This window comes from Syngnathus typhle, linkage group LG15 (assembly GCF_033458585.1).
Source record: "Syngnathus typhle isolate RoL2023-S1 ecotype Sweden linkage group LG15, RoL_Styp_1.0, whole genome shotgun sequence".
NCBI lineage: Eukaryota > Metazoa > Chordata > Actinopteri > Syngnathiformes > Syngnathidae > Syngnathus > Syngnathus typhle.
In genome coordinates this window covers 10,526,931-10,589,143 of record NC_083752.1, presented here as the reverse complement: position 1 = coordinate 10,589,143, position 62,213 = coordinate 10,526,931, and the positions used below count along the sequence as shown (strand labels likewise).

Here is a 62,213-nt window from a genome sequence, read left to right as displayed (position 1 = left end):
TGGGTTCGATTCCCACATTGGGCGTCATTAATTATTTTACTCTTTATTCTTCCCGCTTATCATTTTCAACGCTTATCATTTGTAACTAACATTCGCATTCAACATTCATTACATTAAGCAATTTCCACCACTTTGATTACGTATTCGCATTCAACAAACACATTCATTACATTAACCAATTGCAACCACGACATAGTAAGGGACTCAATTAGCTCGTGGGAAACACAAGTGATTCCAGTACACGAGCATCATTCCCGAGTGGTATCAAAACCCGCGTCAGTTCGATTCCCACATTGGGCGTCATTGTTTATTTTACTCTTTATCCTTCCCGGTTATCATTTTCAACGGTTATCATTTGTAACTTTTGTCATTCGCATTCAACATTAATTACATTAAGCAATTTCCACCACTTTGATTACGCATTCGCATTCAACAAACACATTCATTACATTAACCAAATTCAACCAGCAAGAAGGAAGGATCCTCATTAGCTCAGTCGGAAACACAATGGAAATGTCAACCCGAGCCAGTTTCCTGTAGTGGGTTCGATTCCCACATTGGGAGTCATAAATTATTTTACTCTTTATTCTTCCCCCTTATCATTTTCAACGCTTATCATTTGTACCTTTTTTGTAACATTTGTAACGTTTCATTTTTAACGCTTATCATTTGTACCTTTTTGTAACATGTATTTGTAACATTTTCCCATTTATTTCACAATTATCTATTTTCCCTTTGTATTCTTCCCGCTCATCATTTTTAACGCTTAACGTTTGTAACTTAAGATCTGCCTTCGCCTTCACACGCAATTTCTTCCGAAATTGCAATTCTAGTTATTATTGTGTGAAGGCGAAGGCCTTCACACATTGATATTGTACTTTATTGTGTGAAGGCGAAGGCCTTCACACATTGATATTGTACTTTATTATTAAACAACTTATTCCTCCCACTTTTTTGACATCTAACTACTCCCACATGCTTCAACCGATTCACCTCGTTCAACCTTTCACACGTTCCAAAAATTCATGGCACGCTTGCCAGTATTTTTCGCGTTCATAACATTTACCGTTTTTAAGTAATTAGCAAATTTGTGCCTTTTATTTCCCCATTCATTCTTAATGGCAATGTCAACCCGAGCCAGTTTCCTGTAGTGGGTTCGATTCCCACATTGGGCGTCATTATTTATTTTACTCTTTATCCTTCCCGGTTATCATTTTCAACAGTTATCATTTGTAACTTTTGTCATTCGCATTCAACATTCATTACATTAAGCAATTTCCACCACTTTGATTACGCATTCGCATTCAACAAACACATTCATCACATTAACCAAATTCAACCAGCATGAAGGAAGGATCCTGATTAGCTCAGTTGGAAACACAATGGAAATGTCAACCCGAGCCAGTTTCCTGTAGTGTGTTCGATTCCCACATTGGGAGTCAAATTATTTTACGCTTTATTCTTCCCCCTTATCATTTTCAACGCTTATCATTTGTACCTTTTTTGTAACATTTGTAACGTTTCATTTTTAACGTTTATCATTTGTACCTTTTTGTAACATGTATTTGTAACATTTTCCCATTTATTTCACAATTATCTATTTTCCCTTTGTATTCTTCCCGCTCATCATTTTTAACGCTTAACGTTTGTAACTTAACATCTGCCTTCGCCTTCACACGCAATTTCTTCCGAAATTGCAATTCTAGTTATTAAACAACTTATTCCTCCCACTTTTTTGACATCTAACTACTCCCACATGCTTCAACCGATTCACCTCGTTCAACCTTTCACACGTTCCAAAAATTCATGGCACGCTTGCCAGTATTTTTCGCGTTCATAACATTTACCGTTTTTAAGTAATTAGCAAATTTGTGCCTTTTATTTCCCCATTCATTCTTAATGGCAATGTCAACCCGAGCCAGTTTCCTGTAGTGGGTTCGATTCCCACATTGGGCGTCATTAATTATTTTACTCTTTATTCTTCCCGCTTATCATTTTCAACGCTTATCATTTGTAACTAACATTCGCATTCAACATTCATTACATTAAGCAATTTCCACCACTTTGATTACGTATTCGCATTCAACAAACACATTCATTACATTAACCAATTGCAACCACGACATAGTAAGGGACTCAATTAGCTCGTGGGAAACACAAGTGATTACAGTACACGAGCATCATTCCCGAGTGGTATCAAAACCCGCGTCAGTTCGATTCCCACATTGGGCGTCATTATTTATTTTACTCTTTATCCTTCCCGGTTATCATTTTCAACGGTTATCATTTGTAACTTTTGTCATTCGCATTCAACATTCATTACATTAAGCAATTTCCACCACTTTGATTACGCATTCGCATTCAACAAACACATTCATTACATTAACCAAATTCAACCAGCAAGAAGGAGGGATCCTCGTTAGCTCAGTCGGAAACACAATGGAAATGTCAACCCGAGCCAGTTTCCTGTAGTGGGTTCGATTCCCACATTGGGAGTCATAAATTATTTTACTCTTTATTCTTCCCCCTTATCATTTTCAACGCTTATCATTTGTACCTTTTTTGTAACATTTGTAACGTTTCATTTTTAACGCTTATCATTTGTACCTTTTTGTAACATGTATTTGTAACATTTTCCCATTTATTTCACAATTATCTATTTTCCCTTTGTATTCTTCCCGCTCATCATTTTTAACGCTTAACGTTTGTAACTTAACATCTGCCTTCGCCTTCACACGCAATTTCTTCCGAAATTGCAATTCTAGTTATTCTACTTATTCTGCCCACTTTTTCGGCGCTTAACTACTTCCACATACTTCAACCGATTCACTCCATTCCACTTTTCACTTATTCCAAATATTCATGGCAACACTGCTTAGATTTTTTTCCTTCCAAAAATTTTCCGTTTTCGCAAAATTCACAAATTTACGGCGATTCTTGCCCCATTCATTCTTAATGGCAGATTCAACATTTCACATTTATGTTGTTCCAGTTTGAAATTCACATAATTCAACACATTCAAATCACATTGGGGACATTCCCAAACTTGCCAAATTCAACATTTTCACGTTTTCATCTTTTATTTTGAAATTCACACTCTATTCCTTTTTCCCTTTTCCCTTCTCATTTCTACATTTTTCAACCGATTCAACCCATTCCAACTTTCAACTGTTCATCTTTTCTCTACCTATTCCACAACTTCCCACTTACCAAAAACTACACATCTTTTATTTTGAAATTCAACCAAAATTCTCTAAAATTTCCTTTTTTCTACTCTAATTTCTACATTTTTCAACCGATTCAACCCATTCCAACTTTCAACTGTTCATAATTTTTCTACCTATTCAACAACTTCCCACTTATCAAAAACTTCACTTCTTTTATTTTGAAATTCACACCCAATTCCTTTTTCCCTTCTCATTTCTACATTTTTCAACCGATCCAACCCATTCCAACTTTCAACTGTTCATAATTTTTCTACCTATTCAACAACTTCCCACTTATCAAAAACTTCACTTCTTTTATTTTGAAATTCACACCCAATTCCTTTTTCCCTTCTCATTTCTACATTTTTCAACCGATTCAACCCATTCCAACTTTCAACTGTTCATCTTTTCTCTACCTATTGCACAACTTCCCACTTACCAAAAACTTCACATCTTTTATTTTGAAATTCAACCAAAATTCTCCAAAATTTCCTTTTTTCTACTCTAATTTCTACATTTTTCAACCGATTCAACCCATTCCAACTTTCAACTCTTCATCATTTTTCTACCTATTCCACAACTTCCCACTTCCCAAAAACTTCACATCTTTTATTTTGAAATTCACACCCAATTCCTTTTTCCCTTCTCATTTCTACATTTTTCTACCGATTCAACCCATTCCAACTTTCAACTGTTCATCCTTTTTCTACCTATTCCACAACTTCCCACTTACCAAAAACTTCACATCTTTTATTTTGAAATTCACACCCAATTCCTTTTTCCCTTCTCATTTCTACATTTTTCAACCGATTCAACCCATTCCAACTTTCAACTGTTCATCATTTTTATACCTATTCCACAACTTCCCACTTACCAAAAACTTCACATCTTTTATTTTGAAATTCACGCCCAATTCCTTTTTCCCTTCTCGTTTCTACATTCTTCAACCGATTCAACCCATTCCAACTTTCAACTGTTCATCATTTTTCTACCTATTCAACAACTTCCCACTTGCCAAAAAATTCACATCTTTTATTTTGAAATTCACGCCCAATTCCCTTTTCCCTTCTCATTTTTACATTTTTTAACCGATTCAACCCATTCCAACTTTCAACTGTTCATCATTTTTCTACCTATTCCACAACTTACCAAATAATTCACATCTTTTATTTTGAAATTCACACCCAATTCTCCAAAATTTCCTTTTTCCCTTCTCATTTCTACATTTTTCAACCGATTCAACTCGTTTCAACATCATTCTGCAACATTCCTTAAATATTTATTCAACTTCTTCACCTTCACACGCAATTCCTTCAGGAATTGCAAATTCTAGTTATTGTGTGAAGGCGAAGGCCTTCACACATATGTTATTCTACTTTTTTCACTTTATTATTGTGTGAAGGCGAAGGCCTTCACACATATGTTATTCTACTCCATTTACTTTATTATTATTATTGTGTGAAGGCGAAGGCCTTCACACATATGTTATTCTACACCATTCTCTATTATTGTGTGAAGGCGAAGGCCTTCACACATTGATATTGTACTTTATTATTAAACAACTTATTCCTCCCACTTTTTTGACATCTAACTACTCCCACATGCTTCGACCGATTCACCTCGTTCAACCTTTCACACGTTCCAAAAATTCATGGCACGCTTGCCAGTATTTTTCGCGTTCATAACATTTACCGTTTTTAAGTAATTAGCAAATTTGTGCCTTTTATTTCCCCATTCATTCTTAATGGCAATGTCAACCCGAGCCAGTTTCCTGTAGTGGGTTCGATTCCCACATTGGGCGTCATTAATTATTTTACTCTTTATTCTTCCCGCTTATCATTTTCAACGCTTATCATTTGTAACTAACATTCGCATTCAACATTCATTACATTAAGCAATTTCCACCACTTTGATTACGTATTCGCATTCAACAAACACATACATTACATTAACCAATTTCAACCACTACATAGTAAGGGACTCAATTAGCTCGTGGGAAACACAAGTGATTCCAGTACACGAGCATCATTCCCGAGTGGTATCAAAACCCGCGTCAGTTCGATTCCCACATTGGGCGTCATTATTTATTTTACTCTTTATCCTTCCCGGTTATCATTTTCAACGGTTATCATTTGTAACTTTTGTCATTCGCATTCGACATTCATTACATTAAGCAATTTCCACCACTTTGATTACGCATTCGCATTCAACAAACACATTCATTACATTAACTAAATTCAACCATTACTGAGAAAGGAGCCTGATTAGCTCAGTTGGAAACACAATGGCAATGTCTACCCGCGCCAGTTTCCTGTAGTGGGTTCGATTCCCACTTTGGGCGTCATAAACTATTTTACTCTTTATTCTTCCCCCTTATCATTTGTACCTTTTTTGTAACATTTGTAACGTTTCATTTTTAACGCTTATCATTTGTACCTTTTTGTAACATGTATTTGTAACATTTTCCCATTTATTTCACAATTATCTATTTTCCCTTTCTATTCTTCCCGCTCATCATTTTTAACGCTTGACGTTTGTAAATGAACATCTGCCTTCGCCTTCACACGCAATTTCTTCCGAAATTGCAATTCTAGTTATTGTGTGAAGGCGAAGGCCTTCACACATTGATATTGTACTTTATTATTAAACAACTTATTCCTCCCACTTTTTTGACATCTAACTACTCCCACATGCTTCAACCGATTCACCTCGTTCAACCTTTCACACGTTCCAAAAATTCATGGCACGCTTGCCAGTATTTTTCGCGTTCATAACATTTACCGTTTTTAAGTAATTAGCAAATTTGTGCCTTTTATTTCCCCATTCATTCTTAATGGCAATGTCAACCCGAGCCAGTTTCCTGTAGTGGGTTCGATTCCCACATTGGGCGTCATTAATTAATTTACTCTTTATTCTTCCCGCTTATCATTTTCAACGCTTATCATTTGTAACTAACATTCGCATTCAACATTCATTACATTAAGCAATTTCCACCACTTTGATTACGTATTCGCATTCAACAAACACATTCATTACATTAACCAATTGCAACCACGACATAGTAAGGGACTCAATTAGCTCGTGGGAAACACAAGTGATTCCACTACACGAGCATCATTCCCGAGTGGTATCAAAACCCGCGTCAGTTCGATTCCCACATTGGGCGTCATTATTTATTTTACTCTTTATCCTTCCCGGTTATCATTTTCAACGGTTATCATTTGTAACTTTTGTCATTCGCATTCAACATTCATTACATTAAGCAATTTCCACCACTTTGATTACGCATTCGCATTCAACAAACACATTCATTACATTAACCAAATTCAACCAGCAAGAAGGAAGGGTCCTCATTAGCTCAGTCGGAAACACAATGGAAATGTCAACCCAAGCCAGTTTCCTGTAGTGGGTTCGATTCCCACATTGGGAGTCATAAATTATTTTACTCTTTATTCTTCCCCCTTATCATTTTCAACGCTTATCATTTGTACCTTTTTTGTAACATTTGTAACGTTTCATTTTTAACGCTTATCATTTGTACCTTTTTGTAACATGTATTTGTAACATTTTCCCATTTATTTCACAATTATCTATTTTCCCTTTGTATTCTTCCCGCTCATCATTTTTAACGCTTAACGTTTGTAACTTAACATCTGCCTTCGCCTTCACACGCAATTTCTTCCGAAATTGCAATTCTAGTTATTATTATTATTCTCTACGTTTCTCCACACTTTTTTGACACGTTTCATCTTCCACATAATTCATCCGATTCACTCCATTCCACTTTTCACGTATTCCAAATATTCACGCGACGAGCGCTTGTATTTTGCTCGTTCCGAAAATTTTCCGATTCCGCAAAATTCCCAAAATTCCGACAAATTTTTCCCCATTCATTCTTAATGGCACATTCGACATTTCACATTTACGTCGTTCCAATTTGAAATTCACATCATTCAGCACATTCTAATCACATTCGGAAGGATTCTCGACATTCCCAAAATTCCCAAATTCGAAAATTTCACGTTTTCACGTTAAAAATTCCGACAAATTTTCACAAAATTTCGTTTTTCACCTCTAACTTCTACATTTTTCAACCGATTCAACTCGTTCCAACTTTCAACTGTTCATCTTTTGCCTACCTATTCCACAACGTCCCACTTACCAAAAACTTCACATCTTTTATTTTGAAATTCAACCAAAATTCTCTAAAATTTCGTTTTTCTACTCTAATTTCTACATTTTTCAACCGATTCAACCCATTCCAACTTTCAACTGTTCATTATTTTTCTACTGATTCCACAACTTCCCACTTACCAAAAGCTTCACATCTTTTATTTTGAAATTCACACCCAATTCCTTTTCCCTTCTCATTTCTACATTTTTCAACCGATTCAACCCATTCCAACTTTCAACTGTTCATCATTTTTCTACCTATTCCACAACTTCCCACTTACCAAAAACTTCACATCTTTTATTTTGAAATTCACACCCAATTCTCCAATATTTCCGTTTCTCCTTCTCATTTCTACATTTTTCAACCGATTCAACCCATTCCAACTTTCAACTGTTCATCATTTTTCTACCTATTCCACAACTTCCCACTTACCAAAAACTTCACATCTTTTATTTTGAAATTCACACCCAATTCCTTTTTCCCTTCTCATTTCTACATTTTTCAACAGATTCAACCCATTCCAAATTTATTCACTTAATTCACCTTATTCTTCCCACATTCACTCCCATTCACCCCCACTTCCACTATGCTTACACAATTCAACCCTTGACCCCCAATTCCAGTGTGGCGGCCATCTTGGATGACCCTGAAGTGCCACCAATGAACCCAGAATGAACCGGAAGTGGCCCAAATCAAACCGAAAGTGACCCCAAATAGACCGGAAGTGACCTCAGGTAAACCGGAAGTGACCCCAAATCAAACCGGAAGTGACCCCAAATGTACCGGAAGTGACCTTTTTAAACCGGAAATGACCCCTAATAAACCGGAAGTGACCTCAGACGAACCGGAAGTGACCCAAATTAAACCGGAAGTGACCCCAAATAGACCGGAAGTGACCTCAGGTAAACCGGAAGTGACCCCAAATCAAACCGGAAGTGACCCCAAATGTACCGGAAGTGACCTTTTTAGACCGGAAATGACCCCTTATAAACCGGAAGTGACCTCAGACGAACCGGAAGTGACCCAAATTAAACCGGAAGTGACCCAAATAAACCGGAAGTGACCCCAAATAGACCGGAAGTGACCTCAGGTAAACCGGAAGTGACCCAAAATGAACCGGAAGTGACCTTTTTAGACCGGAAATGACCCCTAATAAACCGGAAGTGACCTCAGACGAACCGGAAGTGACCCGAATTAAACCGGAAGTGACCCCAAATAGACCGGAAGTGACCTCTGGTAAACCGGAAGTGACCACAAATGAACCGGAAGTGACCTTTTTAGACCGGAAGTGACCCCAAATAAACCGGAAGTGACCTCAGCTAAACCGGAAGTGACCTGTTTTAAACCGGAAGTGACCCAAATAAACCGGAAGTGACCCAAACTAGACCGGAAGTGACCCGAATCAAACCGGAAGTGACCTTATTTCAACACTGAGTGGCCCAAATAGCTACATTTGCGCTAACTTTTTCGTTTTTTGTCTGATTTAACCCGTTTCAACATTTTTACCCCAAAAGTGAATCTCCTGAGGCCGTTTTTTTTGTTTTGTTCCAAATTTAGAAAGATTTTGGCGCAATTGCTTTTTTTTATTTTCCCATTCATTCTCTATGGGGATTCAACATTTGCTCTAACTTCTACATTTTTTAACTGATTCAACCCGTTCCAACTTTCAACTGTACATCTTTTGCCTACCTATTCCACAACTTCCCACTTACCAAAAATTCCAAATTCGAAATTCAACCAAATTCTCCAAAATTTCGTTTTTCTACTCTAATTTCTACATTTTTCAACCGATTCAACCCATTCCAACTTTCAACTGTTCATCTTTTGCCTACCTATTCCACAACTTCCCACTTACCAAATATTCCAAACTTTCAATTTTGAAATTCACCACAAATTCTCCAAATATTCTACATTTCTCAAGTAATTCAACACGTTACAACATCGTTCGGCAGCATTCCCCGAAAAAGTTATTCATACATTTCGCCTTCACACGCAATTTCTCCAGAAATTGCAAAATTCTAGTTGTGTGAAGGCGAAGGCCTTCACACATATGTTATTCTACACCATTCTCTATTATTATTATTGTGTGAAGGCGAAGGCCTTCACACATATGTTATTCTACACCATTCTCTATTATTATTATTATTATTATTCTTCTATTTTATTCTCCACACTTTTTCGACACGTTTCATCTTCCACATAATTCATCCGATTCACTCCATTCCACTTTTCACGTATTCCAAATATTCACGCGACGAGCGCTTCCATTTTTCTCGTTCCGAAAATTTACCGATTCCGCAAAATTCCCAAAATTCCGACAAATTTTTCCCCATTCATTCTTAATGGCACATTCTACATTTCACATTTACGTCGTTCCAATTTCAAATTCACATCATTCAACACATTCTAATCACATTCGGAAGGATTCTCGACATTCCCAAAATTCCCAAATTCGAAAATTTCACGTTTTCACGTTAAAAATTCCGACAAATTTTCACAAAATTTCGTTTTTCACCTCTAACTTCTACATTTTTCAACCGATTCAACTCGTTCAAACTTTCAACTGTTCATCCTTTGCCTACCTATTCCACAACGTCCCACTTACCAAAAACTTCACATCTTTTATTTTGAAATTCAACCAAAATTCTCTAAAATTTCGTTTTTCTACTCTAATTTCTACATTTTTCAACCGATTCAACCCATTCCAACTTTCAACTGTTCATTATTTTTCTACCGATTCCACAACTTCCCACTTACCAAAAGCTTCACATCTTTTATTTTGAAATTCACACCCAATTCCCTTTCCCTTCTCATTTCTACATTTTTCAACCGATTCAACCCATTCCAACTTTCAACTGTTCATCATTTTTCGACCTATTCCACAACTTCCCATTTACCAAAAACTTCACATCTTTTATTTTGAAATTCACACCCAATTCCCTTTTCCCTTCTCATTTCTACATTTTTCAACCGATTCAACCCATTCCAACTTTCAACTGTTCATCATTTTTCTACCTATTCCACAACTTCCCACTTACCAAAAATTTCACATCTTTTATTTTGAAATTCAACCAAGATTCTCTCAAATTCCGTTTTTGTACTCTAATTTCTACATTTTTCAACCGATTCAACCCATTCCAACTTTCAACTGTTCATCATGTTTCTACCTATTCCACAACTTCCCAAAAACTTCACATCTTTTATTTTGAAATTCACACCCAATTCCTTTTTCCCTTCTCATTTCTACATTTTTCAACCGATTCAACCCATTCCAACTTTCAACTGTTCATCATTTTTCTACCTATTCCACAACTTCCCACTTACCAAAAACTTCAATTCTTTTATTTTGAAATTCACACCTAATTCCCTTTTCCCTTCTCATTTCTACATTTTTCAACCGATTCAACCCATTCCAACTTTCAACTGTTCATCATTTTTCTACCTATTCCACAACTTCCCACTTACCAAAAACTTCACATCTTTTATTTTGAAATTCACACCCAATTCCCTTTTCCCTTCTCATTTCTACATTTTTCAACCGATTCAACCCATTCCAACTTTCAACTGTTCATCATTTTTCGACCTATTCCACAACTTCCCACTTACCAAAAACTTCACATCTTTTATTTTGAAATTCACACCCAATTCCCTTTTCCCTTCTCATTTCTACATTTTTCAACCGATTCAACCCATTCCAACTTTCAACTGTTCATCATTTTTCGACCTATTCCACAACTTCCCAAAACCTTCACATCTTTTATTTTGAAATTCACACCCAATTCCTTTTTCCCTTCTCATTTCTACATTTTTCAACCAATTCAACCCATTCCAACTTTCAACTGTTCATCATTTTTCGACCTATTCCACAACTTCCCACTTACCAAAAACTTCACATCTTTTATTTTGAAATTCGCCACAAATTCTCCAAATATTCTACATTTCTCAAGTAATTCAACACGTTTCAACATCGTTCGGCAGCATTCCCCGAAGAAGTTATTCATACATTTCGCCTTCACACGCAATTTCTCCAGAAATTGCAAAATTCTAGTTGTGTGAAGGCGAAGGCCTTCACACATATGTTATTCTACACCATTCTCTATTATTATTATTATTATTATTCTCTTTTATTCTCCACACTTTTTTGTCCACTTTCATCTTCCACATAATTCATCCGATTCACTCCATTCCACTTTCCACGTATTCCAAATATTCACGCGATGAGCGCTTCCATTTTTCTCGTTCCGAAAATTTTCCGATTCCGCAAAATTCCCAGAATTCCGACAAATTTTTCCCCATCCATTCTTAATGGCACATTCGACATTTCACAAAATTTCGTTTTTCACCTCTAACTTCTACATTTTTCAACCGATTCAACCCATTCCAACTTTCAACTGTTCATCTTTTGCCTACCTATTCCACAACTTCCCACTTACCAAAAATTCCAAATTTTCAAATTTGAAATTCAACCAAAATTCTCTCAAATTCCGTTTTTCTACTCTAATTTCTACATTTTTCAACCGATTCAACCCATTCCAACTTTCAACTGTTCATCTTTTGCCTACCTATTCCACAACTTCCCACTTACCAAAAATTCCAAATTTTCAAATTTGAAATTCAACCAAAATTCTCCAAAATTCAGTTTTTCCACTCTAATTTCTACATTTTTCAACCGATTCAACCCATTCCAACTTTCAACTGTTCATCTTTTGCCTACCTATTCCACAACTTCCCACTTACCAAAAATTCCGAACTTTCACGTTTGAAATTCAACCAAATTCTCCAAAATTTCGTTTTTCCACTCTAATTTCTACATTTTTCGACCGATTCAACCCATTCCACATTTATTCCCTTTATTCATCTTATGCTTACCACATTCACTCCCATTCACCCCCACTTCCACTATGCTTACACAATTCAACCCTTGACCCCCAATTCCAGTGTGGCGGCCATCTTGGATGACCCTGAAGTGCCACCAATGAACCCAGAATGAACCGGAAGTGCCCCAAATCAAACCGAAAGTGACCCCAAATAGACCGGAAGTGACCTCAGGTAAACCGGAAGTGACCCCAAATCAAACCGGAAGTGACCCCAAATGTACCGGAAGTGACCTTTTTAGACCGGAAATGACCCCTAATAAACCGGAAGTGACCTCAGACGAACCGGAAGTGACCCAAATTAAACCGGAAGTGACCCAAATAAACCGGAAGTGACCCCAAATAGACCGGAAGTGACCCCAAATAGACCGGAAGTGACCTCTGGTAAACCGGAAGTGACCCCAAATCAAACCGGAAGTGACCCCAAATGAACCGGAAGTGACCTTTTTAGACCGGAAATGACCCCAAATAAACCGGAAGTGACCTCAGCTGAACCGGAAGTGACCTGTTTTAAACCGGAAGTGACCCAAATAAACCGGAAGTGACCCAAACTAGACCGGAAGTGACCTGAATCAAACCGGAAGTGACTATATTTTAACACTGAGTGGCCCAAATAGCTACATTTGCGCTAACTTTTTCGTTTTTTGTCTGATTTAACCCGTTTCAACATTTTTACCCCAAAAGTGAACCTCCTGAGGCCGTTTTTTTGTTTTGTTCCAAATTTAGAAAGATTTTGGCGCAATTGCTTTTTTTTATTTACCCATTCATTCTCTATGGGGATTCAACATTTGCTCTAACTTCTACATTTTTTAACTGATTCAACCCGTTCCAACTTTCAACTGTACATCTACCTATTCTACAACTTCCCACTTACCAAAAATTCCAAATTCGAAATTCAACCAAATTCTCCAAAATTTCGTTTTTCTACACTAATTTCTACATTTTTCAACCGATTCAACCCATTCCAACTTTCAGCTGTTCATCTTTTGCCTACCTATTCCACAACTTCCCACTTACCAAATATTCCAAACTTTCAATTTTGAAATTCACCACAAATTCTCCAAATATTCTACATTTCTCAAGTAATTCAACACGTTTCAACATCGTTCGGCAGCATTCCCCGAAAAAGTTATTCATACATTTCGCCTTCACACGCAATTTCTCCAGAAATTGCAAAATTCTAGTTGTGTGAAGGCGAAGGCCTTCACACATATGTTATTCTACTCCATTCACTTTATTATTATTATTATTATTATTATTATTCTATTTTATTCCCGCCACTTTTTTGTCCCGTTTCATCTTCCACATAATTCATCCGATTCACTCCATTCCACTTTTCACGTATTCCAAATATTCACGACATGAGCGCTTGTATTTTTCTCATTCCGAAAATTTTCCGATTCCGCAAAATTCCCAAAATTCCGACAAATTTTTCCCCATCCATTCTTAATGGCACATTCGACATTTCACAAAATTTCGTGTTTCACCTCTAACTTCTACATTTTTCAACCGATTCAACCCATTCCAACTTTCAACTGTTCATCTTTTGCCTACCTATTCCACAACTTCCCACTTACCAAAAATTCCAAAATTTCAAATTTGAAATTCAACCAAAATTCTCTCAAATTCCGTTATTCCACTCTAATTTCTACATTTTTCAACCGATTCAACCCATTCCAACTTTCAACTGTTCATCTTTTGCCTACCTATTCCACAACTTCCCACTTACCAAAAATTCCAAATTCTCAAATTTGAAATTCAACCAAAATTCTCTAAAATTTCGTTTTTCTACTCTAATTTCTACATTTTTCGACCGATTCAACCCATTCCAAATGCATTCACCTTATGCTTCCCACATTCACTCCCATTCACCCCCACTTCCACTACGCTTACACATTCAACCCTTGACCCCCAATTCCAGTGTGGCGGCCATCTTGGATTGACCCTCAAGTGCCCCCAATGAACCCAAAATGAACCGGAAGTGCCCCAAATCAAACCGAAAGTGACCCCAAATAGACCGGAAGTGACCTCAGGTAAACCGGAAGTGACCCCAAATCAAACCGGAAGTGACCCCAAATGTACCGGAAGTGACCTTTTTAGACCGGAAATGACCCCTAATAAACCGGAAGTGACCCGAATTAAACCGGAAGTGACCCAAATAAACCGGAAGTGACCCCAAATAGACCGGAAGTGACCCCAAATAGACCGGAAGTGACCTCTGGTAAACCGAAAGTAACCCCAAATCAAACCGGAAGTGACCCCAAATGAACCGGAAGTGACCTTTTTAGAACGGAAATGACCCCAAATAAACCGGAAGTGACCTCAGCTAAACCGGAAGTGACCAGTTTTAAACCGGAAGTGACCAAAATAAACCGGAAGTGACCCCAAATAGACCGGAAGTGACCCCAAATAGACCGGAAGTGACCTCTGGTAAACCGGAAGTGACCCCAAATCAAACCGGAAGTGACCCAAAATGAACAGGAAGTGACCTTTTTAGACCGGAAATGACCCCAAATAAACCGGAAGTGACCTCAGCTAAACCGGAAGTGACCCCAAATCACACCGGAAGTGACCCCAAATGAACCGGAAGTGACCTTTTTAAACCGGAAGTGAACTCAGCTAAACCGGAAGGTACCTCTGCTACACCAAAAGTGACCTAAATTAAACCAAAAGTGCCCCAAAGAAACCGGAAATGACCCGATTCAAGCAGGAAGTGACCTTATCTCAACACTAAGTGCCCCAAATAGCTACATTTGCGCTAACTTTTCAATATGTGTCCTATTCAAATTGTAATATTAAGATCTCCCTTTGGGTTTTCTAACAAATTGTGACTTCATTAAGGTAACATTCACAGCACTATCATGTTTATGTCCATTTGGTGTTTGTCTGTCCGCGCGTGTGGCAACTTAGCCTCAAACGGTCCGTGCGTCTTTTTGGTATTGTTAGCACGCTAGCATCTGCGGTTGTTACTGTTAGCTTGTTAGCGCGCGTGTAAACGACATATATTCTTCAAACGTTGACCGATATAGTCCTTGCGTCTTCCAGCCTTAAGACGCTTTAACGTGAGCAGTGATTAGATACATCCGCTTATCGCGATTGTTGCAGCCCGCGCGCAGTGGTCAGTCACAGAGGGCGGTTATCGACAGAGACTGTTGCTGTGATTGTGTGCGTGTTTGCCAAAAAGTAAGTGTAGACATTTAAGTGTTACATTGTTTACTGTTGTGCTGTTTGTCTGCTCCCGGATTGTTTCGTGTGTGCGCCAGTTGGTTGGTGGCTTCGGCGATGCTTTACATAAGAAGTCGTTTATTTGGTTTATTTTCTCAGTGAAGCATTGCCGCTAGCTAGCTAGCATTAGCGAAACGTCCAATAGCAACTACCTTGGTCGAGCTCGGCTCCGGAGTCCAATAGGCGTAAATAGGCGGTTGCTGTGTCGAATTAAATATTTTATATTAAACTTTGATTCTTTCAATAATCACAATAGTATGTATATAAATGTCTTTATTTCATCGGGACTTTTACGGTGGCGCACGGCGACCGGATATGACGTCACATTGTAGTTTTCCCCACCCTCGTGTTTACTTGTAGGCCACAAATCGGCGACCAAATATGACGTCACATTGTAGTTTTATTACGTTGCGTTTACTTGGATGCAACAAATATATCTTACACAATGGTTTTCACTATTACGCATACTGTAATATAAATAAATGTTGATGTTTAGTAGACAAACAACGCATCCTATGTTGAAAAATCAATGGACATTTTGAGGTTAAATTGTTGCGTTGGAAAGTGACGTCACCACGCCAAGTCTCGCGTGAGTTATACCCGCTTATCGCGATTGTTGCAGCCCGCGCGCAGTGGTCAGTCACAGACGGCGGTTATCGACAGAGACTGTTGCTGTGATTGTGTGCGTGTTTGCCAAAAAGTAAGTGTAGACATTTAAGTGTTACATTGTTTACTGTTGTGCTGTTTGTCTGCTCCCGGATTGTTTCGTGTGTGCGCCAGTTGGTTGGTGGCTTCGGCGATGCTTTACATAAGAAGTCGTTTATTTGGTTTATTTTCTCAGTGAAGCATTGCCGCTAGCTAGCTAGCATTAGCGAAACGTCCAATAGCAACTACCTTGGTCGAGCTCGGCTCCGGAGTCCAATAGGCGTAAATAGGCGGTTGCTGTGTCGAATTAAATATTTTATATTAAACTTTGATTCTTTCAATAATCACAATAGTATGTATATAAATGTCTTTATTTCATCGGGACTTTTACGGTGAGTACGGCGACCAGATATGACGTCACATTGTAGTTTTCCCCACCCTCGTGTTTACTTGTAGGCCACAAATCGGCGACCAAATATGACGTCACATTGTAGTTTTATTACGTTGCGTTTACTTGGATGAAACAAATATATCTTACACAATGGTTTTCACTATTACGCATACTGTAATATAAATAAATGTTGATGTTTAGTAGACAAACAACGCATCCTATGTTGAAAAATCAATGGACATTTTGGGGTTAAATTGTTGCGTTGGAAAGTGACGTCACCACGCCAAGTCTCGCGTGAGTTATAGCCTCTTATCGCGATTGTTGCAGCCCGCGCGCAGTGGTCAGTCACAGACGGCGGTTATCGACAGAGACTGTTGCTGTGATTGTGTGCGTGTTTGCCAGAAAGTAAGTGTAGACATTTAAGTGTTACATTGTTTACTGTTGTGCTGTTTGTCTGCTCCCAAATTGTTTCATGTGTGCGCCGTTTGGTTGGCAGCTTCGGCGATGCTTTCCATAAGTCGTCGTTTAGTTGGTTTATTTTTTCAGTGAAGCATTGCCGCTAGCTAGTTAGCATTAGCGAAACGTTCAATAGCAACTACCTTCGTTGCAGCTCGGCCCCGGAGTCCAATAGGCGTAAATAGGTTTAACTTAAGAGGCGGTGGCTGTGTCGAATTAAATATTTTATATTAAACTTTGATTCTTTCAATAATCGCAATAGGGACTTTTACGGTGAGTACGGCGACCAGATATGACGTCACATTGTAGTTTTCCCCACCCTCGTGTTTACTTGTAGGCCACAATTCGGCGACCAAATATGACGTCACATTGTAGTTTTATTACGTTGCGTTTACTTGGATGAAACAAATATATCTTACACAATGGTTTTCACTATTACGCATACTGTAATATAAATAAATTTTGATGTTTAGTAGACAAACAACGCATCCTATGTTGAAAAATCAATGGACATTTTGGGGTTAAATTGTTGCGTTGGAAAGTGACGTCACCACGCCAAGTCTCGCGTGAGTTATAGCTGCTTATCGCGATTGTTGCAGCCCGCGCGCAGTGGTCAGTCACAGACGGCGGTTATCGACAGAGACTGTTGCTGTGATTGTGTGCGTGTTTGCCAGAAAGTAAGTGTAGACATTTAAGTGTTACATTGTTTACTGTTGTGCTGTTTGTCTGCTCCCAAATTGTTTCATGTGTGCGCCGTTTGGTTGGCAGCTTCGGCGATGCTTTCCATAAGTCGTCGTTTAGTTGGTTTATTTTTTCAGTGAAGCATTGCCGCTAGCTAGTTAGCATTAGCGAAACGTTCAATAGCAACTACCTTCGTTGCAGCTCGGCCCCGGAGTCCAATAGGCGTAAATAGGTTCAACTTAAGAGGCGGTGGCTGTGTCGAATTAAATATTTTATATTAAACTTTGATTCTTTCAATAATCGCAATAGGGACTTTTACGGTGAGTACGGCGACCAGATATGACGTCACATTGTAGTTTTCCCCACCCTCGTGTTTACTTGTAGGCCACACATCGGCGACCAAATATGACGTCACATTGTAGTTGTATTACGTTGCGTTTACTTGGATGCAACAAATATATCTTACAATGGTTTTCACTATTACGCATACTGTAATATAAATAAATTTTGATGTTTAGTAGACAAACAACGACAGAGACTGTTGCTGTGTGTCACTTCCGGTTTATCTGGGGTCATTTGGGGTCATTTCTTTATGGCAGAAATGCATGGCGTCTTTCTCCCTGCAGTCCCTGTGGAAGTTTGAACATTTTCTCCAAACACAAGATTCACGTTTTTATGCTGTATTGTATCTTATTTTTCATTGGTTGAGTTTGTGTGCAAGACATATTTAAAATTCCCACACCAAAATATTTGTTTGTATTTAAAAATAATATATTTTAAAAAAATTTACATTTATGTTCAAGTACAGTAACTGAATTTTCTCTCTCTCTCTCTCTCTCTCTCTCCCTCTCTATGCAGGTGAATTGCTTTGATCAGGTAAAGTGTGGATTATGATTATTTATTTTCATTAATGGCATCAGACGTTTTCAGACAGATTTATAGTTTTTGTGGCAACAAAATTCTTTCTTCGTGCTCATGATTTTTAAAGAATTTTGAAAATACAAGACTAAAGAGAAAGTAGGTTTTGGTGTTACATAGAAAGGGCTCTGAAAAAATACTATCACAAAGATTCCAGTTTTTTTTGTGGGAGAAATTTGGCATACATTACAACGTTTGTTGTGGTGGTGCTTGACACAAACTGTTGCTTCCCAATTTGAACACTAGGTGTCATCCAAGTGACATTAAAAACCTGATGTGGTGCTGTCGCTTGTTGCAGCGTAAACAACAAAAGAAAAAAGACATATAAAATCGATTATCGAAATTACTGCAAGAGTCACACTTGTTTGTCAACATTATAATTTCATACATCAACCCCTCACATTTTGAAACATTAAACGGCCATTGAATACCTGCCGAGCTAGACTGCAATTGACTGATTTTCTGAATCCAAATGTGTTTCGTTTAAGTGGTTATAAAGTTTATAAAGTCAATACACCTACGGTCGCCATTGTAATTTCTCTACGGCAGAAAGGCATGGCGTCTTTAATATAATATGTTTGAATTACACAAATATTCATGAAAATTGGCTGATCGTCATCATAGGAGCATCCATGGTTCTGACCATTTTGCGGATGTGTTAAAAGTGTATTGTGGGTTCTGTGGAAGTTTGAACATTTTCTCCAAACATAAGAAGATTCACGTTTGTATGCTGTATTGTATCTTATTTTTGATAGGTAGAGTTTGTGTGCAAGAAATATTTAAAATTCCCAAACCAAAATATTTGTTTGTATTTAAAAATGTTTTTAAAAGTTTTACATTTGATGGAAATGTATGCTCAAGTACAGTAACTGATTTCTCTCTCTTCCTCTCTATGCAGTTGAACTGCTTTGATCAGGTAAGGCGTGGCTTATGATTATTTAATTTCACTAACTAGTTTTCAGACAGATTTATAGTTTTTGCGGCAACAAAATAATTCTTTCTTCATGCTCTTGATTTTTACTCAAACGCTAATAAGGTCACCTTTTGGGTTTTCTAATAAATTGTGACTCTTCTGTCGTGTTGTGTGCAAATAGCGACTATTCCTCATTTTTTGTATCATTGGTTTGTATGGTGGCAGGAGCATCCCCAGTTGTGACCACTGTGTGGATGTGTTTGAAGTGAATCATATTCAGATGATTATGTTCTGTTCTTGCTTAATTTTGTTTAAGTAGATTGTGTGCTAGAAATATTTAAAATATAAATATATGTGTATATTTTAAATAGTCCTGCAACATTTTGTATGTTCAAGTACAATAACTGATTCTCTTTTTGTCTCTGTTTGCAGAGTTCATTCGCTTTGACCAAAGGTGAAGTGCCGATCATATCCAGCCAGCTAACCATGCTTCCACCCATTATGCAGTAAAAGTTTCATAGTGATGTTTAACTGTAAAAAATGCTGTTTGTTCTTTGTACAACATACAATTAGATGCAGAGATCCTGTCACCTGTTTGTTAATGCGTTTATACATTTAATGTACAAATGCTCTTGTTAGGAATATTACAATCTTTTAGCATTTACTGTTGTGCATTTTATCATTCATTTTATGTGGCCACATAATAAACATGTTTTTCTGCAAAGCATTGCTAACCGAATTTCACATTTTATTAAAAATTGTCATGCAAATTTAATTTAAGTCAATTTCTAGTATACGGCGGTTCAGCAGTGACAGTAAAAATAAGGTTGCAGTGCCACCATTTTTAAAGCTGACGTGAATTACAAGAGAAGTAGAAAGATGGTACCGTTGTAACAAATGTTTAAACACTGTGGTTGACTTTTATGCTTTTTGTACCCCTTCTACCCAGGCTGCCGACTGAGTCCCAACCCACCCCAACCCACCCCAACCCTCTTTATCGCTGCTCCACCTTTTGTCTCTGACTTCTTTCACTCACTGTCCATCTTGTGGTGTTGATAAGACAATCTGACTTGTGGATAAGACAATCTGATTTGTGGATAAGACAATCTGACTTGTGGATAAGACAAAAACCCTTTTTGGGCTGTGCATTGAAATATATCCCCTTGCATCGGGGCCTGACTGTTGAGACTTCTTTATTACCTGTTGTGTGGAATCCAATTGAGAAAAGACACGAGCCATGCCACGCAAAAGCAAGAAGGCGCAAGCTGCCAAGGTAAGCTGGCAACAGCGTAAAAACAACACAGACTCTGGAAGTGCAGATAAACCAACAACTGCCAAAGAATTGATGGCCATTGAACCTGAAAACTCTATGGAGGTAATGATGTCTACATCTCATGATCCTGTAACATGTGTTTTGGCATCCTACAGTCAAGATCATCCAAAGTATGCCGATTCCAGAAACAGTCAGTGTGCTGCAAACTCTGCTACATTTCTAGCTTTCCTGCAGGAGATAGAGAATGTGACCAGTGCTCACCTGGACCTTGTTCTCGATCGAGGCAATGAGCTCTATGTGGCTACTGTGGCTGTGCTGAAAGCAGAAGGACGGTACGAACATCATCATTTGGCAACCGATGAAATCCCATCCATTGTGAACGGCTTGCACAAACAGCATGTGTTAATAAAGTATCAGTCAATGTATGGTCTTTTCAATTCCGCTATTGCTGATGTGGCATTTATGATGCTCTGTGACGGACTTCAGTGCCTGGTGTCAGAGGTAAATTATGCTCTTTTGGTTATGAATTCATTGTTTATTGCTGTTTTCCGAAACCACCAAGGCAGATATGGCTATTTTGATCCACACGCCAGAGAACGTGATGGGCTCCCTCCGCCCTCCGGTGCACCGCGTGGTACAGCTGTCATGATGCTTTTTACATGTTTGAACGATCTGATAGATAAGCTCATACAGGTTTTCACTCTGGCTGGTGCAGCTCCCACTACTCAATATGAATTGATGCCGGTAAGGTTTCAACCTGTTGACGATGCAAGTGACCGTGAAATGGCGATTGATGCAGAATCATCTCTTATGACAACACACAATGATTTGTTAAGCAAGTCTGCTGCTGAGATGACACAGCGTATGGTGACGGGTGAGTCCAAACCATGTGCGAGCAAACCCGAGTCCATTGAAGGGGTACATGACAATAGTGAGGTATGTACACAGCAAAAACAAACACGAGATGTGTTGAAAATTGCAAAATCCAAAAGGAAAACATTTCAGAGACGAACTCAAGCCCAAGAAAAGATAATTGATAATGCTATGGCGAGACTCACAAAACAAGAAACAAGGCGAATAAACTCAAACATGAAAAGTAAGGAAAGATACTGCCAAACTCCAGAGATTAGACAACGTAAAAAGTCTTACATCGTGACCCGCTACCAGCAAGACTCTGATTTCCGTGTAAAACAAAAGTCGTTCGCAGTCGACCGCTATCGCAAACATGACACAATTAAGATGAAACAGCGCGCCTACATCAGTCAGAGGTACAATCACGATGATACATTTCGGACCAAAAAGTGTTCCTTTATCAAGGAGAGGTATGGTCATGATGGTGAATTTCGGCGGAAACAGCGCTTTTTTATCAAGCAGAGATATGGTCATGATGATGAATTTAGGCGCAAACAGCGCTTTTATATCAAGCAGAGATATGCACATGACGATGAATTTAGGCGCAAACAGCGCTTTTATATCAAGCAGAGATATGCACATGACGATGAATTTAGGCGCAAACAGCGCTTTTATATCAAGCAGAGATATGGTCATGATGATGAATTTAGGCGCAAACAGCGCTTTTATATCAAGCAGAGATATGCACATGACGATGAATTTAGGCGCAAACAGCGCTTTTATATCAAGCAGAGATATGCACATGACGATGAATTTAGGTGCAAACAGCAGTCCTTTATCAAGCAGCGATATGTTCATGACGATCAATTTAGGCGCAAACAGCGTTCCTACATCAAAGAACGTTACGCACATGACCCTGCCTTCAGAGCCAAGCAGAAGGAAAACATGAGTTTGCGCTGGAAAGCCAATCATGATTCATCTACGAGGACAACTGCAATGAAACTGCTACAAAAATACAAAGTCATCAACAGATTATGCAAAGAGAGAAACGACCATGCAATCATGAAAGCTGTTGCGCTATTCCAAGCTCTGGTAAAAAATGGACCGACTTTTGTTTGCACAGTTTGCCACAGAGCATTATTTCCCAATCAAGTACGCCAGCTGACCAAATATAAGAAAAACAAGGACGTTGTTGCAAGTTGTCTCACACGAAGGTTTGTTCATATTTGTAATCGTGAATGTAACACATGCTGCAAAGTACCGGATGAGAGAAAAATGGAGTGGATATGTCACACCTGCCATGCACATCTCAAAGATGGTAAAATGCCAGCACTTGCTGTAAGTAACAATCTCCAACTTGCAGACATTCCCACTGAACTGTGTGATCTGAATATTCTGGAAAGACATCTTGTTTCAAAATGCATTTCATTTGCCAAAATTGTGCCTCTGCCAAAGGGTCAACAACGAGCCATTCGTGGGAATGTTGTGTGTGTACCATCTGAAGTGGAAGAAACGGTCAATGTCTTGCCCAGACTAAGAAGTAGGTCTCAGGTGTTGAGAGTGAAACTGAAGAGACGACTTTGTTACAAAGGGCATCAGATATTTCAAACTGTCACTTGGTCCAAGCTAATGAGTGCCCTGATAAAACTGAAACAAATTCATCCGCAGTACAGAAACATCACCATCCGCGACGATGCTGACCTTTGTGACCCGACGCTCACTGATGATGAGAGCAGCTCTGATGAAGACGAAATGAACGAAAGTGACTACAATGAGGAAGACCTCGAGGCAATCCACACATTTGAGAGGGATGCTCTCTGTGAATTGAACAGTGACTCACAGAACGATGCACGTGGTAATGTGCAGCAACAACAGTGTGCTGAAAATGTGGACGAAGGTGATGCACCAAACGGTGGGGTTATCCTGGAGTCATGTCTCCAACCAAATGATGTGTCAGAGGAAATTATGAGTTTTACTCAAGGCATTTACTGTGTGGCTCCTGCAGAAAGAAATAACCCCGTAAGCTTTTTCAGGACTCCCAAACTTGAGGCCATGGCATTTCCAGTGCAATTTCCAACCGGAAAAAACACCCTTGATGAAGAGAGACAAGTAAAAGTCACACCAAGCAAATATTTCAAAACACGTCTGTGTTGTGTGGATGAACGTTTTGCTCGTGATACAAACTATTTGTTTTTTGCTCAGTTTGTGATTGAAATTTACCTGGCAACATCAAGCATGAGAATCCAGCTACGCAAAGGTAAACCTTTTACCAGGGATGGTCGGAGGATAAACAATGCTATGCTGCAGGACAAACGTGAAGTTGAAAAGCTGGTGCACAGCAAAGATGCAGTCCGTTTCATGACGCCCCTGAGAGGCACGCCAGCCTATTGGGAAAGAACCACCAAAGATCTTTTTGCAATGATCCGACAGCTGGGTACACCCACATTCTTTTGCACATTTTCTGCTGCCGAAATGCGTTGGGAAGAGGTCATCACTGCCATTAAAGCGCAACAAGGTGAGGTGGTGGATTTTGCTGAACTTGACTGGGCCACCAAGTGTGAAATTCTACGCAGCAATCCAGTGACGACAATGCGCATGTTTGACAAACGTGTGGAAGCTCTGTTCAGAGATTTGATCCTCTCTCCGGCACGACCGATTGGTGAAGTCGTCGACTACTTTTACCGATTGGAGTTTCAGCACAGAGGAAGTCCTCACATTCATTGCCTCATATGGGTTAAAGATGCCCCTGTATTTGAGGAAGCCTCAGAAGGAGCCATCTGCGATTTTGTGTCCCGCTACATCTCGGCTCAGCTGCCGGACCCAGAAAAGGAACCCGAGTTGTATAAAAAAGTCACAGAAGTTCAGATGCACAGCAAAGGTCACACCAAAACGTGCGTCAAACACCAAGGTGCAAACTGCCGATTTGGTTTTCCCAGACCACCGTGCGAAACCACAATGATCATCACACCTGTAGCCTGTGAAAATCAAGATCAACACAAGGAGAAGCAGGTGGTGGCAAATGACAAGCTTGTTCGTGTGCAGCGTTTGCTGAATGAACCCGAAACCTCATCCCTGACTTTGCCGCAGCTTTTGGCTAAATGCGAGCTCACTGACGCCGAGTACGTGGAATGTTTGTACATGACCGCCTCAAAGAGTTCTGTTGTGCTCAAGCGAGATCCAAAAGACTGCTGGGTGAACAACTACAACCGCCATTTGCTTCTTGCCTGGGATGCCAACTTGGACATCCAGTACATTCTGAATGCCTTTTCGTGCATCTCATACATCTGCAGCTACATCAGCAAAGCTGAACACGGTCTGAGTCAATACCTGAAGTCTGTTATTGAAAACTCACGCAATGAAAATGTCAATGAGAGCGATGAAATGAAACAAATCATGCAAGCGTACTCAAAGAAAAGAGAAGTGAGTGCTCAGGAGTGTGTCGCACGCGCGTGCGGCTTGCATATGAAACAGTCCTCTCGCAGTGTGGTATTTGTACAAACGAGTGACAATCCGCTGAAAATGAGTTATCCTCTCTCGCTCCTTGAGGGCAAAACGCAGGAGTCTCATGAAGTGTGGATGACTGGCCTGCCAGACAAATATAAAAGCAGACCCCAAACGAAGGACTTTGAAGTGATGTGCTTGGCCGATTTTGCATCAACATGCAGAATTGTTTATGGAAAACAGGTAAAAGGCAAAAATGTTTTGCCTCTGCTGAACGACATGGGCTTTGTCCAGAAAAGAAAAGAAAAAGCTGCGGTCATCAAATACTGCAAATTCTCTGAACAAAAGAATCCAGAGGAATATTACTGCTCCTTGCTCAAGCTGTACCTGCCTCATCGTGCTAATTGCCAGTTAAAATCTGAACGCTGTCCCTCATATCAGTTGTTTCATGATCATGCCTGTGTACAGTTACCATATAACGACTCTGTGGAGCGTGTGTGCGAAATTGTCAACAGGAACAGAGAAAGGTATGAGAAGCACAGTAAAGACATTGACGATGCCATCCAAGAGGTGGAGGAGAGCGGGCTCGTCATAAACGAATGGTGCCACCTGGCTCCTGAGAGCGAGTTGCAAAGACTCGAATGCATTGAGGAAAACAACGCAAGAGATGAACCAAATGACAACGTGGAGGACAATGTCCCGGACTATAACGTAAGGTCAGAAACGTCTGAAATTTCCATTGCGACAGAAGCTGCTGCCATCGATCCCGCAGTGTTACGTGACATGTATCGGAACCTGAACCAAAAGCAAGCGTCTGTTTTCTACAAGGTCAGAGATTGGTGCATAAAACGTGTGTGTAGCTCAAAGCCCATCGAGCAGTTCTTCTACCACATCAACGGTGGCGCCGGGACCGGCAAATCGCATCTCATTAAGTGTATCTACACCGAGGCTACCAAAATACTGCAAAGACTACCACGACTGGCTGAGGAGGCCGACATTTCCAAACAGACGGTCGTTCTCGCAGCCTTCACTGGCACGGCGGCATTCAACATTTCTGGGACAACTTTGCATTGTCTGCTCAAACTGCCGAGAAGTCTCAAACCCCCGTACCACGGCCTGGGCAATAAACTGGACGAAGTCAGAGCCGAGCTGTCGATCGCCCAAATACTCATCATCGACGAGATTTCCATGGTGTCCAAAGACCTCTTTGCCTACGTGAATGCCAGGTTGATACAAATCAAAGGCATCAATTTACCTTTTGGTGGCATGTCTGTTCTTGCTGTTGGAGATTTCTTTCAGCTCCCTCCCGTGAGACAGTCCAAACCGCTATGCGTGTACGATCCCACTCGGCTGGACCACTGGCGTGACAACTTCAAAAAGATCACGCTCACCGCCATCATGAGGCAGAAAGACGATGTTGCCTTTGCCGAACTGCTGAACCGACTCCGGGTGAAAGAAAAGTCTGATGAACTTTCGGAACTGGACAGAGCTCTTCTTGCTACGAGGTACACTTCTCCAGAAATGTGTCCAAGTCATATTCTGCATGTTTTTGCCACCAATAAACAGGTAGATGGCCATAACTCTGCGATGCTGGATCTGCTTCATAAGGACATTGTACAAATTGATGCAGATGACTACAAGAAGGACAAACAAACCGGCAGAATGGCGAGGCAAACTTTCCCTGTGCAAGGCGCTAAGAGCGAGCTCCCGGACTCGATCAGAGTTGCCCTCGGTGCTCGTGTTATGCTCACGCGTAATTTTGATGTTCAAGCAGGTCTGTGCAACGGGACGTTTGGAAAAATTGTGGAATTGGTCAACTATCCGAATGAAGCCCGCGTAAAGAAAGTTGGGTTGGAACTTGATCATGTGAGTAACACAGCGCGTGCCGCTAACCGTGTGTACATTGACAGACAGGAGGAGAAGCTGAAAAAGCCTGGAGTGACGCGCCGACAGTTTCCCATCAAGCTTGCTTTTGCCTGCACGATCCACAAGGTACAAGGCATGACAACATCAGAGGCTGCTGTTTCGCTGAAAGGCGTTTTCGAACACGGCATGGGGTACGTAGCTCTGAGTAGAGTGACCTCGCTCAGCGGTCTGCACATTCTGCATATGGACGAGAGAAGACTTCATGCAAATCCAGAAATCACTGCTGCTCTTGCTGAGATGGCAGAGGATTCTTTGGAGAGCGTCATGCCACTCCTTCACGTGATGCCGTCGGTAGATCGAGCAAATCACCTGGTTGTCGTCCATCATAACACCGAAGGGCTGTCTTGTCATGTGCAGGACATCAGGTGCCACCACGAGCTGCACTTTGCTGATGTTTTGTGCTTCACAGAGACACACCTTCAAGGATCTGTGGCTGATGGACGTGCCTGCTTGGAAGGCTTCACAATGTTTCACAGGAACCGAAGAGATTCTTACACAAACTGTCCTGACTTGGCAACGAAACTTGGTGGCGGCGTAGGTATTTGTGTCAAAAGTCACATTGCAGCCCAGGAAAAGAAATACATACAGGGTGTGACCGACATTGAATTTGTTGTGGTGAAACTTGAAGCTCCCCTCAATGTGTTGATTGCTGCCGTTTACAGGCCTCCAGGCAACAGTCTGCGCACTTTTCTGCCAAGCTTGGGAAATCTCTTGCGGTACCTTGAAGTAATGGACCATCATCAGATCTTGGTATGTGGAGATTTTAATGAAGATATGCTATCTGCCTCATTCAAGCCCATTCTCGATTTGTTTCGCTCAACAGGTTACACGCAACTCATAACCACTGCTACCACTGACAAAAACACATTGCTTGACTTAATTTTTGTCTCTCGACCTCAGTGTGCTCTTCATTCAGGTGTCTTGCAAACGTACTACAGCTATCACAATCCTGTTTTCTGTGTTTTGGCCACTGAAAGGTAAGTCACAGCTAAATCATGTGGTTCAGCATTTGCAAAAAGGATGGAAATCAGAACGTGAACGTTGTCGTAAGTGTATAATATTAGTGGTGGGATGTGGTGGGTGATTTGTTGCCTTTAGGTGAGATGGGATCTGGGGCGAAGGTTGCTCAAAATGACAAATGAAAGAAACCTGCAGATAGGACCTCATGTCTATGGTGGGAAGATAGTCCTATAGGTTGAGATGGAATAGTGGTTGGGGGTCGGTGAGGAATCACGTTGAGTTAAGGGAAGGCAAAGACTTTTTAAAATTTCAAAAAGCCTTCCCTTAACTCAACTTTTTAATTTTTAAAAAGCCTTCCCTTAACTCAACTTTTTATTTTTAAAAAGCCTTCCCTTAACTTAACGTTTTAATTTTTAAAAATGTTACTTTTATTTTTTTAAAATTTTAACTTTTAAAACTTTTAACTTTTTAACTTTTTAAATTAACTTATGGTTGAGAGGAGACTTTTTAACTTTTTAAACCTTTATTTTACAATCAAATTTTAACCTTTTAAACCTTTATCTTACAATCAAATTTTAACCTTTTAAAACTTTATTTTACAATCAAATTTTAACCTTTTAAACCTTTATTTTACAATCAAATTTTAACCTTTTAAACCTTTATTTTACAATCTAATTTTAAAGATGAGTTAAGGGAAGGCCTTTTACATTTTAATTTTTTAATTGTTTTGAACTTTTATTTTGAATTTTTTTGAATGTCATAATCACCAGGCGAGAACAGAAAACAGATGAGGTAAGTTGCTCGTCATGAAACATGTTTTTTCCTCTCTTTCTAAAGACACTAAATGCTGCTATTCACTCTTTTGTATTTTAACAGTTTTTATCTGGCGAAAGCAGTTCATCCCAGAATGGAGGCCAGAGGTAGGCATGACATATCACCTTATTGTAATGTAATTATAACATTGTAACATGTTGTAATTTATAGTTAAGCTTGTGTAAGCCCTCTGTAGAATCATACATTTTCAATCAATTTAGCTGGATTGTCCTTTTTTCTCCACAAAGACCTTGAGCATGCAAAAACATTCATCATGGACCAATGACTCCCAAGCAGACTCAAGGCACGCCACCCCTACAACATGGCAGCACAAGAGATGCTCAATTCCATCCCTGAAGACATCTCCAGAGATGCCTGGCTGGTGGCAGCTTGGAAGCTGGAGTGGGAGGCAGCTGGCCCCTCCCTCATGCACCGTTATGTCTGGGAACCAGGAGACGGCGCCATAGGAGGAGACGAACTACCTCGCCAGCAGTGGACCACACTGAACCGCTTAAGAACTGGTGTTGGCCGCTTCAACATGTCTAGTGGGGACTGGCGGACAGTGCGGCATGCGGACAGTGCGGCATGCGAGTGCGGCGCTCCCGAGCAGACAGCCGACCACATCATCAACACCTGCCCCCTTTATAGACCACCCTCAGAGACCGGCCTCTTCGACCTGGGACCAGAGATGCTGGTGTGGCTCCACGACACCAAGTTGGAGCTTTGATGATACACGAGAGAGAGAGAGAGAGAGAGAGAGAGAGAGAGAGAGAGAGAGAGAGAGAGAGAGAGAGAGAGAGATGGTGGCAAGAAGCAGGACTTCTTATTCCTCTGTAAGTAGCCAATTATTATTGACTATTGTCACAAAACACTCTCTTTAATTTTGAATGTCTTTTTCAACTCGTGTCCTCAACCACCTCTATGTTTTTTCTTCTTCAGTTTTTTATGTTGCGTGTGGCTCCACATGTCTAGACCACCTTGGCCACCTTGGTACTCAGCCTTGATGAGACCTGGCCTGTCTCGCCAAAAAAATGACCGAAATTTTAAGAAGATCCATGGGACCAGTGTTATTCTCCTTTTCTATTGACTCCAAGCAACACGTAAGTAATTGTCATTCCAAATTGAATGTGTTCATATCATTCACTCAAGATGGACACAAGTTGTACATATGCTTGATGTATGACTGTATTGTAATGTGATTTTTAAATATGAATTAATTATGATGTTATATTATAGCACAGGGAGAGCCAAGCCTTTCAAAAAAAACCTGTACAAGGGAGGCCAGCATCATGAAACACAAACTCGCAAACCAGCATGGTAACACACAGGACTTCTTCTGATTCTTCTGTGAGTAACCAACAAGGAACATTTTCATGAAGCATTTTCCTCCTTTTCCTCAACACCTCTTTCATGTTTTTTTTAGTATGTTCTTGGGTCTTGCCTGTGGTTTTACACGCATCCAGAAATGCTGACAAAGAACAGCTTGGCCTTTAACAGTCGGAAGCCTCTGATTTTACTCTACTAAGCCTCAGATACAGTCTGTTTTCTGTTCTCATTTATTTATTTATTTATTTATTTTTTCATTTATTTATTTATTTATTTATTATATATTTGCCTCACATTATGTTTGCATTATCTTTTGTATAACAGCGTCTACAATCATGTTCCACTTAAACTCTTAAAAAACAACACTGAAATTAACATAACATCCATCCATCCATTTTCTGAACCGCTTAGTCCCCACGGGGTCGCGGGTGTGCACTTCAGTCTTCAATCGGCCTACCAAGCATGTATTTGGGATGTGGGAGGAAACTGGAGTGCCCGGAGAAAACCCACGCACCCCGGGGAGAAGATGCAAACTCCACACATGGAGGGCTGGAGGTGGAATCGAACCCGCACCCTCCTAACTGTGAGGCGGACGTGCTACCCAGTGCCCCTTCACATAACATTCAAAATACAAAATAGCATCCCCATGCACAAGCATGACTTCCTTTATGGCATATTTTTGCCCCACTGCCGTCTTTGATTCAGCTGGAAAAAGAATCATACTGCATTTTTGTCCTAAAAAGCACACTTTTTCTTTTCTTGCGTTTGGTTCATTATGTTTAGTGTGTCAAATGTTTACACGAAAATTTGAACACATTTAAGTCTTAATTCATTATTGTTTATCATCACTGTGTTTATTTATTTAATCAGTAAAACATTTGATATGTTTTCTGTTTTTGTTTGTTCTTGTTCTTTGTTTGTTGTCGTTTATCATTTTTATGTTTATTAATTATTATTTTTGTTATTTCTTGAGAGTTTCTAAAAGTTATCTACATTATTTCTAGCATTACATGTTTGATTCAGCAAAAAACCATCAACATTGTATTCAGTCCGAAAATATTTAAACATAAGTTTGAACTCATTCAAGTCTTTGTTCGTTGTCGTTAATCATTTTTATGTTTATTATCTATTGAATCAGTAAAATACTTGATATGTTTTTATTTGTATGTCTTCAGCGTTTCTGAAAGTTATCATTACTTCTTTGATTCGATTAAAAAAAACTGTATTTCGTCCCAAAAAGCACAATTTTTTTTCTTCTCGTGTGTGATTTATTATATTTTGTTTCCAATATTTAAACATGAATTTGAACACTTTCGAGTCAAGCCCAATTTATTCATACCTTTTCAGAGTTTCTGAAGGTTATTTATATTATTTCTTGTATTACTTCTTTGATTAAAAAAAAACAACAAAACTATTTCGTCCCAAAATCAGGACTTTCCGGGTTAACGTAATAAATCGGTGAGCGATTGGCTAAGGCAGCGCCCAATTACGTGAGCGGTTGTCTAAGGCAGCGCCCAATTATGTGAGCGGTTGCTAAGGCAGCGTTATGGTAGCCAATCAGGGCCGGTAATCTGTAAACAATTGCGTTTCTGTGTTACAGTGGAAATTATTACTCGCCACTTTAAACTTTGTGAAAATTAATTAAGTATTCCAATATCCTCACATTTCATTTACTAGACATTTGAGTCTACATACCTTTTCTAAATTTTAGAAAAGTCGCGTACACGCAGATTTGCGCTGCTAGATAAGAGTCAACATTCAGCAACTTACAAAATACACAAATCAGACATTTATTCGTTTAAGAATACTAATTCATTATGTTCATATGCCCATGTATTTCACCACGTAGTAATTGCCAATTTATATTTGGTGAACGACATCTGGCCGCAGAGAATGACATTTAGAATCGCGATCAGAATTGTAGTCGAAAATATGTTTTCACCATGACTGACAGCTCTCGATCGTATAATCACATTTCACATGATGTGTTTAGCAGTTAGTATTTGTCTTTCTTCCGTGTGTAATTAATATCATATTAACGATGCATGGGGGCGGAGTTGGGGGTTGTGTTACGTTCATAGAAATCGGAATTCACAAGGACTGTGATCGTAGTATATCATTAACATCATCTTAAAATGCTGAAACATGTTCACTCAATCGTTTAGTCACATTTCAGACGAATTTACAGGGATATGTGTGTCTGACACTCTTTTTATAGAATGTGTGTCTGACACTCTTTTTATCGATTGCATATGCAAATGTGGCATATCTGTTTAGCGTGCACTGTAACTGAAATTTCCCACTACCCGCAAAGATATTGGGGCGCACACAAGTTCCCATCAGACTTTCCCACACGTCGAAAAGGTAAGTCGCTTTTTAACAATGTCAGCCCAATCCGAAATCCGATTTTCCCAAAACATTTATAAACACTTTGTAGTCTATTGTTGTACTGTAAACCATTGTGTTACTGTGTAAATTAGTATTTACTACTTTAAACTGGGTGAAAATTAAGTAACATCCTCACTTTTCCGCGTGAAGACGTCTGACTCAAATTCGAATTTGAGTCAGACGTCTTCAGGTCCGTTTCTTACAATGTTTAATAACAATTGTACCGATTTGGTTGAAGAACAGCTAGCTGGAATTCAAGGAAAGAAAAAGAAACGAAATAAACCTCGCGCACGACGGCAAGTGTAAAACTATTAAATGAGCCCTATAACCTTAAAAATCTATATTATTATATCTATTATACCTATGTCCTCAAAAAAATGGATCCATTAGTAAGCATCTCTCGAACAATATATTTCTTCATATGGTTTAGTTTTTGAGACAGACAGTGAATGTACATCTTGTCTTCAATAAATATCATTCAGTAGTGCGGACTCTAAAACGAAATGAGCAAATAATCCGAGTCATATTGTATAAACTTAATTGTACAATTAAAAAATGCGCAATATTGGTCTATCCGTGTTCTAACATTGTGATGCCGCCTTAACAAGGCCGTGGACACCTCTTTTGATCTGTACCACGTGTGGGAAAAAAGCCTGAGAACTAGTGCGCGGCCAGAAAAAAAAAAACGTGGCGCTGTCAATCATGCGTGTTGCGCGGCTAGATCAGAGTCAACTCTCACCACCGTTTCTGGCAGTAGTATGCAGATGTTTATTTCACTATAACAAATAGAAAATCAGTCTTTGCTTACCGTGGGAACAAATGCACAGGTGCCAACATATGAGCTTCCAAAATATGTAGGGGATGAAATTGTAGATCAAAGGAGTCAACTCTTAACATCTTCCAAAATACACAAAACTGGAAGTAGTCCATTGGAAATAAATAAATAAATAAATAAATAAATACATAAATACATAAATAAACAGATAGATAGATAGATAGATAGATAGATAGATAGATAGATAGATAGATAGATAGATAGATAGATAGATAGATAGATAGATAGATAGATAGATAGATAGATAGATAGATAGATAGATAGATAGATAGATAGATAGATAGATAGATAGATAGATAGATAGAAAAACAATTAAACAATAGCCATTTAGGACATTAACCATTGTGCTTCCAAAGGGGTAGGGCTGTTATTTTATAACCAATTTCTGTCATCATGTAGACTAATTAAACCATATATAAGTGCTGTAGTAATTATGTCTCTGATGATCAGTTATTATTTTCATTTTTTTTCAGAATGGAAAACCTATGGACCCACCAGTTGCCGGCGGCGCTCACGGCCAAAGTAGTGGCCTTAAAAACAATTACAAAGTACTCACGATGGGTCTTAAAAGGGGATGGGACAGTGGAGGCCAGGGCCTCCCACTGCAACACAGTAGTGGCGCTCTGTGACGGCCACCGTCTTTGTAAATTTATTTTGTTTCCAAATTTAGCCTCCGACGTCTCTGTCGGAGGTACATTCCGCTTTATAAATTTTGGCCGGGGAAGAGAGGAAGGGGTCCTCCTCTCCCGGCACAACACCTCCATCTATGTGGCTGGGACGATGGAGGTGCCGGCCCATTTTGAGGAGAAGGGCACAGCTCTCCTGTACCCTTCAAGTGTCACCAAACCATTGAAGGACATTTCCCATGAGGAGGGTGTCCTCTTTACAACAGTTGGCATTGTCTCTGCTGTAAGATTAATCTCTCTCTCTTTTCGTTCCCTCTCCTTCATGAAGTATTGCTGTTTAATTTGTCTTTGTTTTTTAGATGCTCCCCATAAGGATGGTGCTGACGCGCGGGATGCCGGTGCCATTGGGCATCTTTTATTTGAAAAAAGTAAACTGACTGTTTTTTCTCTCTCACACTATGTGTGCGTGCGTGCGCATGTGTGTGTCTAAATATAGATATAGATCACACTCTCATTTCACTTGAGTAAGGTCCCTTAGGGCATCATGTTGCTTTTGTAATTGCAGCGTAAATCTACATTCCAACACCTAGTACTAATTTGACATTTTCATTATAGGATCAAAGGGAAATAAAGGTCCTCAGGTGGCGAGAGACCAACCTTTTTGAAGTAAGAGTTGGACAGCGGCTATCCATGACGCACATGATGACGTCATGTTCTGATGGGGTGGAGCTCCACTCCACAGAAAATACTCAGATAAAGGTACGTACCTAAAGCAAGCAGTTTTTTCCCGTGTATAAACAAAGGTATTTTAAATTTAAACAATACTGTTATTTACTTGAGATAAACTGCTATCAGTGGCTCATCATCATCAAGGCTGAAGTCAGAATCATGCTTTAGAGTTTTCTCTAAATCTGGATCACCAATTTTGTAAGGTTTTGTCTCAGATACAGCTCTATCAGGAAGACATGCAATTTCACTTGCTTCCCTGACTGTATAAAATCATTGTGGTTGTGATTATGGTCATGAAATTAATCAAATTGTTTTACGTTTTTTATCTGTCTGCCTGTCTGCCATCCATGCATCATGTTTTCTCGTGGTGTTTTAAACCCATAATAAATTGTCAAAACATTTCTTTGCGCAGGAACTGGAAGAAGTGTTTCACGTTGTGGCCTTCAAAATAAAAGGCGACAACGTGGAGCTTGTCAATGACAATAATGCCACCAAAAGCGTCCCTTTGGTTGACTGGAACCAAAGATTCCCCGAGGGCCCTAATTTTCCCCCAGAGGGGTTTTTGTGGTAATTTTGTTTTATATTTTGTTCTATTGTTTGTATTTCTTGTTACTTGTTTGTTGTTCTGTTTAAAATGTTCTATGATTAAAGTTTAAATTTAAATGCACAAAATAGTCATTGTTTATTTTATTTATTTTTATTAAATTGAATTAATTTAATCTAAATTATTAGGGGTGTAACGATACATCGATACACATCGATTAATCGATATAATGCTCTACGATTTATTGGCATCGATGCTAAAGGTAAACATCGATTTATATCGCCGTGTTTGACCTCGGACATTAGACGCGACTTTATTTTGAAATCCAGTTCATTGTTGCTTGCTTCCTCTCTCCGGGAGCAGTGCGCCCGGCGTTGTTGTGTTGTGAGCAGAGCACGCGCGTGAAAGGGGAGGCGACAACTAGTACGCGGCTCCTGGGCTGGTGCTATGGCTAGTGTCCAAAGAGACGAGGAAATTTGCTCCCCTTTAGGCTTCAAGTCATTCGTTTGGAAGCACTATGGATTCCAAAGAAAAGATGGCTCAACGGACAAGACACGTGCAGTTTGTAAATCCTGCCATGCGGTGATCAAATATTCAGGGAGCACAAATCTCACATCAAATCACATTTAAAGAAAAAACACGACATCAAAGTTCAGTGTTAAAATAAGCACTTTGTATACTACAATACTCTTGTAATTTCCTAAATAAAGAGTTTGCAGTACCTTGTTGATTTTGCGTATGAATTGTTATAAATCAGGATATTGTTCTATATTTTTTATTAAAAAAAAAAAAAAATCGATCGTAGAGCACTATATCGCGATATATCGTGAATGAATCACAGCAGGCTTTAAGATATCGGCAAATATCGTATCGTAGTTCTTTATATCGATATTATATCGTATCGTGAGAAAACCCGCGATTTACACCCCTATAAATTATGATAATATATTTCACCACTTAGTTATATTTTGTTGTCCGTGTATAAATTGTGTATTGCATCATTATATTAAATGTATTAGTTGTATCAATTCAATAGATACTTTAATTTTTCTTCTCCCCATATTTTTCCAACTGTTTTTTTTTTTTTAATTATGATCAATTATTATTGAATATTCCTCCACCAAAATTCAACTTATTTGGACATATTTAGTTTTCCTTTCATAGGCTGGCTTGATAACCACATAAGGTACAACAAAACCAGAAAAAAAGTAAGTAGGTCTTTACTAAACTTTGCTAAATGTGCAATATGATGAGTGATAAGCAGTACAGTTCTGTTGATTCTGTTGCTCAGCACTGGTGGATGTTGAAAATCATTACCAGCAAAGTCATATTTCGTATTTAAGTGACCTAGTTTTATTATATTTCTATTGCAAATACGATCGCGATCTTGATTCAGTTGCTCGACACTGACACTTAGCGGCTGTATAAAATCATTACAAGCAAAGTCTTCCGTGCATTTAAGGTACCCGTTTTATTAAATTACCGTATTTATTCCAATTATCACCCATTATTGTCCGATTGCCAAGGGGCACTGAAAAGGGCGATAATATGTATATTTTCCTTATGTAGTATCTAACTGGTGTTCTTAACACGAGGACAGCGGCTGTTTTGAGCTACCTCTAACAGCGGGGTGCGTCAATTGACGCTCTATCGATGCGACACGCTACCGTCGCATATCACGTGTTGTACACGTCATATTAACGCGATCGTCTTGTTCGAGCCCATGCCCCGAGAACGTAATTGTGTGAGGAGGATATTGTTGCGGAGTGACGAGTGTAATTGTATCATAGTTTATGGAGAAAAACAATTTAAAAGGGACATTCAACGCGCTGTCAAATCAGTCATATTTAAACTTGCGCAATGACGTCGGCATGTGGTCGCGGAGGAAAACGTAAGTTTTGGGGGGAATTTTTTAGCAGCATGGGCGATAATTAGAGGTATCAATGTTTAATTTATGCTATCGCTAACACACACAGGGCGGTTATTAGAATATGGGCGATAATTATTAGAATAATTACGGTATTGCAAATACAATTGCAAAGAAACAATTGGTTGAGGAGCAGTTTTATAGCTGATTTTTGTTGTTGTATTGCGATAGCGTATTGCTAATGCTAATCTGTTGATTGTGTCGAGAGAGAGAGAGAGAGAGAGAGAGAGAGAGAGAGAGAGAGAGAGGAGAGGAGAGAGAGAAGAGAGATGAGAGAGAGGAGAGACGAGAGAGGAGAGAGAGCTAGAGAGAAGAGAGAGAAGAGAGAGAGAGAGAGAGAGACGAGAGAGAGAGAGATAGAGAGAGAGAGAGAGAGAGAAGAGAGAGAGAAGAGAGGAGTAGAGAGAGAGAGAGAGAGAGAGAGAGAGAGAGAGAGAGAGAGAGAGAGAGAGGAGAAGAGAGAGAGAGAGAAGAGAGAGAGAGAGAGAGAGAGAGAGAGAGAGAGGAGAGAGAGAGAGAGAAGAGAGAGAGAGAGAGAGAGAGAGAGAGTCAGAGAGTCAGAGTAGAGAGGAGTCAGAGAGTAGTGTGTGTGTGTGTGTGTGTGTGTGTGTGTGTGTGTCTCAGTAAAGATATACATTTCAACAACTAGTACTAATTTATCATTTTCATTACAGGATCAAAGAGAAATTAAGGTCCTCACATGGCGCGAAAACCAACTTTTTCCATGTCAAACTTGGACAGCGGCTGTCCATGACACACATGACAACATCATCTTCTAGTGGCGTAGAGCTCCACTCCACAGAAAATACTGTAATAAAGGTACCTAAAGCAAGCAGTTTTTTAAGTGTATAAACAAAGGTGTTCTCAATTGAATCAATACTGTTATTTACTTGGGATGCACTGCTATCAGTGGCTCACCATCATTAAGGTTGAAGTCAGATTCATGCTTTAGGAGTTTTCTCAAAATCTGGATCACCAACTTTGTAGGATATTGTCTCAGACACAGCTGTCTGTCTGTCTATCTGTCTGTCTTTCTGTTTATATATCTATATCTAACCAAGCTACATACCTACCTACCCAACCCCATCCATCCATCCATCCATCCATCATGTTTTCTCGTGGTGTTTCAAACATAATAAATTGTCATGAAATTTCTTTGCGCAGGAACTGGAAGAAGAGCCCTTTCGCTTTGTGGCCTTTAAAATCAATGGTGAATTTGAACAAGGAGTTTGTGGACGCCACCAATGCCACCAGAATGTTTCCATTAGAGGAGTGGAAGAGGGGTTTTTGTGGTAATTTTTTTTTTTTGTTCTGTTGTTTGTATTTTGTGTTACTTGTTTGTTCTGGTTAAAATGTTCTACTATTAAAGTTTAAAGTTAAATGCACAAAATAATTTATTTTATTCATTTTTATTAAATTATGATAATATATTTAACCACTTCATCAACATTTGCCCCCTATAGAGACCACCCTCAGAGGCCGGCCTCTTCGACCTGCGACCAGAGATGCTGGTGTGGCTCCACGACACCAAGTTGGAGAGAGAGAGAGAGAGAGAGAGAGAGAGAGGCAACGTCATATGCCGATTTAGGTGACCCAGTTTATTATTTTGTTTATAGCAAATACAGTCGCAAATATATTGTTTCAATGTGTAGTTAATGGTATTAATGTATTGTATAGTATATGATTTCAATCTATTTTAATCTATAGTAATGGTATTTTACCCATGTCTTATTTTGGGATATTTGTAACTTCAGCTGTCTTTATTTTAGTATTCTGGAATACTATGGTTTATTTTGAAAATGTTGCTCAGATGTCGCATGTATTCCCATTCTAGATTGATAGATAGAATTTACGGTAGCGTTCTTTGGCCTGCTGTCCAAAGAACATAGAAAACAATACGGAATGCGATCATCTCATGTGCGGTGGCACCACAAAGTAGATTGCAGAAGTTAACTCAGCAGCATGGACGCGTTCCAGGCAGTTACTGCGACCGCAAGGGGGTAAGTATTACTAAAAAGAAGCACACAAGTTTCAAACTTGCCGAGTGGACAGTGAAGCAGAAAATAGATTTGTCAAAAAGTGTGAGGAAAATATGCACTGTCTGCCGACTCACATTTTCCATAGTCCATGTGGAACTGACTCACCTTAAGCAACACGGTGGACACGAACGAAAAAACGCACAACTAAGGAAGGGGGAACCTGGACAGATCCATCAGGCAACGACAAAGATGGTACGTAAATATTTTTTTAAACCCTCTCAAGGTTAATATGAGAATGTACAATGGATGTCTATCGTATAGAAAAAGCTATATTTGCTTTTGGGTGTAATAAACGGCCAGGTAAATGGATAGATAATACATAAAAACCATTCGTTTGCATACATTGATAAATAAAAGATCAACATTATGTGGCACTTGCCTCCCCAGAACTTTTGGTTTATAGGAAGGTTTGTTTTCTATTTAGAGGAAGAAACGCATGCGCCCAAGTGCTATATGTATTTTTGCCAGTAGAGGACGCTGAAACTAAATATGTTGCATAGCGGATGAGCTGTCTTAATCATTTCTGTCTGTAACAATTGCACACACAGCCTTACATTTGTAACAAGTTTCAAGAGATGTGCATATTTTTTCATTAGACATGCAATGTAATTCTGTCAACTTTTAAATACACTATGTTATTTTACTTTTAATGTGGATAGAGGATTTATTTTTGGTGTTTTTGATTTTACTGCAGATTATCCAGACATCCCCAACGTCAAAGCAACACGTCTTTGGCCTCAGCATCCTTATTTTCCAATGGGATTTGTGGACAGGAATGTCTTTTTCGACATGTTCCAACTTTAAACTGTTCATCTCATGCTTAATAACTGTCACTCAGCACTGACACCTGGTGGACGTTATGTTGTCATGCAGATTTCGTTATGCCTAATAAGAACAGATTCAGATTTGATTCTTAGTAGTTACCTTGCTGACTGTTTCTTGTTGACTAATACTTCTTGCGTATGTACTGTTTTTACTCGCTTATTGGTTTTCTTGCTTACTGCTTTTTCTAAAATGTACATATTCACCTGCAGTTTCCAAATTTTTTTAACCTATTTGTATTGTCCCAACATCAACAGGTTCAGCTAAATCCCACTTCATGTATACGTCATTCAGTGTCATTTAACAGCGTTTTTCCTTTCTAACTTATTCATTTTGCCACCAATTCAACCCGTTTCAACATTTAGCTCATGCATTTTATGCCTAACTATTCCACAACTTCTCACTTACCAATAATTCGAAATTCTCTAAAATTTGGTTTTTCTACTCTAATTTCTACCATTTTCAACCGATTCTACCTAGTCCAACTTTCAACTGTTCATCTTTTGCCTACCTATTCCACAACTTCCCACTTACCAAGATTCCAAATTCGAAATTCAACCAAATTCTCCAAAATTTCATTTTTCTATTCTAATTTCTACATTTTTCAACCGATTCAACAATTCCAATTTTCAACTGTTCATCTTTTGCATACCTATTCCACAACTTCCCACTTACCAAATATTCCAAACTTTCAATTTTGAAATTCACCACAAATTCTCCAAATGTTCTCAAGTAATTGAACACGTTTCAACATCGTTCGGCAGCATTCCCCGAAAAAGTTATTCATACATTTCGCCTTCACACGCAATTTCTCCAGAAATTGCAAAATTCTAGTTATTATTATTATTCTATTTTATTCCCGCCACTTTTTTGTCCCGCTTCTTCTTCCACAAAATTCATCCGATTCACTCCATTCCACTTTTCACGTATTCCAAATATTCACGACATGAGCGCTTGTATTTTTCTCATTCCGAAAATTTTCCGATTCCGCAAGATTCCCAAAATTCCGACAAATTTTTCCCTATCCATTCTTAATGGCACATTCCACATTTCACAAAATTTTGTGTTTCACCTCTAACTTCTACATTTTTCAACCGATTCAACCCATTCCAACTTTCAACTGTTCATCTTTTGCCTACCTATTCCACAACTTCCCACTTACCAAAAATTCCAAATTCTCAAATTTGAAATTCAACCAAAATTCTCTCAAATTCCGTTATTCCACTCTAATTTCTACATTTTTCAACCGATTCAACCCATTCCAAATGCATTCACCTTATGCTTCCCACATTCACTCCCATTCACCCCCACTTCCACTACGCCTACACATTCAACCCTTGACCCCCAATTCCAGTGTGGCGGCCATCTTGGATTGACCCTCAAGTGCCCCCAATGAACCCAAAATGAACCGGAAGTGCCCCAGATCAAACCGAAAGTGACCCCAAATAGACCGGAAGTGACCTCAGGTAAACCGGAAGTGACCCCAAATCAAACCGGAAGTGACCCCAAATGTACCGGAAGTGACCTTTTTAGACCGGAAATGACCCCTAATAAACCGGAAGTGACCTCAGACGAACCGGAAGTGACCCAATTTAAACCGGAAGTGACCCAAATAAACCGGAAGTGACCCCAAATAGACCGGAAGTGACCCCAAATAGACCGGAAGTGACCTCTGGTAAACCGGAAGTGACCCCAAATCAAACCGGAAGTGACCCAAAATGAACCGGAAGTTATCTTTTTAGACCGGAAATGACCCCTAATAAACCGGAAGTGACCTCAGACGAACCAGAAGTGACCCAAAAATAAACCGGAAGTGACCAAAATAAACCAGAAGTGACCCCAAATAGACCGGAAGTGACCCCAAATAGACCGGAAGTGACCTCTGGTAAACCGGAAGTGACCCTAAATCAAACCGGAAGTGACCCAAAATGAACCGGAAGTTACCTTTTTAGACCGGAAATGACCCCAAATAAACCGGAAGTGACCTCAGCTAAACCGGAAGTGACCCAAATAAACCGGAAGTGACCCCAAATAGACCGGAAGTGACCCCAAATAGACCGGAAGTGACCTCTGGTAAACCGGAAGTGACCCAAAATCAAACCGGAAGTGACCCCAAATGAACCGGAAGTGACCTTTTTAGACCGGAAATGACCCCAAATAAACCGGAAGTGACCTCCGCTAAACCGGAAGTGACCTGTTTTAAACCGGAAGTGACCCAAATAAACCGGATGTGACCCAAATTAGACCGGAAATGACCCGAATCAAGCCGGAAGTGACCTTATTTCAACACTAAGTGCCCCAAATAGCTACATTTGCGCTAACGTCTTCGTTTTTTGTCCGATTCAACCCGTTTCAACATTTTTACCCCAAAAGTGAACCTCCTGAGGCCGTTTTTTTTTGTTTTGTTCCAAATTTAGAAAGATTTTAGCGCAATTGCTTTTTTTTATTTTCCCATTCATTCTCTATGGGGATTCAACATTTGCTCTAACTTCTACATTTTTTAACTGATTCAACCCGTTCCAACTTTCAACTGTTCATCTTTTGCCTACCTATTCCACAACTTCCCACTTACCAACAATTCCAAATTTAAAATACAACCAAATTCTCCAAAATTTCGTTTTTCTACTCTAACTTCTACATTTTTCTACCGACTCAACCCATTCCAACTTTCAACTGTTCATCTTTTGCCTACCTGTTCCACAACTTCCCACTTACCAAATATTCCAAACTTTCAATTTTGAAATTCACCACAAATTCTCCAAATATTCTACATTTCTCAAGTAATTCAACACGTTTCAACATCGTTCGGCAGCATTCCCCGAAAAAGTTATTCATACATTTCGCCTTCACACGCAATTTCTCCAGAAATTGCAAAATTCTAGTTATTATTGTGTGAAGGCGAAGGCCTTCACACATATGTTATTCTACACCATTCTCTATTATTGTGTGAAGGCGAAGGCCTTCACACATATGTTATTCTACACCATTCTCTATTATTATTATTATTATTCTTCTATTTTATTCTCCACACTTTTTTGACACGTTTCATCTTCCACATAATTCATCCGATTCACTCCATTCCACTTTTCACGTATTCCAAATATTCACGACATGAGCGCTTATATTTTTCTCGTTCCGAAAATTTTCCGATTCCGCAAAATTCCCAAAATTCCGACAAATTTTTCCCCATTCATTCTTAATGGCACATTCGACATTTCACATTTACGTCGTTCCAATTTGAAATTCACATCATTCAGCACATTCTAATCACATTCGGAAGGATTCTCGACATTCCCAAAATTCCCAAATTCGAAAATTTCTCGTTTTCACGTTAAAAATTCCGACAAATTTTCACAAAATTTCGTTTTTCACCTCTAACTTCTACATTTTTCAACCGATTCAACTCGTTCCAACTTTCAACTGTTCATCTTTTGCCTACCTATTCCACAACGTCCCACTTACCAAAAACTTCACATCTTTTATTTTGAAATTCAACCAAAATTCTCTAAAATTTCGTTTTTCTACTCTAATTTCTACATTTTTCAACCGATTCAACCCATTCCAACTTTCAACTGTTCATCATTTTTCTACCGATTCCACAACTTCCCACTTACCAAAAGCTTCACATCTTTTATTTTGAAATTCACACCCAATTCCTTTTCCCTTCTCATTTCTACATTTTTCAACCGATTCAACCCATTCCAACTTTCAACTGTTCATCATTTTTCTACCTATTCCACAACTTCCCACTTACCAAAAACTTCACATCTTTTATTTTGAAATTCACACCCAATTTCCTTTTCCCTTCTCATTTCTACATTTTTCAACCGATTCAACCCATTCCAACTTTCAACTGTTCATCATTTTTCTACCTATTCCACAACTTCCCACTTACCAAAAACTTCACATATTTTATTTTGAAATTCAACCAAAATTCTCTCAAATTCCGTTTTTGTACTCTAATTTCTACATTTTTCAACCGATTCAACCCATTCCAACTTTCAACTGTTCATCATTTTTCTACCTATTCCACAACTTCCCAAATACTTCACATCTTTTATTTTGAAATTTACACCCAATTCCTTTTTCCCTTCTCATTTCTACATTTTTCAACCGATTCAACCCATTCCAATTTTCAACTGTTCATCTTTTGCCTACCTATTCCACAACTTCCCACTTACCAAAAATTCCACATTTTCAAATTTGAAATTCAACCAAATTCTCAAAAATTCAGTTTTTCAACTCTCATTTCTACATTTTTCGACCGATTCAACCCATTCCAAATTTTTTCACCTTATGCTTCCCACATTCACTCCCATTCACCCCCACTTCCACTACGCTTACACATTCAACCCTTGACCCCCAATTCCAGTGTGGTGGCCATCTTGGATGACCCTCAAGTGCCCCCAATGAACCCAAAATGAACCGGAAGTGCCCCAAATCAAACCGAAAGTGACCCCAAATAGACCGGAAGTGACCTCAGGTAAACCGGAAGTGACCCCAAATCAAACCGGAAGTGACCCCAAATGTACCGGAAGTGACCTTTTTAGACCGGAAATGACCCCTGATAAACCGGAAGTGACCTCAGACGAACCGGAAGTGACCCAAATTAAACCGGAAGTGACCCAAATAAACCGGAAGTGACCCCAAATAGACCGGAAGTGACCCCAAATAGACCGGAAGTGACCTCAGGCAAACCGGAAGTGACCCCAAATGTACCGGAAGTGACCTTTTTAGACCGGAAATGACCCCTAATAAACCGGAAGTGACCTCAGATGAACCGGAAGTGACCCAAATTAAACCGGAAGTGACCCAAATAAACCGGAAGTGACCCAAATTAGACCGGAAATGACCCGAATCAAACCGGAAGTGACCTTGTTTCAACACTAAGTGCCCCAAATAGCTACATTTGCGCTAACTTTTTCGTTTTTTGTCCGATTTAACCCGTTTCAACATTTTTACCCCAAAAGTGAACCTCTTGAGGCCGTTTTTTTTGTTTTGTTCCAAATTTAGAAAGATTTTGGCGCAATTGCTTTTTTTTATTTTCCCATTCATTCTCTATGGGGATTCAACATTTGCTCTAACTTCTACATTTTTTAACTGATTCAACCCATTCCAACTTTCAACTGTACACTTTTTGCCTACCTATTCCACAACTTCCCACTTACCAAAAATTCCAAATTCAACCAAATTCTCCAAAATTTCGTTTTTCTACTCTAATTTCTACATTTTTCAACTGATTCAACCCATTCCAACTTTCAACTGTTCATCTTTTGCCTACCTATTCCACAACTTCCCACTTACCAAATATTCCAAACTTTCAATTTTGAAATTCACCACAAATTCTCCAAATATTCTACATTTCTCAAGTAATTCAACACGTTTCAAAATCGTTCGGCAGCATTCCCCGAAAAAGTTATTCATACATTTCGCCTTCACACGCAATTTCTCCAGAAATTGCAAAATTCTAGTTATTATTATTATTCTTCTATTTTATTCTCCACACTTTTTTGACACGTTTCATCTTCCACATAATTCATCCGATTCACTCCATTCCACTTTTCACGTATTCCAAATATTCACGACATGAGCGCTTATATTTTTCTCGTTCCGAAAATTTTCCGATTCCGCAAAATTCCCAAAATTCCGACAAATTTTTCCCCATTCATTCTTAATGGCACATTCGACATTTCACATTTACGTCGTTCCAATTTGAAATTCACATCATTCAGCACATTCTAATCACATTCGGAAGGATTCTCGACATTCCCAAAATTCCCAAATTCGAAAATTTCTCGTTTTCACGTTAAAAATTCCGACAAATTTTCACAAAATTTCGTTTTTCACCTCTAACTTCTACATTTTTCAACCGATTCAACTCGTTCCAACTTTCAACTGTTCATCTTTTGCCTACCTATTCCACAACGTCCCACTTACCAAAAACTTCACATCTTTTATTTTGAAATTCAACCAAAATTCTCTAAAATTTCGTTTTTCTACTCTAATTTCTACATTTTTCAACCGATTCAACCCATTCCAACTTTCAACTGTTCATCATTTTTCTACCGATTCCACAACTTCCCACTTACCAAAAGCTTCACATCTTTTATTTTGAAATTCACACCCAATTCCTTTTCCCTTCTCATTTCTACATTTTTCAACCGATTCAACCCATTCCAACTTTCAACTGTTCATCATTATTCTACCTATTCCACAACTTCCCACTTACCAAAAACTTCACATCTTTTATTTTGAAATTCACACCCAATTTCCTTTTCCCTTCTCATTTCTACATTTTTCAACCGATTCAACCCATTCCAACTTTCAACTGTTCATCATTTTTCTACCTATTCCACAACTTCCCACTTACCAAAAACTTCACATATTTTATTTTGAAATTCAACCAAAATTCTCTCAAATTCCGTTTTTGTACTCTAATTTCTACATTTTTCAACCGATTCAACCCATTCCAACTTTCAACTGTTCATCATTTTTCTACCTATTCCACAACTTCCCAAATACTTCACATCTTTTATTTTGAAATTTACACCCAATTCCTTTTTCCCTTCTCATTTCTACATTTTTCAACCGATTCAACCCATTCCAATTTTCAACTGTTCATCTTTTGCCTACCTATTCCACAACTTCCCACTTACCAAAAATTCCACATTTTCAAATTTGAAATTCAACCAAATTCTCAAAAATTCAGTTTTTCAACTCTCATTTCTACATTTTTCGACCGATTCAACCCATTCCAAATTTATTCACCTTATGCTTCCCACATTCACTCCCATTCACCCCCACTTCCACTACGCTTACACATTCAACCCTTGACCCCCAATTCCAGTGTGGTGGCCATCTTGGATGACCCTCAAGTGCCCCCAATGAACCCAAAATGAACCGGAAGTGCCCCAAATCAAACCGAAAGTGACCCCAAATAGACCGGAAGTGACCTCAGGTAAACCGGAAGTGACCCCAAATCAAACCGGAAGTGACCCCAAATGTACCGGAAGTGACCTTTTTAGACCGGAAATGACCCCTGATAAACCGGAAGTGACCTCAGACGAACCGGAAGTGAACCAAATTAAACCGGAAGTGACCCAAATAAACCGGAAGTGACCCCAAATAGACCGGAAGTGACCCCAAATAGACCGGAAGTGACCTCAGGCAAACCGGAAGTGACCCCAAATGTACCGGAAGTGACCTTTTTAGACCGGAAATGACCCCTAATAAACCGGAAGTGACCTCAGATGAACCGGAAGTGACTCAAATTAAACCGGAAGTGACCCAAATAAACCGGAAGTGACCCAAATTAGACCGGAAATGACCCGAATCAAGCCGGAATTGACCTTATTTCAACACTAAGTGCCCCAAATAGCTACATTTGCGCTAACTATTTCGTTTTTTGTCCGATTTAACCCGTTTCAACATTTTTACCCCAAAAGTGAACCTCTTGAGGCCGTTTTTTGTTTTTTTTTCCAAATTTAGAAAGATTTTGGCGCAATTGCTTTTTTTATTTTCCCATTCATTCTCTATGGGGATTCAACATTTGCTCTAACTTCTACATTTTTTAACTGATTCAACCCGTTCCAACTTTCAACTGTACATCTTTTGCCTACCTATTCCACAACTTCCCACTTACCAAAAATTCCAAATTTGAAATTCAACCAAATTCTCCAAAATTTCGTTTTTATACTCTAATTTCTACATTTTTTAACCGATTCAACCCATTCCAACTTTCAACTGTTCATCTTTTGCCTACCTATTCCACAACTTCCCACTTACCAAATATTCCAAACTTTCGATTTTGAAATTCACCACAAATTCTCCAAATATTCTACATTTCTCAAGTAATTCAACACGTTTCAACATCGTTCGGCAGCATTCCCCGAAAAAGTTATTCATACATTTCGCCTTCACACGCAATTTCTCCAGAAATTGCAAAATTCTAGTTATTCTCTTTTATTCTCCACACTTTTTTGACACGTTTCATCTTCCACATAATTCATCCGATTCACTCCATTCCACTTTTCACGTATTCCAAATATTCACGCGACGAGCGCTTGTATTTTTCTCGTTCCGAAAATTTTCCGATTCCGCAAAATTCCCAAAATTCCGACGAATTTTTCCCCATTCATTCTTAATGGCACATTCGACATTTCACATTTACGTCGTTCCAATTTGAAATTCACATCATTCAGCACATTCTAATCACATTCGGAAGGATTCTCGACATTCCCAAAATTCCCAAATTCGAAAATTTCACGTTTTCACGTTAAAAATTCCGACAAATTTTCACAAAATTTCGTTTTTCACCTCTAACTTCTACATTTTTCAACCGATTCAACTCGTTCCAACTTTCAACTGTTCATCTTTTGCCTACCTATTCCACAACGTCCCACTTACCAAAAACTTCACATCTTTTATTTTGAAATTCAACCAAAATTCTCTAAAATTTCGTTTTTCTACTCTAATTTCTACATTTTTCAACCGATTCAACCCATTCCAACTTTCAACTGTTCATTATTTTTCTACTGATTCCACAACTTCCCACTTACCAAAAGCTTCAAATCTTTTATTTTGAAATTCACACCCAATTCCTTTTCCCTTCTCATTTCTACATTTTTCAACCGATTCAACCCATTCCAACTTTCAACTGTTCATCATTTTTCTACCTATTCCACAACTTCCCACTTACCAAAAACTTCACATCTTTTATTTTGAAATTCACACCCAATTCCATTTTCCCTTCTCATTTCTACATTTTTCAACCGATTCAACCCATTCCAACTTTCAACTGTTCATCATTTTTCTACCTATTCCACAACTTCCCACTTACCAAAAACTTCACATCTTTTATTTTGAAATTCACACCCAATTTCCTTTTCCCTTCTCATTTCTACATTTTTCAACCGATTCAACCCATTCCAACTTTCAACTGTTCATCATTTTTCTACCTATTCCACAACTTCCCACTTACCAAAAACTTCACATCTTTTATTTTGAAATTCACACCCAATTCACTTTTCCCTTCTCATTTCTACATTTTTCAACCGATTCAACCCATTCCAACTTTCAACTGTTCATCATTTTTCTACCTATTCCACAACTTCCCACTTACCAAAAACTTCACATCTTTTATTTTGAAATTCACACCCAATTCCCTTTTCCCTTCTCATTTCTACATTTTTCAACCGATTCAACCCATTCCAACTTTCAACTGTTCATCATTTTTCGACCTATTCCACAACTTCCCAAAACCTTCACATCTTTTATTTTGAAATTCACACCCAATTCCTTTTTCCCTTCTCATTTCTACATTTTTCAACCGATTCAACCCATTCCAACTTTCAACTGTTCATCATTTTTCGACCTATTCCACAACTTCCCACTTACCAAAAACTTCACATCTTTTATTTTGAAATTCGCCACAAATTCTCCAAATATTCTACATTTCTCAAGTAATTCAACACGTTTCAACATCGTTCGGCAGCATTCCCCGAAGAAGTTATTCATACATTTCGCCTTCACACGCAATTTCTCCAGAAATTGCAAAATTCTAGTTATTATTATTATTCTCTACGTTTCTCCACACTTTTTTGACACGTTTCATCTTCCACATAATTCATCCGATTCACTCCATTCCACTTTTCACGTATTCCAAATATTCACGCGACGAGCGCTTGTATTTTGCTCGTTCCGAAAATTTTCCGATTCCGCAAAATTCCCAAAATTCCGACAAATTTTTCCCCATTCATTCTTAATGGCACATTCGACATTTCACATTTACGTCGTTCCAATTTGAAATTCACATCATTCAGCACATTCTAATCACATTCGGAAGGATTCTCGACATTCCCAAAATTCCCAAATTCGAAAATTTCACGTTTTCACGTTAAAAATTCCGACAAATTTTCACAAAATTTCGTTTTTCACCTCTAACTTCTACATTTTTCAACCGATTCAACTCGTTCCAACTTTCAACTGTTCATCTTTTGCCTACCTATTCCACAACGTCCCACTTACCAAAAACTTCACATCTTTTATTTTGAAATTCAACCAAAATTCTCTAAAATTTCGTTTTTCTACTCTAATTTCTACATTTTTCAACCGATTCAACCCATTCCAACTTTCAACTGTTCATTATTTTTCTACTGATTCCACAACTTCCCACTTACCAAAAGCTTCACATCTTTTATTTTGAAATTCACACCCAATTCCTTTTCCCTTCTCATTTCTACATTTTTCAACCGATTCAACCCATTCCAACTTTCAACTGTTCATCATTTTTCTACCTATTCCACAACTTCCCACTTACCAAAAACTTCACATCTTTTATTTTGAAATTCACACCCAATTCTCCAATATTTCCGTTTCTCCTTCTCATTTCTACATTTTTCAACCGATTCAACCCATTCCAACTTTCAACTGTTCATCATTTTTCTACCTATTCCACAACTTCCCACTTACCAAAAACTTCACATCTTTTATTTTGAAATTCACACCCAATTCCTTTTTCCCTTCTCATTTCTACATTTTTCAACAGATTCAACCCATTCCAAATTTATTCACTTAATTCACCTTATTCTTCCCACATTCACTCCCATTCACCCCCACTTCCACTATGCTTACACAATTCAACCCTTGACCCCCAATTCCAGTGTGGCGGCCATCTTGGATGACCCTGAAGTGCCACCAATGAACCCAGAATGAACCGGAAGTGGCCCAAATCAAACCGAAAGTGACCCCAAATAGACCGGAAGTGACCTCAGGTAAACCGGAAGTGACCCCAAATCAAACCGGAAGTGACCCCAAATGTACCGGAAGTGACCTTTTTAGACCGGAAATGACCCCTAATAAACCGGAAGTGACCTCAGACGAACCGGAAGTGACCCAAATTAAACCGGAAGTGACCCCAAATAGACCGGAAGTGACCTCAGGTAAACCGGAAGTGACCCCAAATCAAACCGGAAGTGACCCCAAATGTACCGGAAGTGACCTTTTTAGACCGGAAATGACCCCTTATAAACCGGAAGTGACCTCAGACGAACCGGAAGTGACCCAAATTAAACCGGAAGTGACCCAAATAAACCGGAAGTGACCCCAAATAGACCGGAAGTGACCTCTGGTAAACCGGAAGTGACCCCAAATCAAACCGGAAGTGACCACAAATGAACCGGAAGTGACCTTTTTAGACCGGAAGTGACCCCAAATAAACCGGAAGTGACCTCAGCTAAACCGGAAGTGGCCTGTTTTAAACCGGAAGTGACCCAAATAAACCGGAAGTGACCCAAATTAGACCGGAAATGACCCGAATCAAGCCGGAAGTGACCTTATTTCAACACTAAGTGCCCCAAATAGCTACATTTGCGCTAACGTCTTCGTTTATTGTCCGATTTAACCCGTTTCAACATTTTTATCCCAAAAGTGAACCTCCTGAGGCCGTTTTTTTTGTTTTGTTCCAAATTTAGAAAGATTTTGGCGCAATTGCTTTTTCTTATTTTCCCATTCATTCTCTATGGGGATTCAACATTTGCTCTAACTTCTACATTTTTTAACTGATTCAACCCGTTCCAACTTTCAACTGTACATCTTTTGCCTACCTATTCCACAATTTCCCACTTACCAAAAATTCGAAATTTGAAATTCAACCAAATTCTCCCAAATTTCGTTTTTTACTCTAATTTCTACATTTTTCAACCCATTCCAACTTTCAGCTGTTCATCTTTTGCCTACCTATTCCACAACTTCCCACTTACCAAATATTCCAAACTTTCAATTTTGAAATTCACCACAAATTCTCCAAATATTCTACATTTCTCAAGTAATTCAACACGTTTCAACATCGTTCGGCAGCATTCCCCGAAAAAGTTATTCATACATTTCGCCTTCACACGCAATTTCTCCAGAAATTGCAAAATTCTAGTTATTATTGTGTGAAGGCGAAGGCCTTCACACATTGATATTGTACTTTATTATTAAACAACTTATTCCTCCCACTTTTTTGACATCTAACTACTCCCACATGCTTCAACCGATTCACCTCGTTCAACCTTTCACACGTTCCAAAAATTCATGGCACGCTTGCCAGTATTTGTCGCGTTCATAACATTTACCGTTTTTAAGTAATTAGCAAATTTGTGCCTTTTATTTCCCCATTCATTGTTAATGGCAATGTCAACCCGAGCCAGTTTCCTGTAGTGGGTTCGATTCCCACATTGGGCGTCATTAATTATTTTACTCTTTATTCTTCCCGCTTATCATTTTCAACGCTTATCATTTGTAACTAACATTCGCATTCAACATTCATTACATTAAGCAATTTCCACCACTTTGATTACGTATTCGCATTCAACAAACACATTCATTACATTAACCAATTGCAACCACGACATAGTAAGGGACTCAATTAGCTCGTGGGAAACACAAGTGATTCCAGTACACGAGCATCATTCCCGAGTGGTATCAAAACCCGCGTCAGTTCGATTCCCACATTGGGCGTCATTATTTATTTTACTCTTTATCCTTCCCGGTTATCATTTTCAACGGTTATCATTTGTAACTTTTGTCATTCGCATCCAACATTCATTACATTAAGCAATTTCCACCACTTTGATTACGCATTCGCATTCAACAAACACATTCATTACATTAACCAAATTCAACCAGCAAGAAGGAAGGATCCTCATTAGCTCAGTCGGAAACACAATGGAAATGTCAACCCGAGCCAGTTTCCTGTAGTGGGTTCGATTCCCACATTGGGAGTCATAAATTATTTTACTCTTTATTCTTCCCCCTTATCATTTTCAACGCTTATCATTTGTACCTTTTTTGTAACATTTGTAACGTTTCATTTTTAACGCTTATCATTTGTACCTTTTTGTAACATGTATTTGTAACATTTTCCCATTTATTTCACAATTATCTATTTTCCCTTTGTATTCTTCCCGCTCATCATTTTTAACGCTTAACGTTTGTAACTTAACATCTGCCTTCGCCTTCACACGCAATTTCTTCCGAAATTGCAATTCTAGTTATTATTATTATTATTCTCTTTTATTCTCCACACTTTTTTGTCCACTTTCATCTTCCACATAATTCATCCGATTCACTCCATTCCACTTTCCACGTATTCCAAATATTCACGCGATGAGCGCTTCCATTTTTCTCGTTCCGAAAATTTTCCGATTCCGCAAAATTCCCAAAATTCCGACAATTTTTTCCCCATCCATTCTTAATGGCACATTCGACATTTCACAAAATTTCGTTTTTCACCTCTAACTTCTACATTTTTCAACCGATTCAACCCATTCCAACTTTCAACTGTTCATCTTTTGCCTACCTATTCCACAACTTCCCACTTACCAAAAATTCCAAATTTTCAAATTTGAAATTCAACCAAAATTCTCTCAAATTCCGTTTTTCTACTCTAATTTCTACATTTTTCAACCGATTCAACCCATTCCAACTTTCAACTGTTCATCTTTTGCCTACCTATTCCACAACTTCCCACTTACCAAAAATTCCAAATTTTCAAATTTGAAATTCAACCAAAATTCTCCAAAATTCAGTTTTTCCACTCTAATTTCTACATTTTTCAACCGATTCAACCCATTCCAACTTTCAACTGTTCATCTTTTGCCTAGCTATTCCACAACTTCCCACTTACCAAAAATTCCAAACTTTCACATTTGAAATTCAACCAAATTCTCCAAAATTTCGTTTTTCCACTCTAATTTCTACATTTTTCGACCGATTCAACCCAATCCACATTTATTCCCTTTATTCATCTTATGCTTCCCACATTCACTCCCATTCACCCCCACTTCCACTATGCTTACACAATTCAACCCTTGACCCCCAATTCCAGTGTGGCGGCCATCTTGGATGACCCTGAAGTGCCACCAATGAACCCAGAATGAACCGGAAGTGCCCCAAATCAAACCGAAAGTGACCCCAAATAGACCGGAAGTGACCTCTGGTAAACCGGAAGTGACCCCAAATTAAACCGGAAGTGACCCCAAATGAACCGGAAGTGACCTTTTTAGACCGGAAATGACCCCAAATAAACCGGAAGTGACCTCAGACGAACCGGAAGTGACCCAAATTACACCGGAAGTGACCCAAATAAACCGGAAGTGGCCCCAAATAGACCGGAAGTGACCCAAAATAGACCGGAAGTGGCCTCTGGTAAACCGGAAGTGACCCCAAATCAAACCGGAAGTGACCCCAAATGAACCGGAAGTGACCTTTTTAGACCGGAAATGACCCCAAATAAACCGGAAGTGACCTCAGCTTAACCGGAAGTGACCAGTTTTAAACCGGAAGTGACCCAAATAAACCGGAAGTGACCCAAACTAGACCGGAAGTGACCCAAATCAAACCGGAAGTGACCTTATTTCAACACTGAGTGGCCCAAATAGCTACATTTGCGCTAACTTTTTCGTTTTTTTTCTGATTTAACCCGTTTCAACATTTTTACCCCAAAAGTGAACCTCCTGAGGCCGTTTTTTTTTTTTGTTTCCAAATTTAGAAAGATTTTGGCGCAATTGCTTTTTTTTTTTTTCCCATTCATTCTCTATGGGGATTCAACATTTGCTCTAACTTCTACATTTTTTAACTGATTCAACTCGTTCCAACTTTCAACTGTACATCTTTTGCCTACCTATTCCACAACTTCCCACTTACCAAAAATTCCAAATTCGAAATTCAACCAAATTCTCCAAAATTTCGTTTTTCTACTCTAATTTCTACATTTTTCAACCGATTCAACCCATTCCAACTTTCAACTGTTCATCTTTTGCCTACCTATTCCACAACTTCCCACTTACCAAATATTCCAAACTTTCGATTTTGAAATTCACCACAAATTCTCCAAATATTCTACATTTCTCAAGTAATTCAACACGTTTCAACATCGTTCGGCAGCATTCCCCGAAAAAGTTATTCATACATTTCGCCTTCACACGCAATTTCTCCAGAAATTGCAAAATTCTAGTTATTATTATTATTCTCTTTTATTCTCCACACTTTTTTGTCCACTTTCATCTTCCACATAATTCATCCGATTCACTCCATTCCACTTTCCACGTATTCCAAATATTCACGCGATGAGCGCTTCCATTTTTCTCGTTCCGAAAATTTTCCGATTCCGCAAAATTCCCAAAATTCCGACAAATTTTTCCCCATCCATTCTTAATGGCACATTCGACATTTCACAAAATTTCGTTTTTCACCTCTAACTTCTACATTTTTCAACCGATTCAACCCATTCCAACTTTCAACTGTTCATCTTTTGCCTACCTATTCCACAACTTCCCACTTACCAAAAATTCCAAATTTTCAAATTTGAAATTCAACCAAAATTCTCTCAAATTCTGTTTTTCTACTCTAATTTCTACATTTTTCAACCGATTCAACCCATTCCAATTTTCAACTGTTCATCTTTTGCCTACCTATTCCACAACTTCCCACTTACCAAAAATTCCAAATTTTCAAATTTGAAATTCAACCAAAATTCTCCAAAATTCAGTTTTTCCACTCTAATTTCTACATTTTTCAACCGATTCAACCCATTCCAACTTTCAACTGTTCATCTTTTGCCTACCTATTCCACAACTTCCCACTTACCAAAAATTCCGAACTTTCACATTTGAAATTCAACCAAATTCTCCAAAATTTCGTTTTTCCACTCTAATTTCTACATTTTTCGACCGATTCAACCCATTCCACATTTATTCCCTTTATTCATCTTATGCTTACCACATTCACTCCCATTCACCCCCACTTCCACTATGCTCACACAATTCAACCCTTGACCCCCAATTCCAGTGTGGCGGCCATCTTGGATGACCCTGAAGTGCCACCAATGAACCCAGAATGAACCGGAAGTGCCCCAAATCAAACCGAAAGTGACCCCAAATAGACCGGAAGTGACCTCAGGTAAACCGGAAGTGACCCCAAATCAAACCGGAAGTGACCCCAAATGTACCGGAAGTGACCTTTTTAGACCGGAAATGACCCCTAATAAACCGGAAGTGACCTCAGACGAACCGGAAGTGACCCTAATCAAACCGGAAGTGACCCAAATAAACCGGAAGTGACCCCAAATAGACCGGAAGTGACCCCAAATAGACCGGAAGTGACCTCTGGTAAACCGGAAGTGACCCCAAATCAAACCGGAAGTGACCTTTTTAGACCGGAAATGATCCCAAATAAACCGGAAGTTACCTCAGCTAAACCGGAAGTGACCTGTTTTAAACCGGAAGTGACCCAAATAAACCGGAAGTGACCCAAACTAGACCGGAAGTGACCCGAATCAAGCCGGAAGTGACCTTATTTCAACACTACGTGCCCCAAATAGCTACATTTGCGCTAACGTTTTTGTTTTTTGTCCGATTCAATCCGTTTCAACATTTTTACCCCAAAAGTGAACCTCCTGAGGCCGTTTTTTTTGTTTTGTTCCAAATTTAGAAAGATTTTGGCGCAATTGCTTTTTTTTATTTTCCCATTCATTCTCTATGGGGATTCAACATTTGCTCTAACTTCTACATTTTTTAACTGATTCAACCCGTTCCAACTTTCAACTGTACATCTTTTGCCTACCTATTCCACAACTTCCCACTTACCAAAAATTCCTAATTCGAAATTCAACCAAATTCTCCAAAATTTCGTTTTTCTACTCTAATTTCTACATTTTTCAACCGATTCAACCCATTCCAACTTTCAGCTGTTCATCTTTTGCCTACCTATTCCACAACTTCCCACTTACCAAATATTCCAAACTTTCAATTTTGAAATTCACCACAAATTCTCCAAATATTCTACATTTCTCAAGTAATTCAACACGTTTCAACATCGTTCGGCAGCATTCCCCGAAAAAGTTATTCATACATTTCGCCTTCACACGCAATTTCTCCAGAAATTGCAAAATTCTAGTTATTATTCTCTTTTATTCTCCACACTTTTTTGTCCAGTTTCATCTTCCGCATAATTCATCCGATTCACTCCATTCCACTTTTCACGTATTCCAAATATTCACGCGATGAGCGCTTCCATTTTTCTCGTTCCGAAAATTTTCCGTTTACGCAAAATTCCCCAAATTCCGACAAATTTTTCCCCATTCATTCTCAATGGCACATTCGACATTTCACATTTACGTCGTTCCAATTTGAAATTCACATCATTCAGCACATTCTAATCACATTCGGAAGGATTCTCGACATTCCCAAAATTCCCAAATTCGAAAATTTCACGTTTTCACGTTAAAAATTCCGACAAATTTTCACAAAATTTCGTTTTTCAGCTCTAACTTCTACATTTTTCAACCGATTCAACTCGTTCCAACTTTCAACTGTTCATCTTTTGCCTACCTATTCCACAACGTCCCACTTACCAAAAACTTCACATCTTTTATTTTGAAATTCAACCAAAATTCTCTAAAATTTCGTTTTTCTACTCTAATTTCTACATTTTTCAACCGATTCAACCCATTCCAACTTTCAACTGTTCATTATTTTTCTACCGATTCCACAACTTCCCACTTACCAAAAGCTTCACATCTTTTATTTTGAAATTCACACCCAATTCCTTTTCCCTTCTCATTTCTACATTTTTTAACCGATTCAACCCATTCCAACTTTCAACTGTTCATCATTTTACTACCTATTCCACAACTTCCCACTTACCAAAAACTTCACATCTTTTATTTTGAAATTCACACCCAATTTCCTTTTCCCTTCTCATTTCTACATTTTTCAACCGATTCAACCCATTCCAACTTTCAACTGTTCATCATTTTTCTAGCTATTCCACAACTTCCCACTTACCAAAAACTTCACATCTTTTATTTTGAAATTCAACCAAAATTCTCTCAAATTCCGTTTTTGTACTCTAATTTCTACATTTTTCAACCGATTCAACCCGTTCCAACTTTCAACTGTTCATCATTTTTCTACCTATTCCACAACTTCCCAAATACTTCACATCTTTTATTTTGAAATTCACACCCAATTCCTTTTTCCCTTCTCATTTCTACATTTTTCAACCGATTCAACCCATTCAAACTTTCAACTGTTCATCATTTTTCTACCTATTCCACAACTTCCCACTTACCAAAATCTTCACATCTTTTATTTTGAAATTCACACCCAATTCCCTTTTCCCTTCTCATTTCTACATTTTTCAACCGATTCAACCCATTCCAACTTTCAACTGTTCATCATTTTTCTACCTATTCCACAACTTCCCACTTACCAAAAACTTCACATCTTTTATTTTGAAATTCACACTCAATTTCCTTTTCCCTTCTCATTTCTACATTTTTCAACCGATTCAACCCATTCCAACTTTCAACTGTTCATCATTTTTCTACCTATTCCACAACTTCCCACTTACCAAAAACTTCACATCTTTTATTTTGAAATTCACACCCAATTCACTTTTCCCTTCTCATTTCTACATTTTTCAACCGATTCAACCCATTCCAACTTTCAACTGTTCATCATTTTTCTACCTATTCCACAACTTCCCAAAACCTTCACATCTTTTATTTTGAAATTCACACCCAATTCCTTTTTCCCTTCTCATTTCTACATTTTTCAACCGATTCAACCCATTCCAACTTTCAACTGTTCATCATTTTTCGACCTATTCCACAACTTCCCACTTACCAAAAACTTCACATCTTTTATTTTGAAATTCGCCACAAATTCTCCAAATATTCTACATTTCTCAAGTAATTCAACACGTTTCAACATCGTTCGGCAGCATTCCCCGAAGAAGTTATTCATACATTTCGCCTTCACACGCAATTTCTCCAGAAATTGCAAAATTCTAGTTATTATTATTATTCTCTTTTATTCTCCACACTTTTTTGTCCACTTTCATCTTCCACATAATTCATCCGATTCACTCCATTCCACTTTCCACGTATTCCAAATATTCACGCGATGAGCGCTTCCATTTTTCTCGTTCCGAAAATTTTCCGATTCCGCAAAATTCCCAAAATTCCGACAAATTTTTCCCCATCCATTCTTAATGGCACATTCGACATTTCATAAAATTTCGTTTTTCACCTCTAACTTCTACATTTTTCAACCGATTCAACCCATTCCAACTTTCAACTGTTCATCTTTTGCCTACCTATTCCACAACTTCCCACTTACCAAAAATTCCAAATTTTCAAATTTGAAATTCAACCAAAATTCTCTCAAATTCCGTTTTTCTACTCTAATTTCTACATTTTTCAACCGATTCAACCCATTCCAACTTTCAACTGTTCATCTTTTGCCTACCTATTCCACAACTTCCCACTTACCAAAAATTCCAAATTTTCAAATTTGAAATTCAACCAAAATTCTCTAAAATTCAGTTTTTCCACTCTAATTTCTACATTTTTCAACCGATTCAACCCATTCCAACTTTCAACTGTTCATATTTTGCCTACCTATTCCACAGCTTCCCACTTACCAAAAATTCCGAACTTTCACATTTGAAATTCAACCAAATTCTCCAAAATTTCGTTTTTCCACTCTAATTTCTACATTTTTCGACCGATTCAACCCATTCCACATTTATTCCCTTTATTCATCTTATGCTTCCCACATTCACTCCCATTCACCCCCACTTCCACTATGCTTACACAATTCAACCCTTGACCCCCAATTCCAGTGTGGCGGCCATCTTGGATGACCCTGAAGTGCCACCAATGAACCCAAAATGAACCGGAAGTGCCCCAAATCAAACCGAAAGTGACCCCAAATAGACCGGAAGTGACCTCAGGTAAACCGGAAGTGACCCCAAATCAAACCGGAAGTGACCCCAAATGTACCAGAAGTGACCTTTTTAGACCGGAAATGACCCCTAATAAACCGGAAGTGACCTCAGACGAACCGGAAGTGACCCAATTTAAACCGGAAGTGACCCAAATGAACCGGAAGTGACCCAAATCAAACCGGAAGTGACCCCTAATAGACCAGAAGTGACCTCAGGTAAACCGGAAGTGACCTTTTTAGACCGGAAATGACCCCTGATAAACCGGAAGTGACCTCAGCTAAACCGGAAGTGACCCATATAAACCGGAAGTGACCCAAATTAAACCGGAAGTGACCCCTAATAGACCGGAAGTGACCCCAGGTAAACCGGAAGTGACCCCAAATGAACCGGAAGTGACCTTTTTTGACCGGAAGTGACCCCAAATAAACCGGAAGTGACCTCAGCTAAACCGGAAGTGATCCAAATAAACCGGAAGTGACCCAAATTAGACCGGAAATGCCCCGAATCAAGCCGGAAGTGACCTTATTTCAACACTAGGTGCCCCAAATAGCTACATTTGCGCTAACTTTTTCGTTTTTTGTCCGATTTAACCCGTTTCAACATTTTTACCCTAAAAGTGAACCACTTGAGTCCGTTTTTTTTGTTTTGTTCCAAATTTAGAAAGATTTTGGCGCAATTGCTTTTTTTATTTTCCCATTCATTCTCTATGGGGATTCAACATTTGCTCTAACTTCTACATTTTTTAACTGATTCAACCCGTTCCAACTTTCAACTGTACATCTTTTGCCTACCTATTCCACAACTTCCCACTTACCAAAAATTCCAAATTCGAAATTCAAACAAAATTCTCTAAAATTTCGTTTTTCTACTCTAATTTCTACATTTTTCAACCGATTCAACCCATTCCAACTTTCAACTGTTCATCTTTTGCCTACCTATTCCACAACTTCCCACTTACCAAATACTCCAAACTTTCAATTTTGAAATTCACCACAAATTCTCCAAATTTTCTCAAGTAATTCAACACCTTTCAACATCGTTCGGCAGCATTCCCCGAAAAAGTTATTCATACATTTCGCCTTCACACGCAATTTCTCCAGAAATTGCAAAATTCTAGTTATTCTATTTTATTCCCGCCACTTTTTTGTCCCGCTTCTTCTTCCACAAAATTCATCTGATTCACTCCATTCCACTTTTCACGTATTCCAAATATTCACGACATGAGCGCTTGTATTTTTCTCGTTCCGAAAATTTTCAGATTCCGCAAAATTCCCCAAATTCCGACAAATTTTTCCCCATTCATTCTTAATGGCACATTCGACATTTCACATTTACGTCGTTCCAATTTGAAATTCACATCATTCAGCACATTCTAATCACATTCGGAGGGATTCTCGACATTCCCAAAATTCCCAAATTCAAAAATTTCACGTTTTCACGTTAAAAATTCCGACAAATTTTCACAAAATTTCGTTTTTCACCTCTAACTTCTACATTTTTCAACCGATTCAACTCGTTCCAACTTTCAACTGTTCATCTTTTGCCTACCTATTCCACAACGTCCCACTTACCAAAAACTTCACATCTTTTATTTTGAAATTCAACCAAAATTCTCTAAAATTTCGTTTTTCTACTCTAATTTCTACATTTTTCAACCGATTCAACCCATTCCAACTTTCAACTGTTCATCATTTTTCTACCTATTCCACAACTTCCCACTTACCAAAAACTTCACATCTTTTCTTTTGAAATTCACACCCAATTCCCTTTTCCCTTCTCATTTCTACATTTTTCAACCGATTCAACCCATTCCAACTTTCAACTGTTCATCATTTTTCTACCTATTCCACAACTTCCCACTTACCAAAAACTTCACATCTTTTATTTTGAAATTCACACCCAATTCTCCAATATTTCCTTGTTCCCTTCTCATTTCCACATTTTTCAACCGATTCAACCCATTCCAACTTTCAACTGTTCATCATTTTTCTACCTATTCCACAACTTACCAAAAACTTCACATCTTTTATTTTGAAATTCACACCCAATTCTCCAATATTTCCTTTTTCCCTTCTCATTTCTACATTTTTCAACCGATTCAACCCATTCCAACTTTCAACTGTTCATCATTTTTCTACCTATTCCACAACTTCCCACTTACCAAAAACTTCACATCTTTTATTTTGAAATTCACCACAAATTCTCGAAATATTCTACATTTCTCAAGTAATTCAACACGTTTCAACATCGTTCGGCAGCATTCCCCGAAGAAGTTATTCATACATTTCGCCTTCACACGCAATTTCTCCAGAAATTGCAAAATTCTAGTTAGTGTGAAGGTGAAGACCTTCACACTATTGTTATTCCTGTCCTTTATTATTATTATTCAACATCTTCTGCCCACTTTTTTGACACTTAACTACTTCCACATACTTCAACCGATTCACTCCATT

The 62,213-nt window shown here is 38.7% G+C and overlaps 1 protein-coding gene and 1 long non-coding RNA gene across 3 annotated transcripts; both read left to right on the top strand.

Annotated features, from left to right (window-relative positions):
- The first annotated feature begins 16,107 nt into the window (after nt 1-16,107).
- On the top strand, nt 16,108-34,295 carry LOC133168098 (uncharacterized). The gene is made up of 6 exons (XM_061299354.1): nt 16,108-16,179; nt 18,511-18,528; nt 19,469-19,486; nt 19,916-19,937; nt 20,433-22,078; nt 34,283-34,295. The coding sequence occupies exons 5-6, from the start codon at nt 20,721-20,723 to the stop codon at nt 34,293-34,295; spliced, it is 1,371 nt and encodes a 456-aa protein (XP_061155338.1). The 5' UTR covers nt 16,108-16,179; nt 18,511-18,528; nt 19,469-19,486; nt 19,916-19,937; nt 20,433-20,720.
- A 3,537-nt stretch (nt 34,296-37,832) lies between these two features.
- On the top strand, nt 37,833-40,189 carry LOC133168630 (uncharacterized). Of its 2 annotated transcripts, XR_009718251.1 has the most exons (4): nt 37,833-37,942; nt 38,288-38,415; nt 38,587-39,354; nt 39,857-40,189. It is a non-coding gene; the product is annotated as an uncharacterized LOC133168630 (long non-coding RNA). The 2 variants fall into 2 exon arrangements; XR_009718250.1 differs by having other exon boundaries at nt 38,587-40,189.
- Nucleotides 40,190-62,213: the final 22,024 nt, after the last annotated feature.

What these genes read in the sequence shown, in the direction of transcription:
- LOC133168098 (XM_061299354.1), top strand. Translation starts at nt 20,721, where the DNA reads ATGCCACGCAAAAGCAAGAAGGCGCAAGCTGCCAAGGTAAGCTGGCAA.